Raw genomic sequence first — 70,288 nt, 5'->3', positions numbered from 1 at the left:
TGTTGCAAATTCAAAATTTAAATTTTAGATGCTAGGGGACACGGTATCGACTATCAAATACAAAGTATCGATACTGTACTCATGAGTAGTATCGAAAAAAAAGTATCGTACAGCGCAGTGGCGTAGCGTGGTTACCGGCCGCCTGGGGCGGAAGAAAATTTTGCCTCCTTCTTATTTAGGCATTTCAATTAAATGTATACTATACGTTACATACATCTTGGACTATAGGCTTTCTTGGCATTGTAGGGTTTAATAGACAAAACCCCTACGGCATGCTCATATTGAACTGGTTGCCTCTAGATTACGAAAATTGATCTGGATATTTAAAATCCTTCGACATATTTCAACAAAAACATCAATAAATAAAATGTATACTGCCTTGGCTCAATCTATTTCCATTTATTGTATCACAGTATGGGGAGATGCAGCCTAGAGTACATTAATCTATACTAATATTATAAAGCTGAAGAGTTTGTTTGTTTGTTTGTTTGAACGCGCTAATCTCAGAAACTACTGGTCCGATTTGAAAAATTATTTTTGTGTTAGATATCTCATTTATCGAGGAAGGTTATAGGCTATATATCACCACCCTAAGACTAAAAGGAGCTGAGCACCAATGAAGAATGTTTCAAAAGCGGGGGTTCTTTTTGCCTTTTAAGAGCTTCCGCTGCGTGCGCTGTGAAAACAGTTAAAGTTTCGCAAAAATCATGTATGACAGAATTGATCCTCTTTAAAAGCTCTAAAAAAAAGTCCGCGACAGCATTTATCTATCTTTTAAGGTTGGCTCACTATAACCTTTTTTATGCTAACCAAGTTCATTCTAAAATAATGCATTATTTGCGAAGATGTTTTTATAAATATGATATTAATCCTTATCTAAATAAATACGTTATTCATCACAAGTATTTAATTTAAAACAAAATAGCCTCTTACGTAATTCGATTTCAATGAGTATCTCAGGAGATATCGCAGTTTTAAAATAACATCGCAGCAAAATAAGGATCAACTGTTGCGCGCGCCTCTGTTCCACGCGGATGAAGTCGCGCACAGAAGCTAGTTAAGGTATAAAGAGCACAGAGGGCCGTACTAAATGTATCTTATTTAAGGAAACGTAGATTCTCAACACAGACTCTTTACACCGTAACTGATACACCTGACCACGTTGCATCTACTTTAATGTCAATTTTAAACAACAAAATGGATCCACTCAAGTTTCTACAATGGAACGCTCGGAGCATCCTCAGTAAGAAAAATGAACTAATATATCTGTCTAATAAATTACTCCCTTCCCTTATATCAATCTCAGAAACTTGGCTTAAGCCTAAACAACATTTTAACCTTCAGGGATGCTCTTCGTTTCGAGATGACCGTCTAGACGGCCATGGCGGAGCAATGATTTTACTCAACAATAAATTATCCTGCTCGGCGCTCTCCATCCCATCTCACAACAGTAACGACATTAATGTTGTTGGTGTTAAGATTAAGAATATTAATGTCCTATCTATTTATGTCCCTCACCCTAATTCCTCTCTTCTTGCATATATACGCAATCTATTTCTTCTTTTTCCTCCTCCCCTTCTAATTTTAGGTGACTTTAATAGTCATAATACAATGTGGGGCTCAGATACAAGCGATTCCTTTGGTAATAGGCTTGGTGAGTTGTTAGAGGACTTATATATCTGTGTTTTAAATAATGGATCATCAACTCGTATTACTCCACCTGGTCAGAGAAAGAGCTGTGTTGAACTTTCACTTTGCTCAAATGACCTGTCTAGCGTCCTCCAATGGTAATTACTAGACAGCACATATGGAAGTGAACATTTCCCCATTGAAATTGTACATCCATCTAGATACACACTACATTATGATTTACCTCCTTTGCTAAAATACCGAGTCTCAAGTGCCAAATGCGACTTATATAAAAATATTTTAGAAGAAAGTGCCAAATCTTTACCCGAAATTAGCATGACTAATCTAGACACATGTTATAAACAACTCACAAAATCCACATCTGACGCCGTTAATTGTAGTACACCACTAAAAAATTCTGCTAAACATAAACTATCCTCTCCTCCCTGGTGGGATAGCGAATGTACTACAATGATAAAGGCTAGGAAATTAGCTGAAAGAGCTTTTGTCGCCTCCATGACAATTGAAAACCTGGTAGAGTACCGAAAAACGGTAGCCAAGTCTAAACGATTATTCCGTAAAAAAAATTTCATAGTTGGCGACAATTTTGTTCATCCTTATCCCCCAACACCAATGCTTTTGCAGTGTGGAGAAAGATTAATCGGTTTCGTTGTGGTACTAACCCCTCCCGTGTCCCCCTATACCCCACAATGCGGCCTCGGACTTCTTCGATAAAATCGCTCCTCCTTTCGTTCCCTCTGAGTTAGAAATCGCACACCCTCTCCTTCTCCATCCCCTTCCACTTCCCATATTACAAATCCTTTTGCAATGTCAGAACTCACTTAGTACGTCATAATTGTTTTTTTTTTTTCTCTGCATAATATAATGTAGGAGTATTGCTTCACTTGTATTTTGTATTCTATGTTTTTATCCATATTATATTATTTTGTTTATATTTAGGTATAGTATTTTTATGCGTATGTTTATATATGTGTATATTTGTATGTGTATTGTTTTTGTGTGTTTGTATGTATGTATCTATGTATGTATGTATTGTGCTGTATATGTATGTGTATTTGTACTCGGTAGTTGATATTGTTCTAGGTGACACTAATTGTCACTTCTCTGTGTACACTTCCCTACCGCTTTCACTACGCTGGGTCCTATATGCCCAAAGGTTGTCTGGAAGAGATCGCTACTCTAGCGATAAGACCGCCTTTTGTACACTGTTTTTTTATTTGTAATATTTATGTTATTGTGTTGATTGTTGTTGTGTACAATAAAGAGTATCTATCTATCTAACTCAAAGCCGTCCTTTCCCACGTAAAATATTCTGCTCCGGGAGTCGGTGGTTTTCCATATTCCTTCCTGGTAAAGGCGGGTCCTGCCTTTTTACAATATTTCTTGAATCTGATTAATAATTTTTTTTTACATAGGTTATGTTCCCAATGAATGTAAAACTCAGATTATTATTCCAGTGCTGAAGCCTGGAAAATCCCCTGACAATGCTAACAATTATCGCCCCATTGCCCTCTCATCTACCTTCTATAAAATTTTCGAACACCTTATAAAAAATCGCTTAGAGTGGTTTGTAGAGAGCAATGCTCTTCTACCTTATTTCCAGTTGGGATTTCGTAAGGGCTTCAGTACTGCAGATAGTCTGAGCCTTTTTATCTCAGATCTCCGTATAGCCTTTTTTAGCAAAAGGTCACTCACTATTCACGGAATCTCCGAAACTATAACACCTACAAACTTGAAATTTGGAAGGTTAAAGGTAAGAACAAAACCGCTAAGAACGGATTTTACTAAACTCGACCCCTAAGGGGGTATAACGGGGGTTGGAAGTTTGTATGAAAGTCCTGTTTTTGAAGTAAGAGACTTGAAATTTAAAATGCATGCTCTATAGACGGTGAGAAGGTGTCCAAATAATGCATCGTAATCTATATATATAAAAGAGAAAGGTCACTGACTCACTCATCACGAGAACTCAAAAACCGCTGGATGGTCCATCCATTCAGGATAGACAAAGATAAAATTTGGCAGGGAGGTAGATTATAGTTAGTAGACGTCCCCTAAGAACGGATTTTGCGATATTCCACCGCTAAGGGGGTTTAATTGGGGTTGATAGTTTGTATGAAACATATACAACAGGATCAGTTTAAAGGAAAATAACCGCGTTTGCAACCTTATGTGTTCAAGAAATTTTTATATTGATCACTTATAAGTAGCACGAAAATAAATATTTCTTACAATATCTAACTTTTAGTTACTAGAATACTTTTTTTTTCAACCCTGTCGTCACGGGGTCACGGAGGAGTGTGCGTTACGTTATTCCGTGGCATATATTAACGTAGAACCATATTAAAAACTTCAATTCAACGAACCATTTTGTTCGACGCGACGCGCACTTCACGCGGACGTAGTCGCGGGCAACAATTAGTGTATTATAAAACAAAGTCCCAAAAAGTGTATATGATCAATTCCCTCAAAATCTACTTAACGGATTTTCATGCGGTTTCACCAATGAAGAGAGGGCTTCAAGAGGAAGGTTTACGGAACGGCTAAGCCGATTTTGATGAGTTTCACTGGAAGTTTGCCGGGAAAGCTTTCTGTCACACTGATTTCAACGCGGGCGAAGCCGCTAGCACAGCTAGTTTATATATATTAAGATTTATCTGTTTAATATACTATGAATACGCAAAATGCATAAATTGATTCAAATTGAGACATTACAAAAAAAAATTGTTTTTGTATTTTTAGAAACACTCATCCAACATCATATATATACAGGGTTACTTGTAAAACACCAGCATCCTTGCAGGACAAGATAGCTAATATCATAAGTAACAACATTTGTTCTATGACTTTTGACATAACTGAATATATTAATTAAAAATGATTTTTTAAGCTTTTATTGTACTGTCGTGACATTTTGTAACTCTATGTTTCATTCATTATCGAAAGGACGAAGCAACGCTCGCGCGCACTTGCTCTGCTAATAATAGTAATAAATAACACTTTCTCTGCCCGATAATTCTAGTTAATAAAATAACTCTAGTTAATAATATAAATTGCTTGGTGGGTTTATAGCCAGTATCAAAGTATGTAGGTAGGTAAGTGAATTTTCTTTTTGAGAATAAATTCTTTAAACCTAAATAAATGTAATAAAACTATTTCTTACACTCATACAAAATTTTTGTTTTAGTTGGGTTAAACTTCGTAAAATTTTCGTTTCTTCTTAATTAATTGCTTAGCTAATAATTTGGCCCTTACGTGTATCATTGGATAAACTGTTTCTAAGTTTGTTTTGATTAAAAAAACTTCGCTGAGTGCTCGTTCACAATCTGCACTGTAATGGGGAAAATATAACAAATTTAAAGCAAATTGAGCCAGTGTTTTATAAATTTCAAATTGTTTTTTATTTCAAAATGTGTTTTTTTTTTTCAAGTCGCAATTATTACCGCAAGAATACATATCTATAATATATATATTACTTTTGTTAGAAAGCAAACAAATACAGCTCTTATATGATTATTCAAAGAGACTTCATTCAAGTAAATGATCTAGGCACGCGTTAGGTAGTTGGGATAGTTCTACTAAATTCATGCTTGCCGGTGGATGACTTTTTTTTAATTATGAAATGCTTCCAGGTCGTAGGAATATAAAAATCGTACATTTTGGTGTACGATTTTGGCCTAGCGATCGTACAAGAGTAAAAATGCAAAAAAATCGTATGAGTACGATTAAAATCGTACATCTGGCAGCCCTGCTGCCGCAGTTCAAGGGCGCTAGCGCCGCTCCGGCCCTTCCTTCCCCCCTCACATTCACACCCGCAAGTGGTAACGGTTTACCTAATCTATGGGATGCGCGTAGAGTTTATAACATTCAAACAGAAAATTAAATTAATATTTTTTTTTTGGTATGAAAGTAAAATTTAACAAATTATGAAAAGTCGTAGAACAAATGTTGTTACTTATGATGTTAGCTATCTTGTCCTGCAAGGATGCTGGTGTTTTACAAGTAACCCTGTATATATATGATGTTGGATGAGTGTTTCTAAAAATACAAAAACATTTTTTTTTGTAATGTCTCAATTTGAATCAATTTATGCATTTTGCGTATTCATAGTATATTAAACAGATAAATCTTAATATATATAAACTAGCTGTGCCCGCGGCTTCGCCCGCGTTGAAATCAGTGTCACACAAATTTTTCCCGGCAAACTTCCAGTGAAACTCTCATCATAATCGGCTTAGCCGTTCCGTAAGCCTTCCTCTTGAAGCCCTCTCTCCATTGGTGAAACCGCATGAAAATCCGTTCCGTAGATTTTGAGGGAATCGATCACATACACTTTTGGGGACTTTGTTTTATAAAACACTAACTGTTGCCCGCGACTACGTCCGCGTGAAGCATGCGTCGCGTTTAACAAAATGGTTCAGTGAATTCGTCAGAATTGTGGTATGAAATAATGTAGTAATAATATAGTATTGTAGTGTAAATATGTTTAAAATATACTGCATGTAATTTAGTTTTTAATATGGTTCTACGTAACTATATGCCACGGAATAGCGTAACGCACGCTCCTCCGTGACTCCGTGATGACAGAGGTAAATAAAAAGTATTCTAGTGACGTAAAGGTTAGATATTGTAAAAAATATTTTTTTTTGTACTACTTATAAGTGATCAATATAAATGTTTCTTGAACACAGGGTTGCAACGCAGTTGTTACGCCCTATAAGGAGAACCTGCTTGCCTAATTTTAAGTTTGAACTGTTATAATTTCGGAGATTTCGTGATGAGTAAGTCAACCTACCATCCCCCGTTTTAACCCCAAAAAGAAATGAATTTCTAAAGATACATTATTTCGACACCTTCTCATCATCTATTGAGCATACATTTTAAATTTCAAGCCTCTTACTTCAAAAACATAGGACTTTCATACAAACTTCCAACCCCCGTTTTATCCCCCTAGGGATCGAGTATCGTAAAATCCGTTCTTAGCGGATGTCTACACCCTATAAGAAACCTACCCGCCAAATTCCAAGTTTGTAACTGTTATAATTTCGGAGATTTCGTGATGAGTATGTCAACCGACCATCCCCCGTTTTAACCCCAAAAAGAAATGGATTTCTAAAGATATATTATTTGGACACCTTCTCACCATCTATAGAGCATACATTTTAAATTTCAAGTCTCTTACTTCTAAAATATAGGACTTTCATACAAACTCCCAACCCCCGTTTTACCCCTTTAGGGGTCGAGTTTCGTAAAATCCGTTCTTAGCGGATGCCTACCTCTTTCTTATAAGGAGCCTACCTGCCAAATTTCAAATTTGTAGGTGTTATAGTTTCGGAGATTTCGTGATGAGTGAGTGACCTTTCGCTTTTATATATATAGATATATAGATTAGATAACGCGTCACGTTGTCCGCGATGGACTTCTAAGCTACTTAACCGATTTTAATCAAATTAGCACAATATGTGGAGTTTGATCCAACTTGAAAGATAGAGTATATTTTATTTTGATAATATTTAATTCTTATATTTAAGAGAAAAAAAAAACAAGGCGGTATGAAGTTTGCCAGGTCAGCTAGTATATAAATAAAAATGAATGTTGCTTTGCGCATAACTCGAGAATGGCTCGAACAATTCGTCTAATTTATTTTTTGTATGTTCCTTAAGGCCACGGATGTTTTTAATACTATAAAAAAAAATACTATTAACTTTTGACAGAACGAAGTCTATTTGGGCAGCTAGTCGTAAATAAAACTTTGCAATCGGGTGATAAGTAAGAAAAACGCAGTTTTCTTTTACTTTCGCTTAAGTATTTGCACTAAAAAAATATAGAAAATCAAAAAATACCCAGCTATGTATTTTTCAAAATTAAAGAGAGTGCGAGTAAACTGCGAAGCGAGTCCGGTACGTGAAAGTAATTGAAACACAGGATAATTATATACTTAAAAAGTTAAATATAATCAAAAAATAAAAGACTTGAACTTGAAGAGAGAAGTTTAATATGATAATATTAACGTCAATCATAAATTTGATATATTGAAAACTTTCAACAAAATATTTTTAATTGGTTGTTATAATTGCCCAAAGCTTACAGTAATTTCTAAATGACTCATTGCAACCATTAAAATATTAGGGTAGTAACCCACGTCAAATTACAAATAAATATTGCGTCATATTGTTAAGATAAACATTAAGATTATTGAATCTAATATTTTTAAAATCCAAGCTTTATTTTTTACCTTTAAAATAATAGGTACCATTCTAATTATTCTAAATAAAAAATATAAAACCTGTTTTTATCGTGTTTCTGTTGTTTAACTTTCTTATTGCTAAGACTAGGAAGAATGCTAAGACTAATAATAACGTATTTGTAAAACTATAGGTATAACCTCAAGCAGTTTAATTTCAATCGGCAGCATCCTTTTACATACAAGAAAGATAACCAATGTTAAGTACTAATTTGTTCCTTTTCAATTAAATATGCGCAAGTTTCTTTTATAGGCAAGGGATTTTTTTTTCTACGACATTTTTTTGGAAATAATTAAGATAATATAACGAGAAAACAGTTGCGTTTTTATCTACTGGCGAATAGCAACGACGATGTATTTAGTAATATTTTTATAATGCAGCATATTTAATTTTAATCTAATTAATAAAGAGAAATATACTTTGAGATTGATTAAATTGTAAAATTGTATTAAACAACTGATTATTAGACACTGTATCATGGAATATACTCGCATGAATATTAATCAATATAAGAAGTATATTCGAATTTTGTATATGTATATGAGATATATTATATTATCACAATACTGGCGTACTTAGCACAAAAAAAGTATTTAAAATAAACACACTAAATTTCAGTATTAAATTAGTAATTATTAGCAATTTCAATTTTACTAGCTAAATTAAGCTAAATTTAAATCGTTAAACGAAAATTATATTGCTACTTATTTAAGTTATTTATTTTAAATCAAGGTTATTTTTCAGCCCCTCCTAAGGCACCAGGTACACCAAAACCTTATTGAAAATACAATCTAACTTTACAATTTAAAATTACAAGAATTTACATATATAGTACACAAAAGAAAAAAAGTGTCATTTGTTCGACTATTTCATTTTTAAATATGGTTTTTCAAACCATTTTAAAGTTAGAATAAAACAATGTATATAAATAAGAATTTAAGGATATTTCTAATTTGTCAATAATCAGAATTACTAGTTTTCCAAAAAAATAAAATAATCTTTAACAAATACACAATTATTACTTGAATTATGAATAATGCTCAATAATATAAGGCATAATTATAACCATATAAACGTTAATACCACACCATACGAACGTTATTTTTAAAAGAAACTAGCATTTAACTAACTCCAGTTTTCAAAATAAAATAATTTGTTGCCTATCTAAACATACTTTATACTAAATAGTTAACTTAAAATTAATCGTTTTCGTATTCGCTTAAGTGAAATGTACTAATCTACCATGTAAGTATCAATTCTTTATATGAACATTTTTTTATTTAATGATTTAATTTCAATTCGGATAGCAATAAATAAGCTATTTATACTATATTTGTAACATTTACTTGTATGTATATATGAACGCGAAATATGTTTTGCATAGGATACCTAATTACTATAATTTTACTTATAACATAATAATTTATCTCACTATCGATTACAAATTCATATAAGAAGTAAATCACTCAGTTTTTTACTATTTCCATCATTTGTGAAATAACTTCGCATTTTAATAGTTATGTAAAATGTAATGAGACACAATAACACACGAATTTTCATTTAAATTGTTCGTTACACGTATTTATTGGCAGTAAATAGAGGAAAATGTTTCACGCTACACTAATTACTATTTAAAGAAGGTACACCATTAATATCAGATTCGTATTTTATTTTAGAAGACTGCGCAACATCCATTCTCAATTATTACTATTTTGTTTTGTTTATAATGTTTATAATTCATGTTATAATTTTCGAAAGCTTTTTTTTACTTTGAAATAATTATGAAAATGTATAGCCAATTCAGCGAAATAAAAACTGACCTTAGCGATTTTTTTATCCATTTAGATAATCTATATCTTGTAAAAAACTTTTTTTCCAATAAATTTTAGTTATAAATTTTACGCTATAATATAACATCCGTTTAATCAAACTCATATAAAAATGGTCAAAAAATAAGTCGATGTGTTCCGGCCGTCAATCAATGTTGGTAACAAATATAAATTTTAGAAACCCATTTTTCCTTCTTCTTTAAATATAAATACCATTCTGATCTCTTCTTTTATAAATTTATAGCTAGTTATATAACAAATATAGCATATTGTACAAATACAATGAAAAAAAAATCTTGACATCCAACCTACAATAAGCTCTTAAATGTTTATAAATAACGACCCAAACCTCCGAGCTATAAAGTCGGCGGCGGTATTTTGCTTCAGCTTTTCTTGACTATCAAAATTAAATTAATTAATTATCAAAATTAATTTAAACTTTCCTGTTTAAAAAGGCATTTACTTGAAAGTTGTGCTGTTATGGAGAAAGATGAGAAATAGATCGGATGAATAACGTAATATTTTGTATAGAAAAACGTATTTTTCCTCACTTTATAAAAAATGTATTATAGTGAAAGAAATTTTTAGAAAACCCTTAATTAGTAACTACAAATTAGTCAGCCGTATATCAAACCGCTAAGGGCAGTTTTTAATGTACATTTAATAACACAATTTAATACTAGAACTAAAAACATAAATTAGAAAGTTTAGTAAATACTGCGATAGAAAATTAAATTAATATAAATATAGTATCGCCGTTAGAATTGCTTACATTTTTATTAAAAGATCATTGGAATAGCCCAGTTTTTTTCATTGAATTTAACTAGTTTTAGTCCAAGTGAGTTGTGTTATAGTCCTTTGAGTGTGTATTTTATACGTTACAATAATGTTTTGTTCGTCTATTCTAGATATTCACTCCAGTAATCATTTCAGTTACTGAAATAATAGGTTATATTTTATAAGGAGTTGTCTCATTATTCCATAGTATAAATACATAAGTATTCAGTTGAAGTAACTTTTCGACTATTTTATCAAAAACTATACATAATTATAAAGTTATGACGGCTAAAACTTTGAGTTATACATTTATAAAAATATAAGACAATTTTCTTGAACCAGTTTTTACAATAAGAAACTGTTGAATATTTATTTTTTATTTTCGTAAAAAATAAGAGAATGAAATATAAACACTGAGACTTGCATATTAAATTCTAATACTGTAATAATGGAAAACGGACATATAGATTTTTTTTACAATTAATGGAAAATACCGACACTTTTAAAATAACATAAGGAAGTATTTACGAATATATTACAATAATAAATTTTGCTTCTAAAAGAAGGGCAGATCTAATTCGACTCCTTTGCATTTATATCGAGTATTTATTTTTACACAATTTTTTAGATTTAAATATGAATGTCAAAAACAGAAATTATAATACAGTTGTCATTATTAAATGCCGTTATTAATAATTACATATTAAACATAATTATATTTTCGTAAAAAAACGTTTGTACTAATTGGGCTAATTTTTAGCATTGTCAACATTTAATAACCTTTTTAATATCATACAGGACCAATCTAGCTTTAAGTATTCACGTTTTCTACGAACGCAACTTATCCTCTCTAGATTATCACATATTTCTTTATTTGCCAACCAGTCGGTTGGTTCAAGTATCAAGTTCCTATGAAGTCAATCGCCTCCTGTTCGTTTAACAGTCAAATTTAAATTACACCAATATCAGGGATGGGGACAAATATAATAACAAAAGAAAAAAAGTCAAAATTTATTATAATGTGTCTGCATTAAGTCGTCACGTAACAAATTTAAAACCAATTATATCGCGTTCAGAAACAATAAAAATGCAACGTACAAGACATTTCACAGGTTACTTGAGGAGGACGTAATTAATGTCATTTATATGGAATTATTAATTCACAATTATATAAATAATACACTTACGAGAGCTATGTACAATCAAATGCAAAATTAGCTACATATTCTTAGAGAAGGATGTGATGTAAGGGGGAGGGGGGTTCATCACGTCATGTTGACGCCGAGAGAGCGACTCGCGTACTCGTACACCACGTAGGAGATGGAAACGGCGGGAATCACCTTGATGAAGTTGGGTGTGATACCGCGGTACAGGCCTCGCACGCCCTCGCGCTGTACTATTTCGCGGAACGCACCTCGCATTGTACCTTCGGCGACCTTCGCGGCTTTCTCTGTCAACAAAAATGCGATATTAGTCTAATTTTTGACCACCAGAGAATTATTGAAATTATAATAACAATTGATCCCAATCAATTAGTCGAAATAATAAATCTTTCACTTTTTAATAGATTTACTGTTAATTACTTAAGTTATTTAGAGTATAAAAATTAAATATTAAAAACGATTAAGATAAAGAAATTAATAATTCTAAATTTCACATAATACCTTGGGCTTGCAGTCTCGTCCGGACGAGGGCCAGCGGGTAGGAGCACACTTGCCCCAGAGTGCAGGACGCGCTCCCGCACGCTAGCAGCAGTAGCATGCCTGGCTGCTCGTTGTGCGTCTGATATTTGTTTATATACTTTTTTTTCAGAGTTTCGTAGACCGCAAGGTCGATGCCAGCGTAAGGCACTATCCCCAGAATATTTGGAATGTATCCTTTATAGAAACACTTCAGTCCCTCCCTTGCATATATCTTCTTTGCTGCATCTAATATGCCGTTATATTGGCCAGTTTTTCTTAAAGCTAATCTTGTCTTTAGCACCTCTAGTGGGTAAATCACAGTTTGACTAATCGCTCCTGCCGTGGCTCCGGCGACGAATCGTTCATATATTTCTAGCGGTTGATTGTGTTTTTCGCCTTTGATCAGCCGTTTCACTTGCTCATACGCTGCAAACTTTATCGCCGACTCCGGAGCTATTTTTATAACGTTTATTCCGTTACCTCGCCACAAGCCTGATATACCTCCTTCATTAATCATCTTAGCTAAACATTTCAACATATTTTCTCTGGTTGGATTCACCTGAAATGTAAATAATAACAGAATGAAACATACCTCACACGAATTGGTTAATTTCAAATGGTGTTACATAAGCTAATACGAACCTGCAAAAACACTTTGAGTCTGTCCAGTGGAGCGGTACAGGTCCGGCTGACGGCACCGGCAATACCACCAGCTAGTAAATGACGCCACCACTTTCCTGTCTGTAATTCGGTCGGAGTGAAGTCATCGGGCACATTCATATCCTCACCAATGTCCAGATACTGCAAAAAATAAATATAATATAAAATTCAAGAATTATAAATTAATTAACTTATTTAAAATGAACATTTCTTTTTAACTAATATATCAACATCAGTAATATTAAGATTCGTTAGTTTTTAAATTACTTCATTATAATTTTCGTATAAAATTATCAATGGTACTTGTACCTGCTCTTTCATATTTCATTATCGTTAGTCAAGAATTGTTATTTACATTCTACTTTGAAAAGGTTATTTTTAAGAATAAGAATTTCAAATCGATGGGGCCGTATAATCGATGAAAATTGACTGAATTACTTAGTAACGAAAATGAGGCTCAATTGTCACAAACGTTATTTGTACGTCTTTATGAAATCAAGCAATATAGCGTATGTGACAACGCGTTGGCGCAACGGTCACAGTCAGGGTTGGAGAAAAAAACAGACTTTTTACATTTAGGGATCAATTTCAATTCATATCAATTATAGCGAATAATAATCCATTTGTACACTATTTCCTAATTCACGTTAGTAAAAATTAATTAACAAAACGATAAATATTTACTTTTTGTTGCGTATCTCTAATCTAATTATTAAAAATTATAATTAATATATTAATTAATTATTATTAATCAATACAAAACACTTTATTTACATACACCTTGTATCTAGATAGGTAGAGATATGGAATAACCACTAATCCAGTGAATTAGGTACTTTCTTTCGACGGCTGACATAGGAACTTTCCCTGCGGGACTTTACAGCTTGTCTGTCTGTCAAATACTTCATTTCATTTAATTATTAATTCTGTAAAGATCCAGGACGGATCCGATCAACTCCGGGACGTAATAAAATAATTTTTAACAAAAAAAAAACCGACTTCAAACAGGAAACTAAAAAGTGAAAAATAAATTTACTTAGTACAAAGTAATTCGTATTTTGATTTAGTTAATCAGACATTATTAAGGATTATTGAAGGTCTGGACCTTTATTAAATAGTAGTGCTTTATAGTACTTAATGCAAACATGATTAAATTTACTAGTCATCCGTACGATTTTTGAATTTCCCTCGATTTCTCTGGGATCCCATCATCAGATCCTGGTTTCCTTAACATGGTACCAAACTAGGGATATCTCCTTTCCAACAAAAAAAGAATTATCAAAATCGGTTCATAAACGAAGAAGTTATCTCCGAACATACATTAATATATATATATATATATATATATATATATATATATATATATATATATATATATATATATATACACGGTCGAATTGAGTAACCTCCTCCTTTTTTTGAAGTCGGTTAAAAAAAGCATGCAATTTAGGAACAATTCATATCGATTCCTCAGAAAAATACATTCATTCATTTACAATTAAACGTAGTTTTAAACTCTGTTTTTTTTTTCAAGTTTTAAACATTGTTTAAACATGTTCGGTTGTCATCTACACCTAATAGCGATCGTTACTCATAGTAAGGAATATATCCGCCAACCCGCATTGGAGCAGCATGGTGGATTAAGCTCTGATCCTTCTCCCACATAGGGAAAGAGGCCTATGTCCAGCAGTGGGATATTACACGCTGATGCGTAGCGTAGTGTATGTGTAATTGTTATATAGTTAAGATTATATAACATATACAGGAATATTTCGAGGTACGTAGTGCTCATCAGAAAAGCATTCGAGTCAATGATTTGTCTCCAACTACAATATAAATAAAAATAAAAACTAGCTAAATCTGTGTTAAAATAATCCTACACTATAACAACAAGTTTTACAGCGTTTAATAAATATTTAGGGCCTAAAGACATTAGCATAATTAATACAGTATGGCAGATAATCTAATAATGTAACGAACATGCCGTGAATGCAAACTCGCACCTTAACTTTTTAGGGAGTTTAACACCGAAAGAATTCGAATAAAAGAAAATCAGTCCAGCCGTTTCAGAGATTAGCCGAAACAAACAGACTAGAGACAAAAATTAAAAAAAAAAAATGTTATTTGGTTTTTGGTTTAGTAAACAGATGTTATTTTCATATAACAAACAGACACTCCAATTTTATTTATTTGTATAGATATAGATTAAAATAATTATTATAGGTTTACTAGCCGACTCGGCAAACGTTGTCTTGCCGCTAAACGCTATTAAAAATAAGGGTTGAATGTAGAGGGTTGAAAAATTTTGGGTTGTATGTATTTTTTTAATGTTGTATCATAAAAAAATAAAACATAAATAATTTATTTAAAAATTAAAGAAAAAAAAATTAGGGGTGGACAACTTTTAACATTTAGGGGGATGAAAAATAGATGTTGTTCGATTCTCAGACCTACCCAATATGCACACAAAATTTCATGAGAATCGGTCAAACCGTTTCGGAGGAGTTTAACTACAAACACCGCGACACGAGAATTTTATATGTTAGATACTTTAGTATTGGCGTTAAATATTTTTAAATATAATATTATGAGTAACTAGCTGACCCGGCGAACTTCGTATCGCCTAACACAAACTTTATCGTATGGTATTAAAGTTCAAATTGACTTTTAAGTATTATCACAAATCTTTCGTATGGGAGTATAGAAGTGTTGTTTTTAGACTTTTTCACAAAATTTTTTTTTTTTTTTAGAATTTTTCTCTCCGTAAGAACCATCCTCGTACTTCAAGAAATATTTTAAAAAAAGAATTAACGAAATCGGTCCAACCGTTCTCGAGTTTTGCGCTTAGCAACACATTCAGCGACTCATTTTTATATTATAGATTCATAATCTGTCATAAAAATGTTTGAGTAAATTGTATCAATAGATAACTCGAAACCGCTGCACAACTACAATATATTTTTTAATACAGTTGCTCAAAAAGTGGCGTATTGCAGGGACGTATAGCGTTCGGGATGTGGGCTATTACATACTCGTGTTTTTTTTCACCTTTCCCGAACTCGTGCGTTCTCTTTCCCAACTATCAAAATAATGTCTATTAAAAACAAAAACCAGCCATGAAGTTTTTACTAAAAAAATTCATAGAAGTTTTGCTTAATTTTTTCGCAACTGTATTAAAAATAGTCGTTCAGTACACGTGCGGAACCGTCATTGCAACTTGTTCCGACTGTCAACTCTCGCCTTCGGCTGTGCCTCGGCTCGGGTAGACATTTGTCGGAACTCTTTGCAATGACAGCCTTTCCACACTTGTAATGAAATATACTATTACTTATTTAGAAAGAAGAAGTTATTACTGTGGCGCACATAACATCGTCAGCACTGCAACCGGTCGTATCGTGTTTCTTTATCACTTTGCTTATCCAAATTCTGGTTTTATATGTCACTTGCTCAGTCTGCAGTAAAACGCTACAGTATTATTCTTAGAACATGTTACTATATGCTTAAACAACATTTTCTTAGTATTTAATTATTTATCATTATGTTATTTCTTAGAACAAGAGCTGATAGTCACCTGGTAAAGATTTACTCGATTGAAAAAGCTGGCCATTTCATTGTCTAATTTTTTATAAATATAAAATTTTAAAGGTATTAAAAAATGCTTAAGAAAACAATTTAAGCAAAAAATTTATAAATTTTAACGCTCATTTACGTTTCACTACCTCAGTCAGGGCCCTTGTTTTTATTTTGTGTTATTGAGATAATACTAAAAAAAGCGTGGTAAAAATAAAGTATAATACCTTTTAATAATACCTAAAAAGTACAAAAAGTCTACCAGCTTTTGTTTATAAAAATCTTACAAAAGCAATTTAAGCAAAAAAAAATTATAAATTTTAACGCTCATTTACGTTTCACTACCTCAATCAGGGCCCTTGTTTTTTTTTGTGTTATTGGGATAATACCAAAAAAAGCGTGGTAAAAATAAAGTATAATACCTTTTAACAATAACTAAAAAGTACAAAAAGTCTACCAGCTTTTGTTTATAAAACATCTTAAAATCTGTTGAAAAACATGTTATATTTACCGCTGTGTGTAAAAAATTTGTAGCATTCCAGTTTAGCATCATGGTGACGAGCGTGATTAAATATTCCCAATACATATTTTTTGTTTTAAAAAGGACGACCTTTATTAGCAATTTTGATATTGCCTGCACAGTTGCGCCCATTATAATTAATTAACTTAAATTTATTGAAGCAACAAATTGAGCTTGTCACTGACGGTGGGAATGACAGCGGGACATTTTGCAAGTATACCAATAACTTTTTAAAATAAAACAGCTGTGAAAATAGTTTGATTTAGTATTGCGATTACAATATTTATAATTGAACTATTATTATTGTTGTAGAAGTTATACTAATAACAAATAGCTTATATACATAAAGCATACATTAATAAATTAAAAAAAATTACGAGCCATTTTCGATATGTTACCAGGATCTGCTTATCATATCTATAAAGTGGACACGTCACCGTATAAACAAAGTGACTTGTCGTCTGACCTCGCTTCTCGTGACGTAGTTGTGCAACTAACACAATAAAATAAACCGCCTGGTTTCCATATCAATAATATTATATATACAATCACTATGATGTTACTACAGGATTGTATACAATTAATTGATACTTAATATGCGTGTCTTATGGAAACTTTATAAGAAATAAAGTATTTTAGTAAGACAAAACACAAAAGTTAATGTTTTATTCAGACTAGTGGTAGCCCAGAGGTCGAAATTCGACTATAATTAAAAATTTAAATTAAAGAAAACCAAAAAATTATGAATATAAAATCTTTTTTTTAAATTTTCAATTTGACTACAGACTGACAATCAACATAAAAGTATATATATATATGCGTGTGGTAGTGTGTGTAATGTTTTTTTTATTGATTTAATATAATTACATGCATATTTAAAAAAAAAGTATTCTGCACTACTTCTCTATATGAACTATAAGTGTGGATATTCCTCCGTCTACGCAATTTTCGTAAAAAGGGGTACAAAGTTTTTGCTTCACGTATTAATATAGGTATATACGAGTATACTAGCTGACTCGGCAAACGTTGTCCTGCCGCTAAACGGTATTTAAAAATAGGGGTTGGTGGTAAAAGGGTGAAAATTTTGGGTTGTATGTATTTTTCAACGCCGAATCATAATAAAATAAAAAATAAATAATTTATCTAAAAATTTAAAAAAAAATTAGTGTGGACTGCTTTCAGCCTATAATATCCCACTACTGGGCATAGGCCTCTTTCCTCATGTAGAAGAAGGATCAGAGCTTAATCCACCACGCTGCTCCAATGCGGGTTGGCGGATATATTCCCTACTATGAGTAACGATCGCTATCAGGTGTACACGATAACAACCGGGACCGACGGCTTAACGTGCTCTCCGAGGCACGGTGGGGAGACCCACTAGGACTGCACAAACACCCAGACCACGGCAAACACCTGTATGGCCAATACAGATGTTTGTCATGTGCGGGGATCGAACCCGCAACCGCCAACGCAACAGGTACAATCCATGACTGTAACCGTTGCGCGAACGCGGCGTCATGAGAATCGGTCAAGCCGTTTCGGAGGAGTTTAACTACAAACACCGCGACACGAGAATTTTATATATTAGATTAGACTTTATTCTATATTAGACTTTATTAATACGAGTGTAAGAATATTCGTTAGATTACATTTATATTTATAACTATTCGCCATTAGTTATATTCTTGCATTTAAACCGTTTCGGTTCGGCCGAACAGTTTGCAATGAAACTTATGAAACAGCGCTCATTTTGATTAAGATTTATTGAACATGTGGGTGAAAGTAACTAGATCAATATATATTCACAATTTATTTATGTTTAAACAGACGAGCTACTTTGATAGACTCGTTCCGCATGATAGCTGCTCTCTCAGGTCACCTTACTCACCACGGGGGACACGACACTACTTGAGAGCAGCATTATTTAGCTGTGATCTTCTGTAAGGTTAGGTTCTTCCCCGGACCGAATTTCTCCAGATGCTCCGGATATTTCCTGCTGTGCCCTACTTTAATGATACTGCTATTTTAATTGAAGAACAGATCCGTATTTATTATTTTAGAATGTTTCTTAATAAGTTTAAAAATAATAATTACTACGTAGGTGTACTAGACCCACGTCATTATTGTGTTGATGTATTTGAATGTGTAAAAATTAAAAAGTCACTGTCTCTAAAAGGATGTCAAGGATAATTCGAGTGCCGTTTTCTTTTAATATTAGAATATAACGAGGTCAATGATTATAACCTTAAGGTTTCGGTACTACCTTCATACACTCAAGAGACACAATTAACGGTCCACTCATCTAAAATGTGATTGATATTGTTTCTTTATGTTAACTTGCACTTTGAGTCTTAAGCGCAACCTTATAAGTGAGTGTATCTGCAATAAACTAAACAAACACACGCGCTTTTTGTTTACTACTTTTGTGGTTTTTAACTTTTTATTCAAAAGTAACAAATTTAGTCGAAATTCGATATCTTGGCTACACGTTCTGTAGACGGATAATTTTGTTTTACGGTGTTATGATACACGATACCTCGACATACTTCGATTACCAAGGTGTTAAGACTGCCGTGACATCAGTCTCCAAAAAAATGCCACTGGACGCAGCTGAAGCATCCAGGGCTGTGGCACTTGCAAACGCTGGGTTTAGCCAGGGTCGCATGGGCTGAATACTTGGATATACACAAACTATTATTCATTACGCTATACAGCGTTATAGAAATACCGGTCCTTATTAAAGCTCACGGAAAGTCGCAGGAGATGTACACCAGAGAAATGATCGTTAAAACGTACCGCTGCTACTGTATGGTGTCCTGACCCAAAGGTTATCTGGAAGAAATAGCTATTTAGCGATAAGATCGCCTTTGTATATCTTGTATTGTATATTTCTTTATATGTGTCTGTATTTTGGTGTACATGAAGAATAAATAAATAAAGAAATAAATAAACGTCTCGAACGTTCCCCGAAATCGGTCCGCTAACGTCTCCTGAGGCTCGTAGCAGCTTGTTTGAGGTACGAAACGTTAGTACGAGCCTAAGAATCTAGCACAAAGCGACTTGAAATTTTTTGGACCCGTTCAAGACCCAGAACTGGCCGTAGCTCAGAAAACAGCGAGACTTAGGATTGTTCAAGAATATTCAAATTGGGCTTCGGAACATTGCAAGGCAGTTCTTTTCTGTAAAAAATCAATCGCAATCGCTTGTTCCCACGCCGCGAGATTTGTTGCCGGTTACTTCGATGAAGTCAAAATTCGGCGATTACCATGTCCATCTTGGAATTCTGACCTGGACCTAATCGGACATGTATGGGATAACCTCAAAAATTGAATTCGGAGTCGTACAACAGCTCCTACAACCATTAGAGAGCTAATAACTGTTGCTGTTGGCAGGTCATTCCACAAAGTGACATCCAAGACAATGGACCGATTTCCGGATCGGTTGAAAGGGTTAATAAAAGACAGATAAGAAAATAACATTATTAAACCAATAATTTTATAGTACAATTTTTCATAATTGACACTCTCTTGATTTTTATTTTTTGTAAGAAAACTCTGAACATTCTTACTCTTCTACTTATTTTTCTTTGTTTAACCTTTTAAAACCTTCTAAAATGTTTCATTTGTTTTCGTAAAGATTAACTAAATCTCATATTATAACAAAATAAATTGAATCCTCATAGAGTTTTTAAGTAATTAAAAAATATCGGTTAATTGTGCCGGTGTCGATTAATTAATGTTTTAAGGGAAATGATACGCATTGCTTTCCACGGAATTAGATGGTACCTACTACTCGTATATGATCTAATACTTAGTATTTATATAATATTATATTAATCACACATTGCTGTTATCTGCACCATAATCGCCTTTTAAATATTATTTATATTATTGTACATTATTTTGAAATATTCATATTGAGATATTTTCAATCATTGTTTGGTACAGTTGTCGAAAATGAAAATCAGGTTCAAGCAAAGAAAGATTGAAGATAAGACCAACATAATACCCGCCGCATACTTATAATTTGTTTCAACAATTCCTATTACTTTAGCTTCACAGTACATTACTGTAGGTAAATTCATTAAACTGAACATAAGAAATTGTTTTAGTTACAATTATTATAAAGTTATAAAACAAATTGATTGGATAATTGTATCGCCTTAAACTTCACAATAGTATTCTTTAGCTCTTAAAGTATTCACATAAAAAATATAAAGTATAATGGCTTTTTAAATGCACGTGTATGTTTCGTGTTGAGTAATAATATAGATAACTACGTAGCGCCCTTCACAGTGACCAATTTAGAACGATGTACACGAGTGGCCTTAAAAAAAAAATTTAAGTGTCTGAGGCTATTTTTCTATCTTTTATCTACACTATTGATATACAATTGTATTTGCTCGCAAACGAAAAAAACCGACAACAATTTCATCAACAAGTAATACAACGTAAGTAGACGAACTAAATTAACAAACGCACTAGTCGCACCCTATGATTTTCGAAGGTTTCTCTCGATTTCTCTGGGATGCCGTCTTCTGATCCTGGTTTCCTTATCATGGTACCACTGTTAGGATATCTCCTTTCCAACAAAAAAAAAAAAAAAGAATAATCAAATTCGGTTTAGAAACGACGAAGTTATCCACAAACATACTTAAAAAATTATATATCTTATTAACCGAAAATATGCCCAATAGACATTGGGCGATTCTCAGTCCTACCCGATATGCACACAAAATTTCATAAAAATCGGTACAGCCTTTTCGGCGGAGTATTGTAATTAATATTGTGACACGAGAACTTTATATACCTATAAGACTAGCTGACTCGGCAAACGTTGTCTTGCCACTAAACGCTATTTAAAAATAGGGGTTGGTGGTAGAAGGGTGAAAATTTAGGGTTGTATGTATTTTTACTAAAATAAAGAATAAAAAATTTATCTAAAAATTAAAAAAAATTAGGGGTGGACTACCCTTAACATTTAGGGGGAAGAAAAATAGATGTTGTTCGATTCTCAGACCTACCCAATATGCACACAAAATTTCATGAGAATCGGTCAAGCCGTTTCGCAGGAGTTTAACTACAAACGCCGCGACACGAGAATTTTATATATTAGATATACAGGTATACGGTCGAATTGAGAAACCTCCTCCTTTTTTGAAGTCGGTTAATTACAATAAATTCCTAGTTTGACTTCCACGGTAAATCAAACTCAACAAATAATAACCTTGTTTTCAACACGGTCTCAGTATAGCGATAAAATAATTCAATTAATTCATCTTTTACACGTGTATTTAAAATATATATTGTTTATATTACGTATCAACAAATCGTTTTAAATGTTTATGTAGACAAAGAAAGTTAAATGTAAGTGTATAACGAATTTGTGCTAACAGATACGTATTATCCATGTGCCTATTACATGAAATAAGCGAACGACCGCCCGCTCCAGCTTTGCACTCATTCAACAATAATTTAAGAGCCATTTCACAAAAATCGGTAACAATCCGCGAAATTGTAATATTTTGACGTCGTTAATCTCAGTGTTGGATGCAATAATGTAATTTATATTCTTGAAATATAATAGAGCAACCTTTGTTGTAGTCCATAGTCAGATCAGAATTTTGATTTATATTATGTGTATAAAATTATTAACCTTTTCATCAGCCTCCTCCCTGGGTAAACGGTCGCAATGTATACTTTGAAGTCCTACTTTTCAATAACCTCTACGTTGAAACCATTTTAAAAAAATATCATAATTTGTGGAATATAATTTTGTTGTCCACTATCATAGATTTTAATTCCATTTGTATCTCTATTAAACGATAAAAAAAATTTAAAGTTACGAATATTTTCCAAATAAGTACAATTTTAAAAGCGATATTTCTCTTAGAAAACTAAGAAATTTTAACGAACTATCTTAATCAAAGTAAACTTACATCATTAAGGAATACAAAAAAAATAATTAAAAGATGTAATTATTTTTAATACATTTTATATTAAATAATAAAAAGATAGTATATATTGCCACGCATCAAGCCCGGTAAATCAGTCGAGCGCTAGCGCTCTTACGGCCGATCCCAATAACCTATCTATCCCTTACTAAAAGTTAAAATACATACCACCGATATGTGTCAGCGCATTTTTGCGTTTCAATAAACAAAGATAGTTAGAAATGTCAACCCAGAAATTTGATCTATCTTTCGGAGGGCTCACTGCTTACCGTAGATAAGTAGTTTCATACAAAAAAAAGATACCATTGTTTCAATATCGCTTTGGCAGTTATCTGTTATTCGTTGACATTACTAGCTGTTAGAGTTTTACATATCGCTCGATTTTGGAGGATAATCAAAGGAATCATTGTCTATTTATAATATCTAATCAATTAATAATGGATCTGTTCAGTGATGAAAGTGATAATGAAATGTTTGAAGCTGGAGTATTTGATTCAGACAGTATTGTTGGTTCAAAAGACCACCAAAATTATGCGCGCATTAATCATATGAGTCTCCTTTCTGAAAAAGAATTTATATTCAGATTCAGATTAAATAAAACGTTGGTAAACGAGTTATTAATAAAAATAATGCCAGATTTGAGAGTACATTCTTCCCGGTAAGTACATACGAAAGCCGTGGAGTCACGTGTTATTTTATTATTATTTATAACTCGAATACCTTGCGTTTATATTACATTTTAGGAATAATGGCGTATCGCCATTACACCAATTATTGCTGACACTGAGGTTCTATGCATTGGGAACAATGCTGGTATCGGTAGCCGACTTCATTGGGGTATCAAAAACATCAGCTAGCAGGATTGTGTCAGATGTCTCTCGAGCCATAGCTGGTTTATATCCTCAATATGTAAGGATCTTAGAAAACACACAAAATGGTTTCTATGAAATAGCAGGATTCCCAAGGATACTGGGTGCAATTGACTGCACACATGTCCCTATACAGTCACCTGGTTAGTATTATATAGGTATATTTATATAAAAAAATTAATAGTTAATAATAAATGAAAATGTGCATGTTATATGCTTACATTCGTTCTAATATTATTGTGGATTATTTTATTATTAATTTCTTATGTTAATTTATTATTTTGAAAATGAAATTATTATTTTCCATTATAACTGTTTGAAACTGAACATGTAAAAAAGAATGTAATCTAAATAACTTATAACTAATAGATACTTTTAATTGTTTATACTAAACACACAATATTATTTGCACACTAACATTAGTAGAATTATTGAAACTGTTAAATATGAAAATCCATTGTACACCATATTCTTGCAAATAAAAATATTATTATATTCTATTGTTTTGTGCCAGGTTTATACATAAGTGTCTAATATGAAAATACTAAAAAATATATAGGTTCTGCAAATAACTGTAAAATACCTACTACTTACCTATATTTTCAGACTTAAATACAGGAGAAGAATATAGAAATAGGAAAGGGATATTTTCTATTAATGTTCAAGGAGTATGCAATGCAGACTTATTATTAATGAATGTTGTTGCTCGATGGCCCGGGTCTTCTCACGATGCTACTGTATTTAACAACTCGGTGTTAAAAAGTAAGTTTTTATTTAATTATTTAGTAAATATGTATATTTATGTATTTTTTTGATAGTGCTAATGATAATAATAAATTCTTTATTTTATTATAAGTATTTGAATGTAGACATTTGTATGTAAGTTTATTATACATCTACACCACCTACCCAATTTAGATAATAAGTTTCCTTTCTATGTATGGGTTGTCTGGAAGAAATGGCTAATTAGCCATAAGTCCGCCCATTGTACTTCACTGTCTGTAACTATCTTTATGCTTTGTTTGTAATATATTTGTGGTGTACAATAAAGTATAAAATAAATAATAATAAATAAATATGTAATATGGAATATAGCTTTATAATAGATTCCTATTTGCAGTGCAGTGTGAAGAAGGGTTGTTTGGCAATAGGTGGCTTATTGGGGACAGTGCATATCCTTGCACTTCATACCTTTTAACACCATTGCTCAATCCTACATCTCCTCCAGAGCATCGATATAATGAAGCACATATAAAGACTAGAAATACTATAGAGAGGTAATTTTTATCTTTATTGCTAACAGGTAACTCTTATATTATACTTGTATTATTAACTCCTATACATTTTTCAGATGTTTTGGAGTTTGGAAAAGACGGTTCCCAGTACTGTCTTTGAAAATCCGATTGTCTTTACACACCACCCAAGCTATCATTGTTGCTACTTCAGTTCTACACAACATTTGTAGAATACATAACATCAGTGATGTTGAACCTGAAGTTGAGGTGCCACCTGAATCGGTTTATGATGACGGTGCTGAAGGACCCAATGGTCAGCAGAATCATCTAGCACGACATGAACTAATTAATAATTATTTTACGGTTTAAATTTTTGAATAAAAAGTAGTTTATATCAGTTTATTTCATTTTTAAACATTCCAATGTTTTTGATTTAACATGAATACCAAAGTCAAAAAGAGTTCAATTCAAAGTTCATGGAATTTAGTGTTATGTTTTCCCTACAAATTAGTAGTTAGTAAAAAACCCCAGCGGACCGCTAATCTATACATATAATAAAATGGTAGGAAAGTCAAAACTGTACATTGAATATTTTTTTTAAAGAATACTTGGGACGTGATCTACAATCGATACCGAAGCCAAAAATATAGCATAATTTTTGTGTTTGTATGTCCGGGATAAACTCAAAAAGTACTGCATGGATTTACTTCAAATTTGGCAAGAATATTATTAAGAAATCGGGTCAACATTATAGGCTACATAATATCACGCTATCACCTATGAGGAACGAGCAGTGAGCCTTTAGGCATTCTGTAGTATATTTAGTATCAGCATTGCACCCGTGCGAAGCCGGGGCGGGACGCTAGTACTCAATAAAATAACTTTTAGATCCCAATAATTTATTAATATAAAGTTGAAAAAAAAGGAGTGCCACTATACGTATAAACATCACAATCAATCAATTATAATCATCAAATCAATTATCACTTAACACTATTTTTTAATTGTTCTATTTCTAATTGTAATTTGATTGTTTCAAGCTCCACTTTTTTTGCCTTGGCTCGAAAATAAGCCGCCATTGCTTGCTCCTTATCACATTGAGCTCTCTGAAGTTCCTGAGAGAGCTTTCGTTTTTTATTTTCTGAAAAAAAAAATAAAGTTTTACCATATGTCACAAGTATTATCTGCATTAAAATATAATAAGTTAATTAACCTTACTTCAATAAAGCAAGTTCTAATAAAGACTAGGGTATAATCATGTTTATATAAATCTTAGGTGCAATACAAAAGGCAATTTTTCGCATAAGTTCTGTTTTAGCGTTTATTGCTGATAGTGTCTGTCTTTATGTCTAACAGAGGAATATTTTCATAAAAAAAATCTTTGATGAATATGAACATGTAACAAATATGAAATCAAATTATTATATATTTTTGTTAGTATTTTCCTATTTTTTTTTTTCTATACTAACATAAATTAACTGAGTTACTTACGGCCACTTTTAGGTGTGTTAAAAACAAATTTTTTAGGAGTATGCTTCAAATGACCAACTGCCTCTAAACTACCCACCACCTCATTCTCATCTTTGTTTGTCTCATCAGGCTGAACGTCTAAAATTTCCACATTTTGTATTTCAACTAGTTCCTCCCTATCACCGCCGAACTCCACTGTGAACCCAGTACATGATGCACCTAGCATGGATGCTACTCGGTCCAGTGCCTCATCTGGAGGGATGTAGGTCTTTCCACCACCTGTCTATAAAAAAAGGATTTATTTAATTGAAATCTAATAGTTGTTGGCGAAGACTTAAAAAATATTTTTGCATTTGATAGACCAATTCTTTTAAGAATCTCAATTTACTATTGCTGCTTATTATTAATTCATATGCTATATATTCACAGCACACTACAACTCGAAGAAACGGAGAACGGCAGTGCCCCCGTTAGTTATTGGATAAAATGACATTAATACCACCTAGTTTGATCATGAAATAAGTAGCAAACCTTGATATTGTTTTGTCGTATGAGTGCATTACGTTTTCTGGCAGCTTTCTTTAAATTTTCCCACTTGAGACGTAACTGCTCAGGGCGCTTAATTTCTCCCGTCATTGCACTGAACTCGTGAGCGATGGATTTCCAAGCTTCTTCCTTTAATTTATTATTAGTGGCGTTGGTCGCCTTAGTAGTAATTATATTGTGCTTGGAAATCAGATCCAGTAAGGACATCACTTCATCCTTTCCTAGGGATCTCGATTTCATCTGAAATTATGTAGTGAGTTACATGTTTTTGCCGGGAAATTTACGCAAGCATCACATCAAATGATGTCGTCTTTTAGTTATATAATACAAATGCGTTTGTAATACTTACGATTAACTGTTGAGCCATATTATTTCCAATGAACACGATTATAATATAAACTAGCAGTTAAAATCAATTGATGTCGAATTTGAAATTCAAATGTGAACTTTGTGCCGCGTTTCGTTTTTAATAAATTTTCATTTTGTCTAGTGTAAAACACAAACATAAACATAAATTATTTTTCTCTGTATAAATTATTTAAATATGCTTTGATAATAATTAACATTATTAACCCAAAAAGTCTTACTGCAGCTATTAGATACATAAAACGTTTTTGAAATACTTATCTTAAGATCGTAAACTATTTATTTCAAATTGAAAGAACGAAACGTTTCAGAGGGATGCCCTTACCAAAGATAGATTTTCTATCTCTCTTTGATCTTAGATAAGCTTGTGTCTATATTGATATTGAAACAACGGTAATAGATAGATTATGTTTAACTATCTATCTTGGATTGCTATCTACGTTTAACTGTAGGTAGATTATTGGGATCGGCCGTTAGAGGTAAGGTCCACGCCAAATTCTGCGCAGCCGTCTCTTTCGCTCACACGCGCCAAGCGCCTGTTGTTATAGCGGATAAAACGCATTTGATACTTTCATAATAAAATATAAATAAAATAAACATATTACGAAAATGACTGTAAAATAATATAATGATAATTTCTGTAAACAAATGGATAATTTAATTTTCTTTTCTCACACTATCAATACAAATAGGCATTTCAATCTGTTTGTCTTGTTATTTGTTAATTAATATGTTTGTCGGTGTCGATGTCATTAAATGCTTTTTTATTCATATCGTAAATATTAGATTCATTCGTAAACTGAAAAAACTAAATCAATTTAAAAAAATTGTTTCATAAAATTGATTTTTTTAATTTTATTTTAAATTTATTGACTGTTGTTATATAACATACTTGAAATTTTTAACAAATTAATTATGTAAAAAACATTTTATACTATAGTTATAATTTTTATTATACATCAGAAAATGATCACGATGGTCTTTTGGTTGTCACACTATACGTACTAGCACAAAGATCGCGCGGCTCGTACGACTCGCGCGATGCGACCAAATTTACCTAAACTTGCAGAGCGTAAAATTGTGAAATGGCTCTTAACAGATTTTATTAAAACATATTTTATGGTATAAATAAGACAACACAATCGAAATTCTTTAGATATTTTTTTCGTACCAACAACAAGGAAATTTATCAAATATTACAAATTACTTACTTATCTAAAATAATTAACTCTAGAAATTTAATTTTTTAATTTATGTGTGAGTTAAATTTAATAATAACAGTAATTATTATTTTAAAGTACTCTATTATTATCAAGCTCAGCTAACATTAACAACTACTAACCTAACACCTTAAGTGATGGATGAAAACGCGTCTTATATAATAGGGGATCGGACAGTAATCAGATTTAAATCTATAATGTACTTAGATAAAATAAATATACTGTTACCATTATTTGCCGAATAATAATTTAATATAAATCATTTAAATATTTTGAAATGAAGAAATAAAATGTTGTCAATAATATTTTTAATCTGTACTAAAACACAAAGTACAGTACGTGACGTCATTTATAGAATCAAATATTGGCCACGTTCCACTACGCGTTCGCAACGCCCGCATCACGTTTTTACCGTGGCACCATATTGCGAGCACACAGCTGACGCCTGACACTCAACAGCGTGCAGCGCTCAAATATGCGTACCACTTATAAAATTGACCCATAACGCCTGCGGCATTTTTTACATTAGTATGGTCGTGATCGATGGCGTTGTAGATCTTAGGTGGAACGCGCCCATAGTTAAAATTCCCGTCACGCGCTCTCAGATGACATATCGTGGCGTTTTGGCGGGATTTTTAAACAAACAATATTAAAACATGATTTTGAGTACCTAAAAGGCTACAAATAAATAAAAACGCTTTCTGAAAATTTATCCGATCCCCTATTGTATTCACATTGACTTCAATTACATCGACAAGTAACACAACCTCTCCGAGGCACGGTGGGGAGACCCACTAGGACTGCACAAACACCCAGACCACGGCAAACACCTGTATGGCCAATACAAATGTCTGTCATGTGCGGGGATCGAACCTGCAACCGCCAGTGCAACGTACAATCCATGGCTGTAACCGTTGCGCCAACGCGGCGTCAAATCGCGCAGATGGAATTAACGAGTTTATTAGCATTATTAGATATAACTAAAAAATTACTTCTCAAATCTCGATTACATTTAAATAGAACCACATGACAAACATCAATCAGCATCAGGTACACCCAGTGAAAAGTTATGCGGTATAATATACTACATAAGTCGACGAAAAAATAGTCAAAGTAAATACACTTTATTAGATATAACTCAAAAATTACTTGTTAGATTGCAATTAAATTAAAATGGGACCATATGACACACACCACCTTTAGATTAAAACAAAAATTAACCTAGTTTTTAGTTACCCAGTCAAAAGTTCTAAGGTAACATACATATAAAAAAATACAATCGAATTGAGAAGTTCCTCCATTTTTGGAAGTCGGTTATTAAAAAAGTTTGCGAATAAACAGACGAACACGTACGGCAACCCATTTTATAGTATTTACATAGTTAAGATTAGATTTAGATTAAAGAAGTGGAGGTCGTCAGTGTGTAAAAACAATTACTTATACATACATATATAGCATCTGATGGTGATGATAATAAATTAAGCGAACATACAAACGCCGACGTGTAGAAACGTCACATCGGATGTTCAGAACTTTTTAAATGACTCCAAAAAAGGAGAAGGTTACTCATCATGTCATTCAATGTACAGTTTTGACTTTCCTACCAGTTTTTGTATGTACAGATATATATATATATATATATATATATATATACTGTATAATAAAATATATATACTGTATATATATATATATATATATATATATATATATATATATATATATATATATATATATATATAGTCTTAGATAGTACATTCCTTTTGTGGTGTTTTTAAAAACAAATTAACTTTACGGCAGATTGCCGATTGCAGAGATGAACTCACATGGTTTATATAAGGTTTCAATTATTAAAACTAACATTATCAAAAACTACGTTTGTACAAAAAAAAAACAATACACGTGAAAATATTACTTTCATATGTGTTTCAGGGGTTTCCCTTTTGTTATAATTTGAGGTCGTGAGAGTGACGTAACCGAGCCACGGAATTGCGCGTGCGACGTAGATGCGTCATCGGACGCACACGTTATATTCGACGAATTGTGGATGCAGGCAGATTACAAAAGAGTTCGACATTATTTAATGTTACTTCTTATCTCTGTTTTTAATGTTCATACTTAATGGTTAAGATTTTAAAACAAAAACTATTTTTTAAATAATATAAATAGTAAAAAATTAACAATACTTTGAAATACTGATATAATTACTTAATTGTAAATATATTGTATAGTTTTAAAGCAACGGAAATTTGTATTACAGTGACATTTGGTAATAATAACCAAACCACAAAGCAAACATTAGTTAGACGTAAACGTAAAATATGGTCAATCATAGTGTAACATAAATATTTTAAAATGTATTGAAACAGGTGAATATGATGTAACTACATACATAAAAATAATAAATTATTTCGTGGATCCTCTGTAAGGAAAAAATATTTTTTAATTACAAAGAGTTTATATTACAATAGTAGAAGATCGAACAATTCTTTTTCGAAAGATTCTTAAGTAATAAAAATATTTTGTAAATATTTAAACCATGTTTTGTTGCATTATTTTTATCGCAACTACAAATTCGAACCGCTTGAAAGGAGCACGGAATTTTTAATTACTTATTTCGTAGCGAAGTCAGGGAAGCCCTTTTTCTTTAAATGTAGCGACTGGCAACATCTTTACTTGTGAAAATTACACGTTTATGACTAATAATCAGCGAGAATGACTTCTATTACATACAAGATGTAAGGGACAGCTATCCTTTAATTGAAACCATTAATTCAGACTATTATTCTGAGTACCAGACAACAAGAATTTTTATCGCAAGCCATAGAGAAATAGATCTGGAGGTTTTTTATACCTCTCCGGTGAGTGAAAACTCGCTCTTATTCATCTAGAATCGTATTCCGTGGTTAATAACTATTTCTATTGCACTTATTCTAGCCACACAAATATCGTTGTTGACTTTGGAACCACGTAAAAAAAAAATACAGTCGAATTGAGAACCTCCTCCTTTTTTGGAAGTCGGTTAAAAAGTGACAAGCCTACCAAAATAAACCTACGAAAAAAAGCGAAAAATTTCGAAATTTTCTGATAAGAAATTCTACTAGTTCTAAACTCAGAATAGTAGTTATGAGTATACTGGCGAAGTTGATAGATAGCTGTAGCTTGCATGCTGTAAACATGTTAAGTTGAATATAGCTTATTTCACGTTCGGGGAAGTCCCTTTAAGGTACGGGGATGTTACGCGATTCTTTGAAAAAGTTTGACAGTTTGGAGAAAATTTTATTGATGGATCGTCAATCGTCCATTTCACATAGTCTTGTATCTTAATTATGTTACGATTTCCAAATTGTTATTTTTGTGCAAATAAGTACGTGTAGTGGTTGTGAAATAATTCAACAACTTTGGGAAAAATTGAATTTTTCAACTGTGTGAGTATTAAATATTGTATTTGTGTAATTGTATTTTGGAATGTTTGATGTGTTGTTCAAACTTTAATTTATTAAAATAAAAATAAAAAAACTGCCGATGTGCGAGTTTTACACTCGCGTACCCAGGGTTTCGTACAAATAGTCTAGTCAACAAGTTCAAAAACGTGTTTGATAGAAATAAAGCTCCTAAAAATATGTGTGGATAGCTCATTCTATTTGGGATGCCGTCTAGATAAATGTTTACTAAGGATTTACTAGCACATAAAAAATTGCGATTGTTATTAACAAGAAAAAAAAAGATAAAAAGGTGTTTAGTTTTTCGTGAACAAAATCTAAAATAATGATATTCGAGGAATTTTGAAAAAAGATCTCGAGAGGAGAAAATTTCCAATAATAATTGTGTTTGCTCGCAAACGAAAAAAAAAACCGACTTCAATTACATCGACAAGTAATACAACGTAGATCGACGAAAAAATAGTCAAGTAACTACGCGTTATCAAAGATTACTCAAAAAGTAGTTATCAGATCTCGATAAAATTTATATGTGACCATATGATAAACATCAGCTTTCGATTAAATTAAAAATTATCAAAATCGGTACACCCAGTAAAAAGTTATTGCGGATTTTCGAGAGTTTCCCTCGATTTCTCTGGGATACCATCATCAGATCCTGGTTTCCTTATCATGGTACTAAGCTTGGGATATCTCCTTTCCAACAAAAAAAGAATTATCAAAATCGGTACATCCAGTAGAAAGTTGTGAGGTATAATACAACGTTGGTCGACGAAAAAAGCGTCAAGTAAAAACGCATTATTAGATATAGCTCGAAAAGTAGTAGTTAGATCTCAATTAAATTTAAATGGGACCAATTGGCACACACCACCTTTCAATTAAAAGAAAATTTGTCGAAATCGCTCCACCCAGTCAAAAGTTCTGATGTAACATACAAAAAAAAAAAAAAAAAAATACAGTCGAATTGAGAACCTCCTCCTTTTTTGGAAGTCGGTTAAAAAAATTCTCGCCTCCCGGAACTATTTCTATTATTTATATATTTTTTTATACTCTGTAAATAGTGCTTCGTGTGGTCGTTACGGCATAGACGCGTCGTCTAAAAAGCCGATATATCACCTAAAATATTTTTTTAAGTGAAAACGTCTAATAAATCGATGTACGCCGGCGTAATGCACGAAAAAGGATGACTCATTTTAGCGTTACGCTCATTGTACGCTTGCGCCGCATATATATATCTCTTTCACTCGACTGGACTATGCGTTCGAGGATAATTTTATTATTTAAAGCTAGCTGTGCCCGCGATTTCATCCACGTGGAATTAAAAAAAAAAATTTTAGGTTCGCAGTTATAAAACTAAATAAATGTCTAAAATAAAAGTAGCCTAAGTTACTCCTTATTACATCAGATATATGCCAGTGAAAGTCCGTCAAAATCCAGTCCAAATCGTTAAGGTCCAGCCGTTTCAGAGATTAACCGGAACTAATAGACAGAAAGACAAACAAAATTGTAAAAAATGTTATTTTGGTATATGTACCGTGTATTGTATCCATCGGTTATTTAAATATTACAAAAAGACATTCCAATTTTTTTATTTGTATAGATGTATAGATATATATATATATATATATATATATATATAACCTGTACAATGCAAAATAATGATGACTGTTTTTGCCGAAAAGTTCTCTATAATGATGTATCTAATGTATAGTATACATTAAATTGAAATATCTAACTGATTTATAGATTGTACACACAAATATTTTAATATATTTCTATTATTTTGGAAGTTTTAAAATTTAGAACTTCGAATGTAAATATGCCAAGTCAAAGCCAATAAGGGTTTTATGGCATTGTTACTGTTAAAATAAAAATATATATAAAATACTAAATAAGAGGGCGGCAAAATTTTCTTCCACCCCGGGCGGCCGACAACCATGCTACGCCACTGATGCACCCCACGTTTTAGCTATCGTTGGGTGAAGTGTCTATTTGTATAGTCCAATTTTGTAGAAGTCTCCTAAATGGTAAAAAATATGGCTTACTTCCAACCACAGAAAATTAGAGTAACAGTGTAATTTAGTGAGGTGACACAAACAGCAAATGAATGAACAATGCTAATAAGCCATAGATGAGAGTAAAATTCATTTTGTATTAAAATATTGTTGAAATTATTTCAAAACATGATAATATATTGAATATTTTTGTTAATAATTAGCAGAGGTACAGAATTATAAAAAAAAAAAAAAAAAATCGAGCATCCATATAAAAGGCAGTTATTTTATATTAAATGGGATAGCGTTAAAAATGTTCAGGGTGAAATTGATATTCAGAAAAATTCATAATATAAAATAAAACCTTTACAATAAACACTACTATAAAATATAGACATTTATAATATTTTGTAAGCATTTTTTTTCGCTAAACATAAAAAATAAACAATATTTAACAACTTAATCTTATGGCCGATCAGTTTTTCAACCATAGGTAGGCTGTTGGTTTAGGGAATCAAATTTTTAATTTTATTGTTTTCTTGTGTATTAACTATAGTCCTCTAGTCTTGTGTTAGCGCATATGTCTGTCCTATATTTAAGTATAACTATATGTAAAAACTTTTAATTTGCCTTTATGTACCTAATTGTATATTTAAATCCATGTTATTTAGCTGTAAGTTTTCCTGTAAAATAAATAAATAAACTTAATAACAAATCGCTTTAGGGTAACATTGTTTTATAACTCATTAATAAATTGGAGTTCGTAAAAAATTAAAACATAGGTAAAGGACACGGCCTATTTTATCGTTCATTTTGTTCATTCACTTATTTCATTCACCTCTAAAAATATAATCACCACATCCCTATTTGCCCTATAAAAAAAACATGTTGAAATGACATAATTGGCATATTAAAATTTTAAAAAATATTAATTACAAAACAAGTAAACACGTTTATTTTCGTATAGTTTTTAAATCTTCAATACGATATTAAATATAGTAATAATGGCAAGTGAACTAACAAGTGATTTGGCCAGTAGGCCAGTGATAAATGATAATAGTCAAAAATTAATTAGCGCAAAATATTATTTATGTAATTTTATACTGTCGACAAAAATAAATCTAGATACAAGTTTTTTTATTTCACTTAATAGTTTGAATTATTATTACTATTTTTTTGTTTGATTTATTTTATTTTACGATATTTGTTATTTTCTAAAATACTAAATTTTCTAAATAGTTTTATGTACTTAATTAAAAATCAATCAACAAAATAAAAATAAAAATCTTTTTAAATTTTCTTTCAAAATTTTTTATTTATTTAATTGTGTTGCTTCTATACTATCCGAAGGAACTTCGTTCCTACCTGGTATCCCATGACACCACGTAATTATTTATTTATTGTAATCTTTGTATCATATAGACAAATTAAATAGCTATACCTAAATGTTAACGATAGAAATTACACAGTTTAGACAGGACAGGTCGTAATCATGTTATGGTTTACAATATATGTATGTATGTACACGTTAAAGGATAATAAGAAATTTTGCCAATAGAACATAAAAAATTTGATACTGAATAGGTGTCATCCGCCCCTGCCTATAGACAAACGGTCATTTTTAACCGAATTCCATAAAAGGTTTTAATTCTATTGTATTTTTTTGAAAATGTATTATACCTCAGAACTTTTTACTGTGTGGGCCGATTCACTTATTTCATTTTACCGGCCGATTTTGATTAATTTTAAATCGAAAGGTGGTGCGTGTCCATTAAAATTTAATTGAGATCTAACAAATCCCTTTCGAGTTAGGTTAGGTTAGGTTATCTACAATAATGCGTATTTACTTGACTGTTTTCGTCGATTTACATTTTAATTTACCGCACAACCTTACACTGGGTATACCGATTTTTAATGATTCTTGTTTTAATTGAAAGCTAATATTTATCTTGTAGCTCCATTTAAATTTGATTGAGATTTGATCACTACTTTTCGAGTTTTCTTTGTAACACGTATTTAATTGACTATTTTTTCGTCTACGTACGTTGTATTCTCGTCGATAAATTCGTAATCGCATTTGAAGTAATTTTAATATATGGCAAATATTTTGAAGAGTGAAAATCGCAATGCAAGCAGAAAGTTAAACTTTTGGCAAAAATGCTAACTTAAATAGTGATTAGATACATTTGCCCTAGATTTTATCATCAAAAACCATGTGGAAGAGAAAGTGGCGATGACGCAGGGCAGTGAAAAGTTGAACAGCTATTATGAATTCGCATAGCAAATAAGCACAGTGGATAGATTCAGAAATTTGTTTAGAAATATAGATAAAAATTAATAGTCATTTGTCTCCATAATAAAGAAAAAATAAAAAATATTTCCTGGCTCTAATTTAGAATTCAACATTTATTTTGTTAGGTTTTATTTTTATGTATCTAAATTATTAGCTCGATCTAATTTTCGCTTGTGAGATAACGACCTTCTACGCTATGTCTATCTACTATTGCTCGATTGATATATGTATGTATACGCACGACGCATTGTCATATTACGTATTCAAAGACAATATACCTATGTAGACAGGATAGATAAATATACCAATGGTTAAATTAAATACATTCGTGGTCATAGTAACACCGACACTCGTGGTGTAATTTTAGTAAAGTGTTATAGTTACAATAATAATGCATTTTAAATTTCTTTGGACACATTCCAAACGTCATTTCTGATGAACAATTAAATATAAAAATAATAATTAATAAACAAAGAATACCTTAAGTATCCATTCCAAAATATCGCTGTACTCGTCTATCATGATGACTTTTAAAAGACACAGGTTCAGAAGTAAGTGAAATCTAAATATCGACTGTAACTGCTCGGCGACGTTCATTAATACTAACTATAATGCTACACAAACCCGGAATTAGATAACATTTACCTTTGCCAAACATCGGCGGAACACGATCAAAAAGTCCTCGAAGACATCGCCGGTCGCTCCCGTAACTTCTTCCAATTCCAGAGACATTTTATATAAATTAAAACTAAGTTGAACTAGAGAAATAAAACCAATATGAACTATTAAATAAATCACAGATCGATTTCTTTGGAACTAAACTATCAGATCGATGGTAATACTTTAGCTAATCGAGTGTGCAGGTTGCCGAGCGCGACACTGAAAACACGTCCAGTCGAGCTAAGTGACATTCTCACACTGACTTGTGACTAGTTTTGAATTTCTGATTATAGACCGCGTGCACGATCGGAGCGAAAAACCGCTTCGAAATGGTTGTAAGCGGCGATCGGCAGGAAACCACCTCTACTTAAAATCGACGCTATTACCAAAATATGTAATGTACAGTTTTGCTTGTATTGTTGACTGGGTAAACCACTGACATTTGATAAAAAGGTGTGTTAAGGTCGAAATACAAGTTCAGAGGGGGCTCGTCATGTAAATAAGTCTAAGATAGACTTTTAATGACAGCAACGCATTTAATTTTATTATGGTCTATGTATAAGAATTACCTTAACTGTACGATAAAACTCGTAATTAATTTGTCGTAGAAATTAATAATATTAATGATATTTGTGTAATAATACCTATTATAATAATTATTTTAATGAATGAGTTTATCCAACATTAAATATAAAAAAGTTTTAGAAAATATTATTTTTAGTTTAAAGATGATTCTATATAAACTTAGGTATGTACTTGAAATGCAAGATTTTTATACAACTAGGTCAGCTAACAAGCGTACGGCTTACCTGATGCTAAGCAATTTCCATCGCAAGCGCGTTGCCGAGCCTACCCCAAATCGCCCCCTGCTCTGGTCATCTGACACATCACAGGAACGAAACAGTAATTGAAAGAAGATTATTTAGCTGCGATCTTCTGTAAGGTTGAGGTACTTCCCCAGTCGGGCTGCACCAGATTTTGAGCAGAATGTTTCCTGCTATGGCCTATCTCAGATTGATTTTTTGTTGTATTTCATCCATGCACAGAAGGGTGCTAACCGTCTCGCCTTTTAATAGACATAATTATAGAAATGTTTAATTTGTTCTTGAACTTTTTCATTTAATAGGTTTTATATGTACCTAAATAAACAATCCAGATTTAAGACTAATCTAATATATAAAATTCTCGTGTCGCGGTGTTTGTAGTTAAACTCCTCCGAAACGGCTTGACTGATTCCCATGAAATTTTGTGGGGGTTAAACTGGTTAGTAAAATATTATAAAATTTTCTGTGCATATCGGGTAGGTCTGAGAATCGGCCAACATCTATTTTTCATTCCCCTAAGTTATGGGGAGGGGGGAATTGAGAGGGTTAATGAAATATAAGGCAAAACAACGTTTGCGGGGTCAGCTAGTGGTATATCATATAGAATACACATAATTGTGTTTGCTCGCAAAGGAATAAAAACCCGACTTCAATTACATCGATAAGTAATACAACGTAAGTAGACGAAAAAATTTACAAACGCACTAATCGTCGATTTTCGACGGTTTCCCTCGATTTTTCTGGGATTTCGTCATCAGATCCTGGTTTCCTTATCATGGTACCACACTTGGGATATCGCCTTTCCAACAAAAAAAGAATTATCAAAATCGGTTCGTAAACGACGAAGTTATCCCCGAACATACATAAACATATCTATAATATAAAAATGAGTCGCTGAATGTGTTGCTAAGCGCAAGACTCGAGAACGGTTGGACCGATTTCGCTAATTCTGTTTTTAAAATATTCCTTGAAGTACGAGGATGGTTCTTACGGAGAGAAAAATTCTAAAAAAATAATTAAATTTCCTGAAAAAGTCTAAAAACAACACTTTTCTATACTCCCATACAAAAGATTTGTGATAATACTTAAAAGTCAATTTGAACTTTAATACCATACGATAAAGTTTGTGTTAGGCGATACGAAGTTCGCCGGGTCAGCTAGTATATATATATACGGTCGTGAGTAACCTCCTTTTTTGAACTTAAATGCATGAAATTGAAGGATAAGTCAAATCATTCTATCTTTGTGCATGTCTCCGACTGCATGTTATGTACGACGTTGCATAAAGTTTCGAAGGACTACCGTATTAATATATTTCAAATGTACAGCACAAAATGTTTGATATTGTTTCTATTTATTTCGCTGACTTTGTGTGCATATTGAATTTTTATCTTGTTCCAGCTTTTTCAGTTGATTTTCTATTAGTTGTTCTAAATTAAAAGTTGAGCTAAATTATAAGTAGCTCCAGCTGGTATAATTTTATATTAAGAGATATTTTCTTTTAACATTAATTCGTGTTGTTATGTCATGTTTTCAACAAGGATATATAACCGCAATCTTCACTAATTGTCAAATTATCTCATACCTACTTTGTTATTGTAGGTGAACAGACATGGTGACGTTGTTAACGTTCATTAAAATGTTTCTTGAAAACTAAGTTTAGGCAGGTATAATGAGCAGGTATAGTCTTTTGTTCGGTTTAGTTACTTTAAAGGCTGTCGAAACTATACACAAAGAAAACAATTTGTGATGCGTCTCGAAAAGAGGAGAAGATATGGTACGTATTTTTGTAAACTATTGTAATTTTGTTTTGAACTCCTTTGCTCCATTACATTTTTTTGTCACATTTTTTTTTAATCTGCAGGTAACTGATTTGTTATATTTAGATTTATACTAGTATACTGATTCCCAGTGGTCCAAGTGGACCCCCAGGGATACACGGGAGATTCGACGGAGGTCTATGTTATTTTACGGAGGTCTACAAAAAAATGGGGATTCATAATTTGCACATTCCATATTCAGGAGAAAGTTTCGAGACGTGCAAAGCGCCACTGCGCCTTTGCCGTCGCTACTACCGCCGTCCGCAACGCTTGTTAAGACGTACAAATGGACGAAATACGACTTGTGGTATGGTGTATACAAATTATGAATCTCCATTTTTTTGTAGACCTCGGTAAAATAACATAGACCTCCGTCGAATCTCCCGTGTATCCCTGGGGGTCCACTTGGACCACTGGGAATCAGTATACTAGTATAAATCTAAATATAACAAATCAGTTACCTGCAGTTTAAAAAAAAATGTGACAAAAAAATGTAATGGAGCAAAGGAGTTCAAAACAAAATTACAATAGTTTACAAAAATACGTACCATATCTTCTGCTCTTTTCGAGACGCATCACAAATTGTTTTCTTTGTGTATAGTTTCGACAGCCTTTAAAGTAACTAAACCGAACAAAAGACTATACCTGCTCATTATACCTGCCTAAACTTAGTTTTCAAGAAACATTTTAATGAACGTTAACAACGTCACCATGTCTGTTCACCTACAATAACAAAGTAGGTATGAGATAATTTGACAATTAGTGAAGATTGCGGTTATATATCCTTGTTGAAAACATGACATAACAACACGAATTAATGTTAAAAGAAAATATCTCTTAATATAAAATTATACCAGCTGGAGTTACTTATAATTTAGCTCGAATTCAAAAAACTCATAATTCGCTAAGTAAAATTCTGTCACATATTTAATAATAATAATAATAATAATAACTTTATTTGTAAAGCACACTATTCCTAACACACACAATATATGCATATACATATAACCTCCGAGGCAGGCATTACAATCAAAGTCTTAAGTCTAATACAATATGTGAGTAATTAAAAAACAAAATAAAATAAAAAATAGACGATAAAAGAAGATAGTAGCGCGGCAACAGTGTGTCTCACAAAAAGGTGGGACCTCAGCTATTCTCAGGACTAAAAGCCCTGACACTGGTTTTCAGGACCACCATTCGTTTTCCCATTTTGGCGGTAATAAATTTCAAAAAAATTATAAGTAATCTTTTGACAAACGATTCTAGCTTAACTATGAACTATGGCGTTGGCAGGGTCACAGTGTGGCTTTAACGACAAGCTGACAACCATTCAATACACTCACACTAATTACTTATTACTAGTAGTCATAATTTATATAATCTATTAATAATTAACTTTACTATCTACTAATATATTTTATAGAGGATATTCGACTCCTAACAGCGTTCTTTCCAATGGGGGTTCTGTAGGTCTGATAGGTCACGTACCACGTGAAAAAAACCTAGACTTTATATAAAAAAAAAATTTGGTCTTAATATACGATCTACTCTGGCAACGTACTTCTCCATAAACGTCCAATACTATTTTTCTTAGCCCTAAAAAAACGTCGAAAATGTGGAATGTTATACTAACTGCCGCATACAACTAAATAACCGCATATGGTAACGAATTCTTTTTCTATCTCTATCTAATCTATCTTCTATCTAAGCCGACGAGTACCTATAAAAAATCCCGTGTTTAGAACTTTTTGCTTGTTAAAACTAGTTTATAGTGGCGGTCTCTATTACTAATGGAATGATCTAGCAAGATAAGGTATGGTACGCAGCACCAGAAAAATATTTTAAAAATAACATTTGTGGCAATAAACATTGAGGAGATACAAACTTACCAATGGCAAAATTTTAGCCTCTCATCTTGTTGCGTTCTGGAGATAATTGATCAAATAGACGCTATGGTGGTTATTTTTCTTTTTTTTTTCTTTTTCAATAACTATTGTAGCTACACTAATGAAATAAAATGTATTCATAAGATGAAATATTATTTTGATAGAATATTTCTCTTAATTGATGATTTTATTTGTAGTTATCACAAAGGTAATTACTTACTTAATCACAAAGTTAATTCAAAGACTAAAAACTTGTGTAGTGAATTGTGTATAATATATTAATTTTGAAAATAACAGGTAGTATATACATTTTGTTTTCTAAATTATTATTAGGCTTTAAATCTCTTTTCGTTATAAGCTGGTAAAAACTTCTTTATAATTAAATTTAATATTAAGTAACTATTTAGAAGAACATAACTTATTGTAAAACAACATTTTTTTTTATTTTTTTATTTTTTAGCTTACCTGCATTTCACTTTTCTTTTGTATTAATAAACATAATTAGTAAATCTGTATCAGGTAGTTTTATTCTAAATACATCATTCGTTGTTTGTAATATCTTGGCGCCCTATTTAAAATAAATTTCAGATATTTATTCCGCTCCAGGGTTTACAAGATCTCACGTCCCTGTGATACTAAATTAGGAAATATTTTATAAGTCTCATAGTTAGTCCGGTCAAATTTTTGTGATCCAAAGGGAAGCGCTACAATGCCTAACCTTAAGTCATTATAATCTACATATAACGACTATTAGTGTGGACATTTGTAATTGACTGTGTATGTTTCTGGCATAGGGTTCACTCACACCATACTGTGTATAGAAACGATCGAGTATGAAGTGTTTAATTTTTTCTCATTACAACCAACTTAAGTTATTACCACATTTTGGATATATATAGTTGACCATAAACTTCAAATAAGTAAAAAATAATGAAATTTAATGCGGTTGAAATTCGCGAGATGGTTTAGCATTTATAATTAAATTGAAACGTTACGTCAATACTCTAGATACATCTAAGTATTTTTTATCCGTTTACCGTTAATCTAAATAAATAAATCAGATTACTTTTATTTATTTAAATTGAAGTATTGTCGTAAACATTTTGATCGAACGCACTCAAACTTGAGTTATTACCTCAAATAGATGATTTCAATCAAATATATAGAAACTTGTCTTATAATTCCAAAAAATTATATATATATATATATATATATATATATATATATATATATATATATATATGAAAGAGGCTTATGCCCAGCAGTGGGATATTACAGGCTAAAATGTAGTTTATAAACACCAATATTATTTACTACCTTTTTTTCTCAAAAGAAATATTGCATTGCGGTTGAATTCGCGAGACACAGCTAGTACAAAATACATAACATTCACAATAGGTACGTAGTGTACTTTGAGTCTAAGCGTTTAGTGTATCTAAATTAAATAGTATCTATAACGCACAAACAAGTACTAACAACTGCGTCAGAAACTGATTTAAGTTTTATACTATTGAGTCATGCATTTCCGTTATTAATGTAAGAAATGAAGTGGTATATGTATGCGCTTCAGCCTGTAATATCCCACTACCGGGCATAGGCCTCTTTCCCTATGTTGGGAAAGGATCAGAGCTTAATCCACCACGCTGCTCCAATGCGGGTTGGCGGATATATTCCCTACTATGAGTAACGATCGCTATCAGGCGTAGATGATAACAACCGGGACCGACGGCTTAACGTGCTCTCCGAGGACTGCACAAACACCCAGACCATGGCAAATACCTGTATGGCCAATACAAATGTTTGTCATGTTTAGGGATCGAACCCACAACCGCCAGCGCAACAGGCACAATCCATGACTGAGACCGTTGCGCCAACGCGGCGTCGGTATATGTATAAGAAGATTGATTTAATAGTGTCAAATACATGTTTAACTAAATGTTTATAACACGTTCGGTGAAACTGATCATTATTTTAGCTTACAATGAGATAAAAATATAATAATGTAATGTCTGCAAGCCATAGTCTTAATCATGTTCATATAATCTTTATACATGTAACTAGCGGCCCGCTCCGGCTGCGCACGGGTATAAAATATACCTATATTACATTATATAAGCCTATATCATTTACTGAAAAAATGATTAAAATCGATCCAGTAGTTTTGATTTATTCATTACTGCTCGTGGCCCGCACGCGTTAACTTTAAAGTAAAACAATTGTTTTTTCCCTAAACCATGAAGATTTCCTGCTATCTTTGGAATATCTAAATTCATACACTACATTTTTACTTATTTACTTTTTTAACCGACTTCCAAAAAAGGAGGAGGTTCTCAATTCGACTGTATTTTTTTTTTTTTTTTTTATGTATGTTACATCAGAACTTTTGACAGGGTAGACCGATTTCGACAAATTTTGTTTTAATCGAAAGGTGGTGTGTGCCAATTGGTCCCATTTAAATTTATTTGAGATCTAACAACTACTTTTCGAGTTATATCTAATAATGCGTTTTTACTTGACGCTTTTTTCGTCGACCTACGTTGTATTATACCGCATAACTTTCTACTGGATATACCGATTTGGATAATTCTTTTTTCGTTAGAAAGGGGATATCTCTAGTTTAGTACCATGATAAGGAAACCAGGATTTGATGATGGGATCCCAGAGAAATCGAGGGAAACTCTCAAAAATCCGCAATAACTTTTTACTGGGTGTTTCGATTTTGATAATTTTTAATTTAATGAAAAGCTGATTTTCATCATGTGGTCACATTTAAATTTTATCGAGATCTGATAACTACTTTTTGAGTAATCTTTGATAACGCGTAGTTACTTGACTATTTTTTCGTCGATCTACGTTGTATTACTTGTCGATGTAATTGAAGTCGGTTTTTTTTTTCGTTTGTCTGCAAACACAATTATTTATACTATACTTATAGGCACGCTCCCGCCGCCCCGGCCGGCCGGAACCGCCGCAAACGCTACGTCCCGCAATTTTTAAATCTGTAATATCTTCGAAAATATTCATTTAAATCATATGCTGCAAAGGGCCATATAAATCTATATTAAATGAACAATGTATTTAAGGTATTTAATTAGATAAGGATTAATGCTGTATTGGTTAAAATCGCTTCGAAAATTAGCCATTATTTGTCGTAAAAAGTAAATGACGAAAAAATGTTATTGTGGGATATCCAAAAGAGATAGACATATACCATAGCGGAGTTTTCTGTAGACCTTTTCAATGTGTACAATACTTAGTACATTATTTTGATAAACCTCGTAGGGTTCGGGCTGCGTTTGCAATGTAAGCGGAAAAATGTAATTATTTACGACATCACATTAGAAACCCCAAAAATAACAGTATTTCTCCATTATTTAATAGATTTTATTATATATATAAACCTTCCTCTTTAATCGCTCTATCTATTAAAAAAAAACTGCATCAAAATCCGTTGCATAGTTTTAAATATTTAAGCATACATAGGGACATAGGGACATAGAAAGCGACTTTGTTTTATACTATGTAGTGATGTCATGACACACACATTGCAGCGCAATGCAATAATCTGAGTGCCTAGTGCGAGTTTTATTCACAGAAAAATGACAGAAACGCGTTTATACGTGAAAATTATTTTGTATGGGAATTTAAACAGTGCAGCCTAGACGATAAAGAATAGTATACGATGCAATCGTCGAGTCATCTAGCGGTAAACGCGAGAACTAGGTTGAAATCCCGAATTTCCCATACAAAATGAAGTTAAAGTTTGCGCCAGTTATTGCGAGACGAATTAAAAAAAACTCGCATTAGGCACTCTGTTTATACAATCTGTTCGCGATTCTTTGCGACATGATGACGTAGCGGTCGTTTGGAGGCAAACAGATGCCGCCTACAGCCGCGCCCGCCTTTCATTGATTCAATTATCAAATTATTCAATTGTACGATAGGGTTGACTGGCAAGGATCTATTCTGACATGTGATTCGGTCATACGACTGATTCTAGACTCGTTCAACGACGTTCATTGGCCACCGGTCTCGTGACCTTTTATTTCTTATTAAATTGTTTCGATTAACTTTTAATCGCCATGTGAATAGTAATAATTATATACAACGTCACGTTCTAGAACGAGTATTTAACATTATATTTTTAAATATTTTAATAACAATCAAGACCTCTATTAATTAGGTCGGGACAAAGTTTATTCGTTTTTTTTATATAGAAATTCAAGGTAAGAGTTCACAAAAGTTTTTTACATGAATTATGCCGCCTTAAACTTGCCGCCATCTCGTAGGTTGTAAGAGTTTTCGTTGCTGTAGAAATTTTGGGACTTCTCACTAAAAATCCGCGACAAGTAGTTTTGTCAGTCCTCTATTGACGTTAACTTTACCTAAAGAGTTCTGAAGAGATCGAAACAAATGGGAATGGGTGGAATGGAAAGGTCGGAGCTATATGATGGATGCATTAAGACTTCCCAATCAAACTCCTTGAATTTTTTGTCGCGTTTACGCCATTGAGTGTGAAGCGTTTATTTATTAATTTCTAGCGGCTATTTTAAACCCAACCCTGTTTCGACTAGTCCTAGTTGAGCCCTAGCGACTAATTGACGCAGTTTATAGTATCCTGCTTTCTGCTCCAGATGTTGGGAGTTTGATTCTCGCCTCGACTCTGGGTGTAATATATATATTTATTTATATGTGTTTTATTTATGTTTAAAAAAAAAAATAGTTATACCAATCGGCTGTTACCTATAACACAAGCATTAAGTTGCTTACTTTAGGAACATTGACCGTGTGTGTATGGTGTAAAAAAACTACAGAGCATACATTTAAATTTCAAGTCTCTTATTTAAAAAAACAGGACTTTCATACAAACTTTCAACCCCCGTTTTAACCCCTTAGGGGTGAAGTTTCGTAAAATCCGTTGTTAGCCGATGTCTGCAGCCTATAAGGAACCTACCTGCCAAATTTCAAGTTTTTAGGTGTTATAGTTTCTGAGATTTCGTGATTAACAATGTGGTATTTCGCTTTTATATATACGAGCCCCGATACAAAATAATTCGTCTAGTGTAAAATTTTCCCTGTGAGATTTTTTTCTTATTTTTGTATATCTATATAAAATATTAAGCTGTTCTACTATCGCATGTCGCTTTACTTATGCCATTTTTTAATTATGAACCAATAAAGTATTTTAGCTTTTTAACCGACTTCCAAAAAAAGGAGGAGGTTCTCAATTCGACTGTATTTTTTTTATCTATGTTACATCAGAACTTTTGACCGGGTAGACCGATTTCGACAAATTTTGTTTTAATCGAAAGGTGGTGTGTGCCAATTGGTCTCATTTAAATTTATTTGAGATCTAACAACTACTTTTCGAGTTATATCTAATAATGCGTTTTTACTTGACGCTTTTTTTGTCGACCTACGTTGTATTATACCGCATAACTTTCTACTGGATGTACCGATTTTGATAATTCTTTTTTTGTTGGAAAGGGGATATCCCTAGTTTGGTACCGTGATATGAAAACCAGGAACTGATGATGAGATCCCAGAGAAATCGAGGGAAGCTCTTGAAAATCCGCAATAACATTTTACTGGGTGTACCGATTATGATAATTTTTAATTTAATCGAAAGCTATGTTTATCATGTGGTCACATATAAATTTTATGGAGATCTGATAACTACTTTTTGAGTAATCTTTGATAACGCGTAGTTGCTTGACTATTTTTTCGTCGATCTACGTTGTATTACTTGTCGATGTAATTGAAGTCGGTTTTTTTTTTCGTTTGCGAGCAAACACAGTTATTAAAATCCTATTTTAAATTCCAAGAAGTTATAGCCAAAATAGTTCGTCTAATTGTTAATCGATGTAAAAGAGTTCGTCTATCGGTGATTATTTCTTCTTTGTACAGTTTTGTTGCATAATTTAAATTTGTAAAAGTAATTCTGTGTCATTTGTCAAGTGAGACAGTATAAATTCTGAAAATTTCAGTTTATATAATTAGTTTTCAAATAACAATGGGTCGTGGCAAACCCGTGTGTGAAGAGCTTCGAAAGCGAATAGTTTGTGGGGTCATATATCGATGGCTCCTAAGTATACTGAGTCAACTCTACTCCTAATAACTTTATTTTTTTGTTACATAGGTAGATAGGAAATGAAGTAAATATTATTAATATCTTAAAAAAATGAAATAGTCAAAAGTTGTTAGTTGACTCAGTATACTTAGGAACCATCGATATAGAATCGGCCAACATCTATTTTTCATACCCCTAAGTTACAAGAGGGAGATTAAGGGGGTTAATAATATACATGGCAAAACAACGTTTGCTGGGTCAGCTAGTCTTATATATAAAACTAGCTGTAGCCGCGACTTCGTCCGCGTGGAATTAAAAAAAATATTGTTCAGTTCGTACAGTTACAAAATAAATAAATTTCTAAAAACAAAGTAGCCTAAGTTACTCCCTATTTCGTAAGCTTTCTGCCAGTGAAAGTTACGTCAAAATCGGTCCAGCTGTTTCAAAGATTAGCCGGAACAAACAGACAGAAAGACAGACAAAAATTCCAAAAAATATTATTTTGTTATATGTACCATGTATACTCGTACATCCATATGCATTTAGTAATAAGCGGTTGTTTTAATATTATAAACAGACACTCCAATTTTATTCATTTGTATAGATTCTCGTGTCACAATGTTAGTTAACATACTCCTCCGAAACGGCTGGACCAATTTTTATGAAATTTTGTGTGTATATCGGGTATATCTGAGAGTCGGCCAACATCTATTTTTCATATACCTAAGTTATAAGGGGCTGTGTGCGTGAATTTAGGATATGGTATAGTATAAAACCTCACCAAATATCACCAAGAGTGGTAGAAAGTTAAAAAGTTGCTATTTTTTGTGTTAGTTGCAATAGTCACATAAATAACGCACTAATGCATTGACTAAGCCGCGAATACTGCTAGTTCTAAATGTTATTTCGAAGTGTTTTTCTTTCTTAGCATACCAGTAAAATAAACAGTTTTTACGGCATAGCTAATATATTTATTATGGCCTTTAAAATATATATTTATTGACTCCAAAAATTATTCTATAAAATAACGGAGAGAATAATCCAATGATTTAGAACCGCAACGTGGCGTTTGGCTACTGTTTTGCTACATTACAGGTCAATTCTTACAAGGCGCATCAACCCTAGATATATATTGAACACAATGACGGTTCAGTCTCACGTTATCAGTCTTCTTTATTGTGTAAATAAATCCTCGTCCGTGTATACGTTAGGCATCTATATAACACACACACATACACACACGCTGTTTTTACTACTTACACCTATTATATAACGCATATAAATTGCATCATGTTGCAGCTAAGCAAAAAAAAAAACGACGTTTATGATTTTTTAAACTAACATGATAAATAGTCTTAAATAAAATAATGCTTTTAATGAAAGGTTAATGTTGAAATCAATTCAACATCAACAAATCAAATCGTAAACCAACAGTTAATGTATTAAAAAAGTAACAATATTGTCAAAACAACAGAATAGATAGATAGTTTTGATCTATGAGAGGTGACAATCAGTGAAGTCCTACAAAATCATCGATCGCCATTCAATAATAGATATGATAAACCGGAATTTAACGTGTCATGAATGTCAATGTCTCGGCCGAACTGTGAGACTGAGGGCCTACTTCACGAGTTTTGGATAACGCTATTTTACGGATGCCGATATAAATAGACATTGAATGACATTTGAGCGGGAGATAAAATAGGCCAGTAGGACTTATTTCTCTTTGTTATCCACAACTGGTGAAACAGGCAATGAACGTATAACTTCCGTTCTCTACGTATTCTCAGTATTTTGACACACAATAATTCTAGGGACACAAGAAGTAAAAAAAAATGTAATTTATTCAACAAAAATTTAATAATATCAGTATTCTTATAATTTGGAAGACTCATGACACAAAAAAAAATCAATAAATGATTGTTATTTTTTTAAGGACGTTACTGTTTTTAACTCACTTTAAATATCAAAGTTGGCTGAATGGCAAATGTGGCTCTTAAAATTTTCAAACAAAACTTCACCATTAAGATATATACTACTAATTGTAAACCAATTATTTTATATGACCAGAAATTTTTATACTAATTTCTAACATGACTTCGATTTTTGTATCCTTAATTGTCAGGACACTTTTTTTTTAAATATATATATATATACATATATACACATACCCTAAGCAACCTAACTAAAAGTAGAAAAATTGTACGTTACATTAGTTTCAGTTAACTAGTATGCTAACGCTGAGTTTTACGAATAGAAATTAAAATTTAAGTAGAGATTAATTTAATCACAAGAATTTCATATAATTGCAACTCGGCGTAAGTGTCCTAAATTTTGATTAGTGAAATGCACTTCTTTAGTCATTAGATATTTGAGATCTAAAAGATCAGTGAGATAACACCGTATCTGAGTTTTTTTATTTTTACTTTAATACATTGAATAAAATTTATAACACTTGATTTTCTTTGAATTATCTTATCGAGATTATTCACTGTTATCAGACATTCAAAAACTAACGAGTAAAAACAAAAATTGCATTTGCATGTATAATAATAATAAGTGTGTACTTACCGTGGAATGCCTCCAGAAGTGTATGAGGGCATGTATGTCTGTAGCCGGAGCAAGCAAGAGGTAATCCCGCCACTCATCGTAGCTGATGTTGAGGCTGCCGTCTTGGTCCATCCTGGTAACAAAGACATAATCAAAACTAAACTGTATGTGCATGTCTCCTAACTTGATATTAATATCAAAAACTTTACTTCTTCATTGCAATGCAATCCAATCTAGTATAATTTTTTATAAAACACATGAATTTTTAAAAATTATAGAATTAATATAAATAAAAATAGTCCAGAGGATATTTGTATAGTTTTTGTGCCAAATAGGTGATAACAGTAATTTTCAATTTAAAAATTATAAATTAAAATATCTTATAAAAGCCTAAATTACTAATTCAATATATGCTAATCTATAATTATTTTATGAGAAACATAATAGTAGAAATCTCATCTTCATCAAAATATCGATATCTTAAAATTACTCATATATTAATAAATTACAAAATTTAATAATAAACTTATTCTCAATTTGCCTGTTTTTTTTTCTTCTTTTTTGTATTACCTCAGAACGTTTTACTCGGTAGACCAATTTTGACGATTGTTTTTTGCATCAAAAGCTGATGCTTGTCATGTGGTACCACTTAAATTTTATCAAGTTCAGCTGAGCAATTTTTGAATAATCTTTGACAACGCGTATTTACTTAACTATTTTTTTCCTACATACGTTTTATTAATTGTCGATGTAATTGAAGTCGGTTTTTTTTTTCGTATACAAGCAAACACAATTATTGAATCACTTTAATTGAAAATTGTTGTGTTAGATATAATGCCTTATTGTAATATTGATTTATCTTTAAAAAAAAGTGAGGACCTCATAAAATTACAGAAATCAAATAAGTAACATTTACTTTAGTTATTTAGAACATAAATGTGTATGAAGGCAGACAAAACTCAAAAAATCGTATAAAATTGAATACTGAGAACATTGATAAACTCAACAATGGTTGCTTTGATTATGTTTAGGGAAAGTCTTAAGTAACTGTAAGCTTTTCTAATAAATTATCATTAAAAAATAATAATAACAATGATAATTTTTGTTAATTGTAACATATAAAGTGTATGTAGTGTACAGTAATTTAAGCTTTAACAGGAGACCGTGTGAGTTAAATTAAATTATAAATGCGCAACATAATGAAAACACTATTATTATTAATTTGTGAAAACTAAACACAAAATTTAGCTTTTAGTTACATTTTTACGCATAACGAAACATCGAGAATTCTTTTAATGGTGGTGGTAAAGATTACACGAATAAACATAAACTCTTAACAAACTGTGATTAAGTAACAGATTGGGCTATGAATCACAATTAAAGCTAAACAATTAGCTAGCTGGACAATTGTAGGTAAACCGTTCACAAAAACATTCTAATAATTCAATATCCTGCAGAGATATCGCCAGCTACCGTTATTAGTAAATGGATTCGAAATATATTTTCAGTTATTTTTAAACAACACAATAATGTTTATGTACATTTTTGCAAAGCCCGCAACTAGGTGATGCGTTTCACTTACCACCAATATTTTGGCCAACCGGTTTTTCTGAAACATTTGTTTTCATCATCATCATCATCATCATCATCATCATCATCATCGTCGTCATCATCATCATCATCATCATCATCATAATTTAGTTAATATTTATATTTAAATGACTTTAACAATTAATTTATAATAAAAGGATCATAGATCATAGAAAACTTTAATATTTAATATAAATAAATTAAATACTTAATAAAATAATTTGTGATTTCATTTAACAAATGCATTACCATACATTTAATGTCGCAAGTTTGTGCTATGCTGAGTGTAAAAAAATCTCATAAATACTACTAAACATAACTATATATACTGGCTAAAATAAAAATTAAAACATAATTTTAAAAAAACAATCGCATGACACTAAATCTGTTTCTCTTAAAACCATGTGAGAAAATTATAATTCAATCGCAATGCTATATTAGGTTACATAAGCCCTCTTACCTTTTCAACAGATTCGTTGCTTCATTTCTCCCAATTGCAATCCCCAGATCTGCAAATGCAGATATAAGTTCTTCCAAGTCAACCTTTCCTGTATTTAAATAAAAATGATTACATTAGCATACAAGTCTAAAATAACCTCTATTTAATTATAAATAGTATTTGTAATAATGAAATAATTAATATATTCACTAACCATCCTTATTTTTATCAAGATGGGAGAACTGCAGCCTAAGATTCTTCTCATGTTCCCGTACGTAATGAATAAATTCTGAGAGAGTAACATCACCGGGATCCTTTCCAGTCTTTGCGAGAAACTTCTGAAATGTTAAATTTTGAACTGTTAATATAAGACACCTATACTGCTTGCAAATTAAATGTTAAAAGTAATAAGTACGTAAATCGTTTTACAATAATTATAAATTGGCTTAATAAACACCTAGATAGAAGAACTTGAAACTTGATCCTGTTAGGTCAAGAACATCTATTTAGAGTGCACCCAGAAACATAACTGGACAGATATTACAATGGCTTCTTGTAATATTATGTCCACTAGTTATCTTGAAAATGATTAATCTCACATGTCATACATAGTAATATTAATTTAGCTCAATAAAAGGTTCAGCAATGTATTGAATCTTGTCATACAATAAAAATACCTACTTTTACATTGAGCTTGAGATCATTTGTGTAGTTTAGTTTTTGCCTAAAATAGACTTTGATCTGTATGAGTAGTGCATTACATGAGAATGGATGCAGCAATAACCTTGTTACATAATAATTTTATGGAGTTCTTTATTATAATTTATTAATATACATAATATTGCAACTTAAATCCCTACTAATATTATAAATGTGAATGTTAGTTTGCTTGTTACGCTTTCACGCGAAAACTACTTAACCATCATTATGAAACTTTATACACATATTCTTGGAGGAATTAGAAGTAACATTGGATACTTTTTATATAAAAAAATTCAATTCGAGCGAAGCTGCGGGTTAAAGCTAGTATTACATAAATGAACTAAGGTTGCAATTTTTGTCAATATGCAGTTAATTATGTAAATGAAATGGCATGTAAATAAAGCCTAGGCTGCTACAGCCTGTGTTTTGTTTCGGTAGGTGGAGGTTGCTCCCCTTCTGCACCTACAAATTTATAAAAAGATACTAGGTGTGTGACAAAAAATTCCACTGGATATCGAAACTTCTACCATTTCTCAGACGTAATATGTACCTAATATGCATCATACATATATTAACAACAGATCATTTCAGTCATGGCTGATTGGCATAAGCCATAGCAGTAAGATTTATCAAAACCTTAGGATTTAAGGTGTAAAATTTTAAGAACCTGAAGCTCAGGACTTAAAATATTTTCCAAAAACCTCTAAATGGTATATTTTTATTTCAAACTAATAAAAAACAATGTATTGTAGAATGTTTTTTTTGAAAATTGCCACATGAATATAATTAACTTAACAACATATATTATACATACAAACTAACTGACCCCACAAACATTGTTTGCCGTATATGTTATTAACCTCCCTTAATCCCTTCCCCTTATAACTTAGGGGTATGAAAAATAGTTGTTGTTGTACCCGATATACACACAAAATTTCATAAAAATCGGTCCAGCTGTTTCGGAGAAGTATTGTAACTAACATTGTGAATTTTATATATAATATACAATTTTATATATAAGATTACAAGTAGTCAGCAAACCATATTTAATTTACTCAATTGAAGTCTGTGCAATAGTTTAGTACTATATATAGATTATATTTATATATTTGCTGTTTCCAAAATGCTTTTTTTTGTTTTATATAACAATTTTTATTTATTTATCATATATCATTGGGATCTATATACTAATTGCGATTTCATATTTTACCACAATCAGATATTGAATTGCATACAGTGTAAAATAGCTATTGACTACTTTCAGTATTATCAATACTCATATGCTATAATATTATATACTATTACAAAAAACAAAAGGAGAAATAGAAAGTTATGAGTATTAGAGCATTAAATTTAGTAAAATTAATAAATATATTATATTAGATGTCTATCTGTAAAAAGTTTTTTTGGAATATTTTATTTCTAAACCTATACACAATTTTCTACTAAAAAAGCAGGCTTGAAATTTAATTTTTTTTTTTTTTTTTAACTTGATGTCACCTTATGCTCAGTTTTAAAAATGAAATAACACTAATTATTCAAATAAGTATATAAGTTATTTCATGTTAATTTTAACAGATCTTAGCGTAAGTACAAGTTTATTACAGTAAAATAAGTAAAATTGTATTTTAATTTTTTCTTGTTCGTTTTTAATTATAATAAAATTTTAATAAAAGGAAAGCAATGGAATTTAGAAACTAACGTATTTAAAACTTAAACGTAACCTGTTCACGTGGTAATTTAAAGATCGTTATAAATGAAAGCTAAATTTATGAAACCACCGTTAGTTTTATAATCTTATAGACTGAGTTCTAACCTCTGCATAGCTGCGATTAATGTGCGGGGCCAACTCCTTGAGGGCAACAGATAAATCATGAATGTCGATTTTGCCATTTCCATCTGTGTCTAATTTAGAAAATAGCTTCTCTAGTCTTTCTTCGTCTTCTTTTGGTAATTCTTCTATTTCCAGCGGCGGATGACACTGCACCATGGTGTCTATCGTCAGCGTAAGTACTACTTGTTAGAGAACAAGACGAACAATCTTTATACAGTCTTATATTGGCATACATAACTTTAGTCTAAATTAAATATATGACTAAAATCATTTTTGCGGATTCCCTCTTGATGCTCATTCAAGTGATTTTGACAGGTATCTATGAGCTTTCTACTCGCGTACTAAAGATGTGGTGTAATGTCTCGTATGTTATAGAGCCTGACACGGCCAAACCCACACAGTTACAATTTACAGCACTGCGGCCTGCGCTAATTTTCTAGGCCATGGAATTGATAGCGACATCTATGATATGACAAGTTAAGTAAAATTTTTGTCTATCGATTTTTCAACGACAATTTTATTTTTTTCTCATATTTATTGTATGGCTTGGCAAAAAAGAGTGTGACGCGGTGACAGCGGGAACTAAAAAATTATACATGTGGCAATACTCAGGTACTTGTCAATGGCTAGCACAGAGCATAGAAATACTTTGTGGCTAGTGCATTCTGTGCTGTATACACAGAGTATAGTAATACTTTGGCTGTATAACATAGAGTAGAATAAATATTAACTCATTAACTGTATAAGCAAGTTATTTTACTCTTTGATTCTGTGTCAACAGTGCGCTCATGCAAGTTGTATTCATAGATTTTTAAGAATTTTAAAGATCGTAGCATAAATTAGCTGTTTAAAATGAATAAAACTATACGTAGTAGTGGTAGAGCAGTGATATATCAAGTTTTCTTTGGATGTCTGGCCGAATCTGAAGCGGGACAAATTTTGTCTGAGATAGACAATGTTTACAAAGAACTGCCGATATGACAGGTATTTATCACTATTAATCAATTTATAAGAGTTATTTTAATTCCTTATATTGATTTTTAATGCCTAATTTTATTGATAGCTAGATTTTAGTAACTTTTAGTTTTGTTTACCGAAATTTGATAATGAGGTTATGTTTTGCAGTTTGACAAATATACTTCAAAGATTGATACTTGAAGAGATTATACATGAAATTACTTAAATATCGTTGTAATTTCTTATTTCAGGTAAATCTGACAACACTGTAAGAAAAATAGTTGAGGAGGGTGAGACAAATAATGGTACTTTTTCTGCACCTGGGAAACATCGAAAAGGTCGCCCAAAGAAAGATCTTGATGACCTTCGATTTATGTGCGATTAGACAAAAAGTCATTTCCTTTAAATTGTGAAAAAGCAGGTAAATATCATTTTGTGTGCACTACTAACATTTTCATTAATTAACCAGATTAATTACAATAAATATATTAAATACTTTTTTTAGGTGCCTACACTTAGAAACTTATTGCCTGTAGTTAAAGAGGATTTGGGTTTTAATGGAAGTCGTGAACATCTGAGGAAAATATTGCATTCTCTGGGTTTCTCATATAAGAAATGTAAAACAGACCGCTCAGCTTTAATGGAAAAACCGAGTATAGCAGCAAAACGGGAGCAATATCTTTAAATTATCATGAACAACAGAAACTTGCCCCCAGAAGAGAAGAGAGAGCTACAAAAAGAAGTAATTTCAATGTTGTGTACACTCATTATACAAACTAAAAAAAATGTTAGCAATCAACATTAAGGGTGTGAAACATAATATAACAAAAGGCAAAAGATATACGAGGGTGCATTTTTAAGTTCGCGGAATGAGAGGGTTGGAGGGGGGTGATTAGGCTCATTAGGATCGTAACATGTTTAGTGACTCATAATTAGTATAAATACGAGATTTCATTGTTATTAGACTATTAGTCTTTGAGCTATCGACAACCAAGCAACATAATCAGGAGTGAAAAGTAAAATATGGAAAAATTCGAATATCGTGCCGTTATAAAGTTCCTTACCAAGCAAGGAAAATCAGTTGCGACCATAACGGATGAGATGTCATCGGTTTACGGTGACTCTTGTCCAGGAAAAACCATGGTGTACAAGTGGCATAGTTTGTTTAAAAAAGGAAGGGAATCCCTTAAAGACGACCCGAGGCCGGGCAGGAGCATCGAGGTGACCACGCTAGAACTTATCCAAAAAGTCGAAAAACTTGTACTCAACGATGCTCGACTAAAGAAGAAACAACTCGCAGAAATGGTTGGCGTATCCGATACAACTTTTTTTAAAATCATGCACGGTCATCTTGGCATGACTAAGGTCAGCGCAAGATGGGTACCGAGAATGCTCACGACGCCGCAAAAACAACAACGCGTAGAGTGTTCAGGGGCATTTTTGGACCTCTGTAATGAAGATAAGGATGGTGTATTGAGTCGAATTGTTACTGGAGACAAAACTTGGGTTCATCATTATGAACCTGAGTCGAAACAAGACTCTATGCAGTGGCATAAAAAGGGCACAGCACCCCCCAAGAAGCTTAAGGTGTCACAGTCAGCTGGGAAACTCATGGCAACCGTCTTTTGGGACTCAGAAGGAATATTATTGATCGATTATCAAGATAAAGGTTTTTCTATAACTGGAGAATACTACGCTTCAATATTAGAGCGATTAAAAGAAGCCATTAAACAGAAACGACGGGGAAAATTGACGAAAGGTGTGCTGCTTTTGCATGACAATGCGTCCGTCCACAAGAGCCGCGTTGCGTTGGCTGCCCTGCTTAAAGTGGGCTTCGACATTTTGAACCACCCACCCTACAGCCCAGACCTGGCCTCGAGTGATTATAACCTCTTTCAAAAAATGAAAAAAGAGCTGCGGGCTAAAAAATTTACCACCGGTGATGAAGTTAAGGAGGCAGTTTCAGCGTATTTTGAGGACAAAAACAAAACATTTTTTTATGAGGGTATAAATAAATTAATTGAAATATCAGAAAAATGTGTTCGCCTTGCAGGTGAATATATTGAAAAAGAAAAATAATTTGGTTTTTTTATTTCAACCCCTTACCCTTCATTCCGCGAACATAAAAACGCTCCGCTAATTGTACATGCTGGAAGTGAGAAAGGATTTGTTCCGAATGCCTTATTAATTTTCAGTGGCAGAAACAAAAACGAAGACTACCACTCCGAAATGAATAAAACTATCTTTACGAAGTGGGACATTGAAAAATTAATTCCAAATTTAACCGAGCCTTCTATCATTGTAATAGATAATGCTCCTTACCATTCGGTGGTAGTGAACAAGGCACCAACCAGCGCTACTAATGTTGCTGAGATAAAGTTATGGTTACTGCAAAATAACATACAGTTTCATGATTCTCTTCGCAAGCCTGAGTTATTAATGCTTGTAAAACGGCATAAGCCAGAACCAATATATGAAATAGACCAAATTTTAGGAGATCACGGTCACACTGTGGTAAGGCTCCCGCCGTATCACTGTGACCTAAACCCTATTGAACTAATATGGGGAATTGCCAAACATAAAATTGCCTCGTTCAATATCGGATCCATTGACATAAATGCAAGAAACTTAATTCATAGTTCATATTTTTCATATTAATATTGCTATGAGCCCTAATTAAATATTGTTATTTCTTAATAGGTGGCAGCTGAACAAGCATTCCAAAGCATTACTGCTCATAACTGGAAATCACTAACTGGAAGAATTCTTGCCACCATGTGATGAAGAACGAAAGAGAATATTATGAGAGAGGTGAAACATTATATGAGGAAATTGAACGATTAGTCATCAATCTCAGAAATGATAGTAGCAGCGACTCATCAGAAACAGAATACGATTCCGAAGTTTCGGGAAGCTCTAGCCAAGACTTCAGCTTTTCTGGAGTAGAATATTGAGACGAAAGTGTTTTAAACTCTGATTGAAATTATGTACTGAAATACAAAAATTCATTAAAAACTTAAATAAATTGTGTTGTTGGATCTTTCATTTAATTATGTAAATTGTAATACACACATACCTCACACCTCTTTCGCAAAGGGATAGGCAGAGACAACAGATCTTCACAATAATGAATAATGTATCTGATTTCGGCAATAAGGCTTTTAATTTTAGTTTTCTTTTGCTATTCACAATTATAATTTTGTATACATTATGTTTGATATGATAATGACATTAAAAAAAATTAACAACAAATATTAAAAATTAATAATCTCAAGTAACTATTAGGTACTACATCCGAATATCTAATGGTAAAATTTACAAGTATCAAACAGTGTCGAGACGAAGTATTTCGGGTTGCCAACTGTAAGATAGAGGCGACCTCATTTATTCCACACTCTTTTTTACCAAACTGTATGTAACAAATCATCATCATCATCATTACGGCCTATCACAGTCCACTGCTGGATATAGGCCTCCATAAGTTTACGCCAAAAATAGCGTGTATAATGTAACAAATATGCTTTTCTATTTAACGCAGTTTTAATTTAAAAAAAAAAAACACTTGAAATTTTATATCACTGGCAGTGCAACTAAATAGTTAGTATCTTGAAAAATAATTTTATTATTATGTAATTTTAAAATTGAATTGTAATAAATAACTTGTTATGCAGACATTACGAACTTGGGCTATCATGTACATAACCGGTGATTATTTTATGGGAGGTTAAATTTTTGTTACTTCTGACTCTACCTTAATTCCGGTGCTGCTAGAAGTGCACTCATGCTCCGTTCCGCGACTTTCACACGTTATTTTCCATAATTTTTATTGTAAAAACGATCTCTACTGCAAGATAAACGTACACGTGGTCTTGGTCTGCTCTACCCCTAGAGTGATTTTTTTAGCTGAAGGGAGGGCAGTCCTCGCCCGCCGTGCGAAAGCGTGCGAACGAATACGTAGACGAGCGGCTGAGCGGTGCCTTCGGCGACCAGCCTCCGCTGCGGAACACATACATACATACATATACGTTATAATTATAAACTATTTCTTTATTGTTGAGTTTGAAGAAAATACTTCCTGTTGAGGAAAGGACAATGTTCCACTTCCAAAAGGTTTTTATATATACTCTATCAAAGAGCAACACGGAGGGGAGTAGCCATGTACAGGAGTTCCCCTCTGTCAAGGTATAAGGCCAAATGGCCATATGCATACAATAAAACTAGTTGCAGCCGCACTGATCACTAGACTAAATCTAGTAGCGCGATTGAATCAACGTCCTTCAAAAAATGCCAAATTGTTCTGTTTTTTGCTTCAAAAAAAGATCTGCCACGTCAAATTTACTAAAACATGGCGTTACCTTTCATACGTAAGTATTTTTTAATCACATTATTACTTGTATACTACTTTTAAACCTTTTTTAAACTTAAAAATTACAAATATTATCGGTCGTGTTGACTCGATTTGTTTACCAACACAGGCCGCTCGCCCTCATACAATATGCGGATCGGTCGAGCGACTGATCGGAGTCTATTTCCAAGAAGTCACTGTCGCCGAGTGATAGTGTTGTTACCGGTTTGTTTGTAGATAGTTATCGATAAAAACGGCAAAGGCAAAAGAGGTGACAGACATTTTTGAGATTTTGATTTATTTAAAATATAATATTGCTGGTTTTTTTAATAAACATAGTTATATAATAAAATTGCATTAAATTAAATATAATACGCGTATTACGAGTATTTAATACATTTTACTAGAATTACTTAATGTGAACTTCGACCATAATGTTTTATATAAAAATTTGGCAGGTTTACTGAAAATCCAAATTTAAGGGATACATGGAAAAAATTGTAATAACAGATTAACCTGGACGCCCACAAAAAATAGTGTAATTTGTTCAGATCATATCAATACCACTAACTTTCAAGTGTTGGCGAACAATAGAAGGATTGATCGAGGGCACCAAACCAACACTAACGCCACACCGTTTTTGTCCCATAAGTTTTTTTTGTCTCATGTACAAGGTAATCAAGATATGGTTCACCTTAGTCATAGTAGTGAAACGAAACTTAGATTTGTCAACTTTGAAAATTAACAATGTTAAATCCATCCTTTCAGAGTCATCAACAAATTATTCAATCTAACAGATGACAGGCTATCATCTTATGATGCCATTAGTGCTACGCTCCCTATTCCTGATTCGTTGACATCACAGTGTACATCATCAACTCCTCAAAATGTGGGTTAATTTTAAATCGTTTATTGTAGACTGGCATTGTTTGGTACAACAACGTTGCACCAAACGTATTGTGACATAATTATCCCTCCAGTGCATTGCTGTATTTACATCACTAAGGATATACAGGCGCAAATTTTGACGAGCTTTTGTTCTAGAGATCTCTGCGCCATTAAGCTGCACAGAACGCAAGACCACAGCCTGCCGGAGATGGTGATCGCGTCGGCCTACATGCCAGAGGCTGACGCGCCACCGCCGCACGACATGGCACGGCTGACAACATACTGCGAAGAGTCCGGACTGCAACTGATTGTAGGCACTGACTCCAATGCACATCACATCCTCTGGGGAATGAAAACAACAAACGAAAGAGGTAAGTTCTTAGTTGAATATCTGATGACGACTAATCTACAGATCGTGAACGTGGGCTCCGAACCCACATTCGTGAACAGACGTAGTAGGACAATCATCGACCTAACACTAGCCACAGAAGCGGCCTCTGGAACCATCTCCAACTGGCACGTATCCGATGAGGCATCGTGCTCAGATCACAGATGGATACGCTTCGACGTGCAGGTAAACACAGTCCCAGCAGTCCCTAGGCGTAACCCACGCAAAACCAACCGCGTGCATTACGTCGAGAGACTGGAGCAGCTGCTCAGCGAGCAGACATGCCCAGACAGACTCGAGGGAACAGGACAGATAGAAAAACAGGTAGATATGTTAACTAACAATATTATAGACTCCTACCAAACTGCATGTCTCTTATCAATCCCACCGGAGAACAAAGTGAACTGGTGGGGGCCTGAACTGGAAAGACTCAGGAAAAAGGTAAGGCGACTCCTAAACAGAGCAATGAATACATGCGCCGATCTGGACTGGGACAAGTACAAGAAGGCCAAGTCCAGATACAAGAAACGTTTAAGGTATAGAAGTACCGACTCGTGGCGCAAATTCTGCAGCAGCGTGGAAACCTGCGAACAGGCCAACAGGGTAAGGAAGGTTCTCGTTAACCAATCTAGCCAGTTGAGGGGCTCCCTGAGAAAGCCAGACAACACCTTCACGAGCACGCTGGAAGAAGCTGAGACCATTCTGGTGCAAACGCATTTTCCAGGCTGCCGCATTATGCGGTCGGTCGATTGGCTCGAAGAGGATGTGACCCCAACAGAGGAGCAATGGGAGTATGCACTCAAGGTAGTAAATCCACCAAAAGTTAGATGGGCTATCAACAGCTTTGACTCCTTCAAATCCCCAGGGTTGGACGGGGTCTTCCCAGCACTTCTGCAGTGGGGAGGCAACCAACTGACCCATAGGCTTACCGCTGTCTTGGTAGCGTGCTTAGCTCACAGGTACGTGCCAAAGCAGTGGAGGGAGGTAAAGGTAATCTTCATCCCCAAACCGGGAAAAAGTGACTACTCCGAACCCAAATCCCACAGACCTATCAGCCTAACATCGTTTCTGCTGAAGACTCTCGAAAGGCTGTGTGAACGGGATCTGAGAGAAAACGCCCTGGCTACGGTACGCCTACACTCACACCAACATGCGTACAGCCAAGGTAAATCAACAGAGTCAGCTCTACATGCAGTGGTCAGCAAAATAGAAGAGGCCATTGAAAACAAGGCAATGTGTCTCGGCACCTTCATCGACATAGAAGGTGCGTTTGACATGACCAACTTCACCAGCATCTCGTCGGCCCTGGTTAAGCACGGTGTACACCCGGTAATGGTTGACTGGATAAGTAACATGCTCAGTAAAAGAGTCATCAGACTTACATCATCTGGGACACAACATGCACTGGTGGTTAAAGGATGTCCACAGGGAGGGGTGCTCTCCCCACTACTGTGGAACGTGGTGGTGAATGACCTTATAACCAGACTGAACCAGCACAACTACTTCACGATCGGGTATGCTGACGATATTGTCATTCTAATTAGCGGCAGAGTCAGCAGTACCGTGTGTAATGTTACACAACAGGCGCTACGGATTGTGGAGAGATGGTGCATAGACAACGAACTTACCGTCAATCCCAGAAAGACGGAACAGGTAATGTTCACTAACAAACGACTACTGGGGAACTACAATCCCCCTAGACTGTTCGGAACGGAGCTGCAGTTCAGCTCGGAGGTGAAGTATCTAGGAATCATTCTAGATAGCAAACTGAACTGGAGCAGCCATCTCAACAGCAAGATTGACAAGGCCACAATAGCCTTCTGGCAGTGCCGCAGAATGATAGGTAAAAGATGGGGTTTATCCCCGAAAATCACTCTGTGGCTGTACCAGTCCGTCATCAGGCCAATTATCAGCTATGGCGCAGTGGTTTGGTGGCCGAGAACCAAACTAATCACCGGCGAAGCAAAGCTACAACGACTTCAAAGGTTGGCTTGCATGGCGACTACGGGCTGCATGAGGACCACCCCGACTGCGGCCCTGGAAGCCCTACTGAACTTGCCGCCGCTGCATCTGTTTATCCAACAGGAGGCGGGAGCGGCCGCGGTAAGACTCAGGAAGCTAAACCTATGGAGAAACGTAAAAGTAACACATACAGGTATACTTGGAGAACTGGCGAACAGGGAACCGCTCATCGAAGCGGTCACCGACAGAATACCCAAACAGTACGTATTCGACAAAAAATATAGAATACAATTACATGAAGACCCAGGGGAAGGCATCAACCCCAAGGAGCTGAGAATTTTCACAGACGGGTCGAAAACATCAACAGGTACAGGTTCTGGGGTTTACTCAGAAGACCTGAATATCAACATGTCATCGCCATTGGGAATCCACAACACCGTCTTTCAGGCGGAATGTATGGGAATCATAATGGCTGCAACAGCGATCACGGCTAGAGAGGTACAGGGTTTTCCAATCCGTATTCTTTCCGATAGCAGATCCGTCCTGCAAGCCCTACAGAGCGACACCATGACATCGGGGCTAATATACGAGTGCCATCGAGCTCTGACGAGGGTAAGTGAAACAAACACCATTATCCTCCAATGGATAAAGGGCCACAGTGGATCGCGAGGCAACGACGCGGCTGACCGACTGGCGAGGAATGGATCGGAGATGAGGGTCTACGGACCCGAACCCATTCTACCTCTGCCTTTCGGATGGCTGCGCAGCCAGCTGCGACACAACACCAAGGTAATGCACCAAGAATATTGGACAAACCTAACCACCTGCAGGCAGACCAAGGAAGCTCTTCCGACGATCAACCCAGGATTGTCCCGCAAACTTCGCGGCTATGGGAGAGCCCAGCTCCGACTACTGGTCGGGGCTGTTACCGGACATGCCTTGCTCAACAAACACTTACACAACTTAGGTGTTACAGACAGCCCCCTATGCAGAGCGTGCATGGAGGCAGAAGAAACGGCCACACACATCCTGCTGGAATGCGGTAGTGTGGCGAACTACAGGGCGATCCACCTTGGGACACCGAGGTCGCTCCGGGAAGTCGTCGGCAACGCAAGGGGTCTGCTAGGCTTCCTCAAGGAGCTAGGCTGGCATGAATGAAGCCCCCAGCCTACCACGCAAAATAGGCGCACTAAGTCGTCGAGTTGCGGAGAACAGCCCGTTGAAAATCAATCAAAATCAATCAATATAATAGTTAGACATATGCTGTCGCGACACTTTTTAACCGACTTCCAAAAAGGGAGGAGGGTCTCAATTCGACTGTATTTTTTTATGTATGTTACTTCAGAACTTTTGACTGGGTGGACCAATTTTGATGATTTTTAATTTAATAGAAAGGTGATGTTTATCATGTGGTTGCACTTAAATTTCATCGAGATCTGATAACAACTTTTTGAGTAACCTTTGAAAACGCGTATATATTACATATATTGTATTACTTGTCGATGTAATTGAAGTCAGTTTTTTTTTTTTTCGTTTGCGAGCAAATACAATTATTGTAGATAATGATGTGTTCTACAAAGTCTTACTACATTATATATTTCTATTATCATTAGTTTTTGCAGCGCACGCAATGTAAGGAATTTTTTAGGATATTTTTTTATCCCTTGGGTTACATTATTGGAGATTTAGTAAAGATCCCTAATAGTTTTAAAAATATAGTATAACCTATGTTGCTCAAGGATAGTGTAGCTTCTCAACGATGAAATAATTTTTTGAATCGGTCCAATAGTTTCGGAGCCTATTCAATGCTAACAAACAAACAATCAAATCTTTACTCTTTATAATCGTTTATTTTACATGAAGATGTTTGATTTGTAGTATATAATAAATTATGTCTATTTTTATAATAATATCTTACCCTTTGTATCACTTTAAAAACATTATTTCCCTAACCGAGTAGTTGAATTTATCGAAAATGCATATCGATAGTTGTTACAACCACGGCTGTTAGCAACTTTTCAGTGTAGTTGCGGTGTGTCATTATACTGTAATGACACAGAATGTATCTATGTGTGTGTGAAAAATGTAAGTGTGATTTTAATTTAGTATGTGTGAGTTTCGTAGTAACAGACGATTATTTTTGTGTGGGAATTAGATAAAGTGTGCATGTGTGTAATTTCCCCCCGCAAAAAATGACAGAAAGTTTTGTATCGGTAACAAACGCAATGGCCACTCCCCTCCGTGTTGCTCTAAGTACTCTATGAATTTAGGATGGTTTTTAGTCTATGGTAGTTTGTTATAATAAAATAGAAAAAGTAAGATTTGTAAGTGGTATTGTAACTGAAGAATATAAGAAATAAAAGAAAAAATGTTTAAAAGGTGAAAAGCTTTATTATTATTCCTCGATCCTGCCAAAATAACTAACACTTCCAAACAGTATTTTTAAAAGTTGCAGGTGTTTGTATCCGTCTGATATTCAAGGGCAAGGTATTCCGTGGGCGAGAGGCTTGAACTGTAAAACATTTATCATAAAAGGAAGGGGAGTGAGAAGGAATTTCAAGAAGAAAATTACTGTCAGAACGAAGACAGCGTTCACGGGAATCTCCAAGGAATTTGAAACGTTCTTTCAGATAGGAAGGGGTATAGTGATTAAATAAAATAGAGTAATATTTTTTATTCATAATAATATTTGCGTAGTCCAAATATGAATCATATACATAAATTCTGAATGCGCTCAAGCTTATTAAGCTGCTCCTCTGTAATGTCAACATAGCAAGTATCAGCATAATCAAGAATTGGTAATAAGAGACTACGTGCAAGAGCAATTTTAATAGGAATGGGTAGAAGATTACGCAATCTGCGGAGATATTCAACCGAAGCGAACAATCTGCGACTAATTTCACATATTTGCGGACCTCAAAAGAGATGTTGGTCAAAGATAACACCCAAATTTCTCACGCTTTCACTATATGGAATGGTGAATCCATAAATGTAACTGGAGATAGCTCAGATTTATCAATGCGCCTGAGCAGTCAGTAGCTTCCTTTAATAATAACTTTCGTTTTGTTTAGATTCATATTTAGGCCATAGGCTTTACTCCATTTACCAATGGCTAAAAGGTCATTGTTTATCCGCGCTACACACTGAGATAAGCTATGAACAGTGAAGTGATAGTATATCTGGAGATTATCTGCATAGAGGTGGTAGAAAGAAGATATTACATTACAAATGGAGTTTATAAATATTGAAAACAAAAGAGGGATAGTACATCACCTTGCGGGACACTGGTATTGACCAATTAGAATATGAGCCATTCAATTTAACTCGCTGCTGGCAACCCTGTAAGTAACTTAGAAACCAATCAGCAACCTCAGGAGATATGTTAAGAAAACGTAAACTATCACATAGTATATCAAAGTCCACAGTATTAAAGGCGTTACTAAAATCTAGTAACGTTAATAGCGTGAGCTGTTGGTTGTCCATATCTGATCGTATATCATCAGTTATTTTTACAAGCACAGTAGTCGTACTGTGACCTGGGCGAAAACCGGATTGCATGGGATTCAACAGACGGTGTTTCAAAAGGAAACTGCTGAGCTGTTGATGCACAAGCCGCTCGAGTGCTTTGGACAGAAAAGAGAGGATGGAAATAGGAAGATATTCGGATAAAAACGACGGAGTTTTTTTTTGGGAGAGGTACAATTTCAGCATCTTTTCACATTGATGGGAAAGTGCAAGTAGAGATGGAAGTATTAAAACTGGATGTAAGTACCGGTATTAGTATATCAAGAAAAGGAATGATCATTTTCCGACTAATGCTATCAGAACCAATGAAATTTGAAGTTGTTGCTAATATATTCTTCTTAACATCACATTTAGAAAGCTGATTAAGTATGAAAATAGGAGTATCAGGAATTGACAAAGCTGAAAGTTGATTTCTTGTATGGGCTTTAGTTGCACTATTTACGGCAACAGACGAAGAGAAGTAGAGATTTAACTCGTTAAGATTAAAAATTTGTGAACTATTATCTAGACGCGCTTTGCCAACTCCAAGAGATTTTAGAAAATTAAAGACTGCAAGAATCTTCTTCTTCGATGACAGATTTGTGGATATGGCGACGATGTACATCTCAACACACCTATTAGCCTATTACAGTGATTCCGAGCCTTTACGTATACCTCTTACGTTTATTAGCCAAATCAAAATTTTATTTGAGGCTTAGAGCGCCAAGCTCTTTTTTTTCAGTAAAGATCACTACACAATATTTAATTACGATTAAAATCGAATGAAGATGGTCAAATTCAGTAATCATAATTATAGTTACAGCACTAGTATTTAAAAAAAAAGACTGAACGTAACTGTTTTTGGGACGTTTCGTAACAATTAGAAATTGCATACTACTATAAAGTAAGCGCGAAAAGAATACTCCCAATATTATATTTTATCATATTATTTAACGCCCCAAAAAAAATTACAGATTTGTAAAAACACTATGTTATTGATAATTATTTTATTGTTTCTTACAGTTTCGTACCGTTACGTAAGTTACGTTCTAGGGTATTTGTCAAATGTCAAAACGGGCAATGAAACAATTATTATTTATTTCCCTGCGAACTATGAAAGTACTAAAACTTGTCGAAAGGTTATATTTCTGAATTAAGTAAATATTAGCAATACCCGTGCGAATAATTCGCACTAAATAAGTAAAAAATGTACCGACCGTCAATCATGTTGACGTTGTTTCGAAATTAAAGCCTTCATTTATATAATTTTCATAATTAATTAATTTACAAAAACAAAAGCAATAATAATTTACATTACTATTAAGCTGCTTAACGCAAATTATTTTTTATTTCAGTCACTTGAAATGCTATCACTCTGAGTAACTTTTTCAAACGCACAATTTAGTATAATTTAATAGTTATTTTTATAAAACCTCTCTATACACCACATTTTTAGTTTTATTTTCAGGCTGCAGTATTGTTTCATACAAACTATGAACCCCAATTAAACCCCCTTAGCGGTGGAATATCGCAAAATCCGTTCTTAGCGGACGTCTACTAAATATAATCTACCTCCCTGCCAAATTTCATCTTTGTTTATCTTGGATGGATGGACCATCCACCGGTTTTTGAGTTCTCGTGATGAGTGAGTCAGTGACCTTTCTCTTTTATATATATGGATTACGATGTATTATTTGGACACTTCCTCACCATCTATAGAGCATACGTTTTAAATTTCAAATCTCTTACCTTAATAACATAGGACTTTCATACAAACTTCCTACCCCCATTTTATCCCTTTAGGGGTCGGGTTTCGTTAAACCCGTTCTCAGCGGATGTTTAAGCCCTATAAGGAACCTACTTGCCAAATTTCAAGTTTGTAGCTGTTATAGTTTCGGAGATTTCGTGATGAGTGAGTCAACCTACCATCCCCCGTTTTAACCCTAAAAGGGAGTTGATTTCTAAAGATACATTATTTGGACACCTTCTCACTCTCTATAAAGCATATATTTTAAATTTCAAGTCTCTTACTTCAAAAACATAGGACTTTCATACAAACTTCCAACCCCCGTTTTAGCCCCTTAGGGATCGAATTTCGTAAAATTCATTCTCAGCGAATGTTTACACCCTATCAGGAACCTACTTACCAAATTTCAAGTTTGTAGCTGTTATAGTTTCGGAGATTTCGTGATGAGTGAATCAACCTACCATACCCCGTTTTAACCCCAAAAGGGAGTGGATAGGGTAGGGATAGGGTAGTTTTTATCTCAATTGGACCCGGTAGGTGGCGCTGCTATCAGTATGTAAGGAATCAGATTTGGTAGCTGTTTTACGGGCAGGTCAAAGTTTGCCGGGTCCGCTAGTATATAACTAAAAGTTTTATCACAATCCCACAGAAAGCGGTGTAATAGAAATCCTCTATCGATGACGTTTCTTTACCATTTGAAAACAATTGTAAATGTCGTTAAAAGTCTGATGTGTCACACCCAAGTATAAAATTTGGCTCCCCTTTTATACTTTATTAAAATCACTTAATAATTGAGTCATCTTTTTACTAAGTATGTCTTTCAATAGCTTTGTGACATTCACTATTCCTTTTCCTCCTATAAATGTTACATAAATGAAAAGGACAACATACATATAATTGTCAAAAACGCGAGGTAACTTTCGTAGGGTTTGAACCAATAAATCCGCAGGGATGGCATCGCTATTATGTCAAAATGACAATACAAAAATTGACTGACATGACCGAAAAACTAAACTCCAAAAGTTAATGCGGGCCATCGCATGAAGTTCGTTGTCACTGTGAAGTCAATCTTATTTCAAGTCTATTAGAGTAAAAAATCTGAAAATGGAGTGTTGAAAAGATGTTTAAGCAATTTGGATTTTATTACATACAAATAAAGTGTAAAGTTCCCTAACAAAATCTAATCATTGTTATCAAAACCAGCCGTTGCAAAAAATTTTGAATGGGAGTGAACAAAAGCTCATAAAAGTTGGAGATTAATCGGGGATTTAGACACAATATAAACGAAGCGCACACATGTCACTACTCACAGCAGATGACTATTGATGTACGTTATGGGTTTGTTTGTACGATGACATTAGTAGAGGAGGGTTCTGTCATAATATGCAATAATTATCATAGTTTACTGTCTATTATATTTTTTCCTATATATCATGTATTTGTACTCTGCATCGGCTGGCCCAAAATTTCTACTTTGCTTTTATGGTTATTAGAGGTGATTAAATTTTATCCTTAGGTATATCTTCTATACCTAAATTTATTTATAATAATTATAATTGGTTTTCCTGTAAAGTAAAACATTTCGTTTAGGAATATTTTCTTCTCCAATGTTGTGATGTGACGATATTATTCCCAATTTTTTACATTATTATTGCTAAATCTAGTATTTTGCGCCTTTTTTGAAATCATAAATTTATAGGCTCCAGAGTTGCTTCAAAGCTAATATGTTTATTGACACAGTGATAAAGAAAAAACTCCATATTAAATATATTCATATAATTTTAGTTTCATTACAAAAATGTTTAAAAA

The 70,288-nt window shown here is 33.3% G+C and overlaps 5 protein-coding genes across 5 annotated transcripts; 2 read left to right on the top strand and 3 right to left on the bottom strand.

Moving 5' to 3' along the window:
* Window positions 1-11,496: 11,496 nt before the first annotated feature.
* LOC123668814 (calcium-binding mitochondrial carrier protein SCaMC-2) lies at window positions 11,497-13,161 on the bottom strand. The gene is made up of 4 exons (XM_045602507.1): window positions 13,150-13,161; window positions 12,823-12,981; window positions 12,163-12,739; window positions 11,497-11,948 (listed from the first exon to the last, which is right to left on the bottom strand). The coding sequence occupies exons 1-4, from the start codon at window positions 13,159-13,161 to the stop codon at window positions 11,764-11,766; spliced, it is 933 nt and encodes a 310-aa protein (XP_045458463.1). The 3' UTR covers window positions 11,497-11,763.
* A 10,100-nt stretch (window positions 13,162-23,261) lies between these two features.
* LOC123668415 (putative nuclease HARBI1) lies at window positions 23,262-25,381 on the top strand. Its single transcript, XM_045602149.1, has 5 exons — window positions 23,262-23,541; window positions 23,627-23,895; window positions 24,359-24,514; window positions 24,873-25,029; window positions 25,104-25,381. The coding sequence occupies exons 1-5, from the start codon at window positions 23,321-23,323 to the stop codon at window positions 25,354-25,356; spliced, it is 1,056 nt and encodes a 351-aa protein (XP_045458105.1). The 5' UTR covers window positions 23,262-23,320; the 3' UTR covers window positions 25,357-25,381.
* Window positions 25,382-25,869: 488 nt separating this feature from the next.
* LOC123668412 lies at window positions 25,870-27,396 on the bottom strand. Its single transcript, XM_045602146.1, has 4 exons — window positions 27,353-27,396; window positions 26,989-27,243; window positions 26,479-26,740; window positions 25,870-26,128 (listed from the first exon to the last, which is right to left on the bottom strand). Exons 1-4 carry the CDS (start codon window positions 27,368-27,370, stop codon window positions 25,971-25,973), a joined length of 693 nt encoding a protein of 230 aa, XP_045458102.1. The 5' UTR covers window positions 27,371-27,396; the 3' UTR covers window positions 25,870-25,970.
* Window positions 27,397-45,306: 17,910 nt separating this feature from the next.
* Window positions 45,307-54,844, bottom strand: LOC123668813 (calcium-binding mitochondrial carrier protein SCaMC-2-like). The gene is made up of 6 exons (XM_045602506.1): window positions 54,671-54,844; window positions 52,367-52,490; window positions 52,174-52,261; window positions 51,706-51,732; window positions 50,145-50,256; window positions 45,307-45,405 (listed from the first exon to the last, which is right to left on the bottom strand). Exons 1-6 carry the CDS (start codon window positions 54,842-54,844, stop codon window positions 45,307-45,309), a joined length of 624 nt encoding a protein of 207 aa, XP_045458462.1.
* A 2,128-nt stretch (window positions 54,845-56,972) lies between these two features.
* Window positions 56,973-58,501, top strand: LOC123668413 (histone-lysine N-methyltransferase SETMAR-like). Its single transcript, XM_045602147.1, has 2 exons — window positions 56,973-57,650; window positions 58,346-58,501. The coding sequence occupies exons 1-2, from the start codon at window positions 56,984-56,986 to the stop codon at window positions 58,354-58,356; spliced, it is 678 nt and encodes a 225-aa protein (XP_045458103.1). The 5' UTR covers window positions 56,973-56,983; the 3' UTR covers window positions 58,357-58,501.
* Window positions 58,502-70,288: the final 11,787 nt, after the last annotated feature.

The sequence above is a fragment of the Melitaea cinxia genome, chromosome Z (genome assembly GCF_905220565.1).
Source record: "Melitaea cinxia chromosome Z, ilMelCinx1.1, whole genome shotgun sequence".
Taxonomy (NCBI): domain Eukaryota; kingdom Metazoa; phylum Arthropoda; class Insecta; order Lepidoptera; family Nymphalidae; genus Melitaea; species Melitaea cinxia.
The sequence above is the reverse complement of the archived record's forward strand: the minus strand, read 5'-3'. Positions and strand labels throughout refer to the sequence as shown.

Bases quoted from the DNA above. Each gene is read 5' to 3' on its own strand.
- LOC123668412 (XM_045602146.1), bottom strand. The intron at 26,741-26,988 runs GTTTGCTACTTA...CTTTTTTTATAG, and splicing joins TACGACAAAACAATATCAAG to ACAGGTGGTGGAAAGACCTA. The intron at 26,129-26,478 runs GTAAGTAACTCA...TTTTTTTTTCAG, and splicing joins TAACACACCTAAAAGTGGCC to AAAATAAAAAACGAAAGCTC.
- LOC123668415 (XM_045602149.1), top strand. From the start codon at position 23,321: ATGGATCTGTTCAGTGATGAAAGTGATAATGAAATGTTTGAAGCTGGA. The intron at 23,542-23,626 runs GTAAGTACATAC...ATTACATTTTAG, and splicing joins TTGAGAGTACATTCTTCCCG to GAATAATGGCGTATCGCCAT. The intron at 23,896-24,358 runs GTTAGTATTATA...CTATATTTTCAG, and splicing joins TGTCCCTATACAGTCACCTG to ACTTAAATACAGGAGAAGAA.
- LOC123668413 (XM_045602147.1), top strand. From the start codon at position 56,984: ATGCACGGTCATCTTGGCATGACTAAGGTCAGCGCAAGATGGGTACCG.
- LOC123668813 (XM_045602506.1), bottom strand. From the start codon at position 54,844: ATGGTGCAGTGTCATCCGCCGCTGGAAATAGAAGAATTACCAAAAGAA. The intron at 52,491-54,670 runs GTTAGAACTCAG...TTAACATTTCAG, and splicing joins TTAATCGCAGCTATGCAGAG to AAGTTTCTCGCAAAGACTGG. The intron at 50,257-51,705 runs GTAAGTGAAACG...CTTTGTTACCAG, and splicing joins GGTTGGCCAAAATATTGGTG to GATGGACCAAGACGGCAGCC.
- LOC123668814 (XM_045602507.1), bottom strand. The intron at 12,740-12,822 runs GTTCGTATTAGC...TTTACATTTCAG, and splicing joins GACTCAAAGTGTTTTTGCAG to GTGAATCCAACCAGAGAAAA. The intron at 11,949-12,162 runs GTATTATGTGAA...TTTTGTTGACAG, and splicing joins GACGAGACTGCAAGCCCAAG to AGAAAGCCGCGAAGGTCGCC.